Below are 72089 nucleotides of genomic sequence, written 5' to 3'. Positions count from 1 at the left end.
GGCGGTTGTGCTCCACCAAGACCGCTTGGCCCCCTACCGCCCCGGAACAAACTCGGTTGTCCCTGCAGCCAGCCCGGAGGCCAGCTCCCAGGACAGGGAAAGCGCTTCCCCCTTGCAACCACCGAATAGTTTACCAGCTGGTGGCCCAGGTAGGAGCATTCCGGCTCCAGCTGACTCCCAGCCCGCTGCACCTGTGCTCCAGTGCGGCCAGCGTATCCGTCGACCACCCCCGGGACTCTCTGACTTTGTGAGACATTAAGTGTTGAGCCAGCGGGACGTTCGGCCCTAAGATGGGGGCTGTGTAACGGGCACGGCTGGACTGACTCGCCGTTGCCACCTGTCGTCGAATAGGGCGCTGTGCCCGGAGCCAGTCCCCTACATTTGGTTAATGTGCAGCCGTGGATGCTGGGAGTACGAACTATGGTAGGGGAGAAACGGAATTATTGTTGTTGTGTTTATTTGTTGTTACTGTAAAAGTTTGCGTACTGTTCTATGCATTTCCCTGTAATTGTTATTACCCTTCCGGTGCTGTTTGATATATATGTGAATGTCACCCTGAGAGGCAGAGTAGTGCTCTGGTGTGGGGAAGGGCTGTGTGTGTGTGTTCATAGAGGGCGCTGACTTGCTGTTAGCTGCTTAATAAACTGCATTACCTAAAAGAGCTATTGTGTGCGTGTCTCCGTTAATCCCTGTGCTCGCTACAATATATATATATATATATATATATATATATATATATATATATATATATATATATATATATATATATATATATATATATATAATTGCGATATGGAGTCTTGCATGCCCCGGTAGCTACGAAATGGAGTCTTACCATCCACCTCAGGTTGCTTCAACCGGAGGTGCATGCAATGATATATATATGCATGCCCCGGCAGCTAAATGCTTAGTTACGGCGCTGGGCAAAACCAAAGCCCATGGCCAGTATACAATATTTTTCTGTATGCATTCTTTTCTGTTGAGCACTACTGACACCGTTGAAAGGGTGAGTCTTAGGTCGCCTGTGGATACATTAGTCCAATCAATGCGTCTGAACCTGCATGCGCAAGTAAATACCATCCTAACTCCTAACATCCAAAAAAAAAAAAAAACAAGTAGTGGAGTAGTGGTTAGAGCTCTGGACTCTTGACCGGAGGGTCATGGGTTCAATCACCGGTGTAGGACACTGCTGCTGTACAATTGAGCAAGGTACATTACCTAGATTGCTCCAGTAAAAACCCAACTGTATAAATGGGTAATTGTAGTAAAAATACTGTGATATCTTGTAACAATTGCAAGTCGCCCTGGATAAGGGCGTCTGCTAAGAAATAAATAATAATAATAGTAATAATATATATATATATATATATATATATATATATATATATATATATATATATATATATATATATATATATATATATATATAATTGCATGCCCCGGTAGCTACGATATGGAGTCTTGCATGCCCGGGATATATATATATATATATATATATATATATATATATATATATATATATATATATATGCCCCGGTAGCTAAATGCTTAGTTACGGCGCTGGGCAAAACCAAAGCCTATGGCCAGTATACAATATTTTTCTGTATGCATTCTTTTCTGTTGAGCACTACTGACACCGTTGCCTCGCCTCATGACATATCTTATTGCCAGCTGACCTCTCCAGCAGCCAGCCTACTAATAAGATTATTATTTTTCACGGATTGTGCAGCCAGCTTCATCAAGGGACGGTAACCAAGTCCATCCAGGTCTTGGAGATGGAGTGGTGGTAAATGTACAACCTGTTATTAATTGAATAACTAAAGAAATAAATCAGAATGAAAACAGTTCTGGACGCTGCTGAGAGAAAACCGGCAAAACTGTTTCAATTCCTGAGTTCGGTTACCTACTTGTTTTCATTCTGATTATTTGTTTAGGCTACAGCGTGTCCGTCAGCTCAACTAGCGAATGTCAGTGCAGTGTGATACCAAAAAAAATGAGTGGTTGGATTTGCTGTCAATCAACCCAAGTTTTTTGTTGGATCAGCTGTTTGTACATGTTTTTTGTGTTTAAAGGCGCTGTAGTTATACAATGTAGTTAATGCAACTGTGTACACAAGTCCCTCCTCCCCCGAACCTCCAGAAGATTAGGTACCATCGGCAGTCCTGCGTCAGTCAAAGAGTAATTACATTAGTCAGGATTTGTGAAATTAAATAAAATGGTTTGCTTTGCTTTGAACACCAAATGTGAAATGAACAACCATAAGTACGAATGAAATTATATATAGTTACTTATTATCATAATGTGAAATTGAAATCTGATGCGCATGTTAAAAGTTCAAGTCCTTTGCTTCGTATTTCCTTTTTAGTTTTTAAACGGAAGTGTTCTGAACTGAATCTCTCTTTTTAACTATTTTGCACAACAGTGTATTTGGTTATTGGATCTTCTGTTAAAAAAAAAAAAGTTCTTTATTTTTCGAAAATAAAACGTCAATGCACTAATAAGAAATCAGGTTGCCAATTTCACCACTGTGACTATTCACCTTAAAAAAGTTACCATTGCCACCCTCTCCCGAAAAAAAATCCTGGCTACGCCACTGTTGCCAGGGTTTATTATTTAAAAATGCCCAGTTTATTTCAAACTTTCAAAACATAATAACATAACAAAGAGTGTCTAAGACCCTTCACCGTTATATTTGTTCTCGTGTGAGACTTTCACTTTTTCAGTCAGCGAAAATATGTGCTAAAACGGAGTGAATTTGAGCCCTGTTAAAATGGCAAAAATACAGCTACGTTTGGAGTTTTTCTACAACAAAAAAGCTAAACCTCCAACGCCAGAGACATCAACAGAAACCGAACCTGACTCTTCTGTAGTTCAGAATGTTACGAACAGCACAAGAGTGTGACAATCCTTCCATTTCAAACGCTCAGGTTAGTGCAGGTGTAGATGTCTGTCGATAAGAGACTCTTGCCTGTAAAGTGTTGTTTGCAGCTCTCTTGATTGTGACAATCTGGCGTAGAACTGTTTGTGATGAAATATCTGGTAATCTTAGAAAGATAGCTTAATGTTTACATAAAAATGGTTAAATTCGGGCATCGGGTTTGAGCATTTTTTTTTTCGGGGGGGGGTGGTGATGGGGGTGCTGTGCCCCACCAGTTTTTCAAGCCATGAGTCGCCAATGACAGCAGGTAATAGTGATAGTTACATCAGGATATGATTAAATAGTGATAGTTACATCAGGATATGATTAAATAGTGATAGTTACATCAGGATGTGATTAAATACAAAGTACTACAGGTTAAAAACTTGGCAGATTACAGTATTCTGAAGTACAGGATTAAATGCAGTAAAATAGGGGCTGATAAGAGCAAAATAAAGCACATTTACATGAAGGGTGATAGTGTCCCAGGATACAAACAGAGGCGTTCTACAGGTGCTCTTTGAAGAGGTGAGTCTTAAGGAGGCGCCGGAATGTGGTCAGGGACTGGGCAGTCCTGACATCTGTAGGAAGGTCATTCCACCACTGCGGAGCAAGGGTGGAGAAGGAGCGGGCTTTGGAGGCAGGGGAGCGTAGCGGTGGTAGAGCTAGTCTTCTAGTGCAGGCGGAGCGGAGAGGTCGAGTGGGGATTTAGGGAGAGATGAGGGTCTGGAGGTAGCTGGGTGCAGACTGGTCAAGGCATCTGTAGGCTAGTACAAGAGTCTTGAATTGGATGCGACCGGTGATCGGGAGCCAGTGGAGCGAGCGGAGTAGTGGAGTAGCGTGGGTGAAGCGAGGCAGAGAGAACACCAGGCGGGCAGCAGAGCTCTGGATGAGCTGGAGCGGACAGGTGGCAGACGCAGGGAGGCCAGTCAGGAGGGATTTGCAGTAGTCTAGGCGGGAGAGTACCAGGGCCTGGACCAGGAGCTGGGTAGCATAGTTGGGGAGGAAGGGTCGGATTCTTCGGATGTTGCTCAGGAAGAATCGGCAAGAGCGTGCCAGAGTGGAGATGTGTATATATATATATATATATATATATATATATATATATATATATATATATATATATATATATATATATATATATATTATTGTTATTTTTTTTTTCATTTTTTTTTTTTTTTGGATGTTAGGAGTTAGGATGGTATTTACTCGCGCATACTTTTGAATGTTATTTTCGAATCTCTCCTTTAACATGTCTGAAGGGGACACTGTATTACTTAAAACGTGAATTAACGAATTAAAACGTGTTAAAAGTGAGCAGTTGCCTTGGGATTACACACCAGGTTCAGAAGCATTGATTGGACGAATGTATCCGCAGGCGACCTAAGACTCACCGTTTCAACGGTGTCAGTAGTGCTCAACAGAAAACAATGCATACAGAAAAATATTGTATACTGGCCATGGGCTTTGGTTTTGCAGAGAGCCGTAACTAAGCATTTAGCTACCGGGGCATGCAAATATATATATATATATATATATATATATATATATATATATATATATATATATATATATATATATTGTAACAGATCGTCAGTGTTGAGCGCACGGGGAAGGTATCAGAAACGCGGGGATGCTGATATCTTTCCCCAAAGCTCAAAACTAGAGAGACGGGCGTTACGTTGGCAGAACAGAATAATAAATAAAGAAACTTCAACTCCCATGATTCCGAAGATCAGTAGTCAGGTGACATGTCCGCGGGAATCCGGGGGGTTTAAAAGGCAGGTCAGCAATTAGAAAGGGGGAGGTAATTGTGAAAGGTACTTTTTGTTAAGCAGCAACTTTGAAAGACCGAGTGGTGTTGTCGGTCCGTTTCATTAGCTTGGTACAGATTGTACAGCAACTGTTTTAAGTGGTGTGGAACAGAGATTAAAAAGGGGCGACAGTGTTGATGACCAGAGAGGATTACTTTATTCCAGAACCGAAGGTATCTGTGTGGAGTGACTCCAAAATAAAAAGCGAGTAGGGCTTATATTTTGGTCTGGCCGGAGGAAGCTGCAACGCGTCTGCAGCCTGGAATGAAGTGAAGCTGGTGCACTCGCCAAACAGATCTCTCCAGTGAGTAACACAGACCGCAGACTTGCGGGATCCATTTGTGCTTGGTTTCTTTGAAAAGAAAGACAGCGTTCGGTGTGTACCTGTTTTAAAAGAAAGTCACCGTCTTAAATGGACCTTTACTCACCTGCTTACTCGCCTGCTGTATGCAGCGTTCAACCCGTTTTCTACAGCTGTATTAATTGTTGCCAAACTGAATAAGTTTAAACAGGCAAAGTTTTATACCAGCGCTATAGTGTGCACGCGCTGAATTAATAAAAGCCTGTGCTTTGTGGACTGTTAGTTTACGTGTTCTTTTAAGCAACTACATTCTTTTCATGGACTGTGTTTTATTTGAGTGAGGCTGGTTGCTTAATTTCAGGTATAGAAACGCCATTTAATTCTAAAAGCAGTGTGACCCTGAAATCGCTGTAATTGTCTGGGATTTAAAGTGAAGACCCAGACTGGTGTTTTGTTTTGTCTATTGAACCGGGACTGTTTGGTTTAATGAACTGTGCTTGATAATATACCCAGGAAGGAAATAAACCACACGGACGGTGGTAGTTGTGTTTTATTTGTTTGTTTTAGTTCGTCAGGATTCAGCCAAGAAGCAGGCTGTCAATGTCAGTGTTCACCAGCAGAGGGCGACCACGGGTCCGATTACTTGGAAGACTTACCTGTTCCCCTGGAAAAGGATTACAAACTACATTTCCCAACAGCCCTTGTGGATTATAAAGAAAGTGAACCATTGACACTTGCCTGGTGAGACTTTTGTTCCGAGACCAGGTTTACTGTTACCAGCAGCGTCGGGATGGAACTTGGACTGGTCTCTATGCTAAAGCAACATGTTTTTCCTTGCAACGAGGACAGCTCGTGCAAGCAGTAGAGAGGGTTGAAGAAGTGAGATTAGTGGGCAGGGTTTCTTTTGTTTTGTTTATTTTCATAAACGTTCTGTTGAGACTTTGAACTTTTGGTTAAGAAAATAATAAAACTGCCTATTCTTCAACCTTACCAAGTGCCTCGGTGTCACCTCTCATGCTGCCAGTTGGCTACCACACTAAAATACAGAACAGATTGTTCACATATGGTGGCAGCGGTGGGATGCCAAACTGAAGACCTTTTTAAAGCTACAGTACCCCTAGCTTCACAGTACAGAGAGAGAGTGATATCACCGAGAGCAATGGAGATCTCAGTGCGTTGGATCTCTGACCCCAGGACCCTACCGTGGCTGAAGACCAAGGGAAAACATATTTTTGATGATGCTACCTTTGAATTTGTGCTGCGTTTCCTCCAGGCAACTCCGAAGACACAGCGGAAGCGAATGCGATACAACCATCCTCGCCTGAAGGAATCGCTGAAAGTCCTTGCGGAGGTAATGGAGGAACAGTTCAGCCAGGTCCAGGAGGGGGCGCCCCAGGAATACGGATATGAAGTGACAACATGTCCACTACCTGAGGTAACGAAGGGGCTAGAAGAGCCCAAAAGAAATACGCAAAGTGTGCGTGACCTTCAGCAACCACCAGAGGTGCTGCTGAGGGAAGAAGCGGAGCAGATACCACAGATTCCTGAAGCCCTCTGTAGGAGGGAAGTGTGTACTGCAAGGGTCCAGCAACAGCCACTGGAAGTGCTGCGGAGGACCAAGCAGAGTAACCTACAGCCACAGGAAGTGCAGCAGTTTCCAATGCAGGATATTCGTTGCCAGGAAGAAGTAGGGGGTGACCTACAGCAGCCAGCAAAGGAGCTACGGAATAAGGGAAAAGGACCCCTACTGGAACAGGTCCAGCCCCAAGCCGAGTGTGACAGCCGGGAGGCAAGGAAACGGAGGCTGGAAGAGCAAATCAGGCTGGTAGACCGCGGTGCAGACTTTTGCCTTATCTGCGGAAGGTATGTGGAAGACGGAACAAGATGTCATGTCCAAAGTCCGCTGCCTACCCCAGAACCAGTACAAGTAGGAAAGCGTGGGTGCTACCTGCAACCGCCAGTAGAGGTGCCGTTGAAGGAAAAGGAGCAGTTCAGAGCCCAAAAGACAGAACAGGAAGGACTTCCAACCCACGAGTTAGAGGGGGAGGGGTTGACGCCCTGTATATCTGTGAGGGAAGAGCTAGCAGCCTGTGCACCTGTGAGAGAGGCGCTGTACCTAACTCCAGCAACCGGAGGAGATTCCCCACAATCTCCAGAGTCCGGAGAAGAGGCACCACGAGCTCCCGAGGTAGAGGACCTGCTACGTCCACCTCTGCTGCCTGGAGAAAAAGAAGAAATGGAGCTGCCAACAGCGGTCACCCAAAAGCAGACTGAGAAACGGGTGGAGGACGAGCCGAAGTATCACTTCCAGAATCTACCACCTACTACAGAGTCAGCAGAAAGGAGACCCAGTGTGTACTGCTCACAACAGCCACAAAAGGAGCCATTGAGTGAGAAGCAGCTTATAGCCGAAAAGGCAGAACATCAGCAGCTTGCCGCCCAAAAACCAGAACAGGAGGGACTACCAACCCAAGAGAGAGAAGGGGAGGTGTCGACACCCTGCATACCTGTGAGGGAGGAGCTGAGGTCTGATGTATCTGTGAGGGAGGAGCTGACACCCTGTGAGTTGTTGAAGGAAGGGCAGACACCCTGGGTGCATGGGAGTGCCCTACAGAAGAAAATGGGACTGTCAGCATCTGGAAAACGCTTTGGGGGGGCAAGACGTGCTCAAGGAGAAGGAGCTACCGTCTCAGCAGCCAGAGACCCCAATAATTGAAGGAGGGGAACTCCTTCACAAAAAGCAAAGAATTCCAGAATCTAGTAAATGCTTGGGGGGGGGGCAAATGACGAAGTGGGCGTCCTATGTGCCAAAGACCCCAGTGACTGAAGGAAAGGACCCCCTTCAGAAGGAACAGGGGCCCCAAAAGTCTAGAATTTTTTTTGGGGGGCAAGGTCGGGAGTGTCCTACCTGCATGCCTGGGAGCACAGCGACAGAAGGGGAGCTGTGCCAGACTCCAGGGACCGAGGGAGATTCCCCGCAATCTCCTGAGACCGGCAGTGACCCCCTGTTGGAGTGTAATACACCGGAGGAGACAATACTGTGGACAGAGGTATTGTTACCAGTATTTCCACAGCTAGTAGTACCACTGCCAGAGATTCCCCTGCTGGAGGGTAATACACCGGAGAAGACAATACTGTGGACAGAGGTATTGTTACCAGTATTTCCACAGCTAGTAGTACCACTGCCAGAGATTCCCCTGCTGGAGGGTAATACACCAGAGAAGACAATACTATGGACAGAGGTATTGTTACCAGCACTTCCGCGGCTATTAGTACCACTGCCAGAGATTCCCCTGCTAGAGTGCACAACGTCACTGCCAGTATGGCCAAAACCGAAGGAAGTATTCTGGACGATATTGGAATGTCCTGAACAACTATTGGCATTAGAGCTACCAGCACGTCCAAGACAGCAACGATCTAGAGTAGGGAGAGCATTACCAGCAGCAAGTCTGGAACCAGGGCTTTGGATAGAGCTGTCCTCGGGAGCGGAGTCCCAGGATGGGACAACAGAAGCTTTTAGTGTGAGGACAAAACCAAACGAGAAAGAAGAATACAAGGAGTTACTGTTGAGACCAGCAACCCGCCTAGTGTATGACAGAGGACGACTGGGCTTCAACAGTCCCACCCACCCACCCACAAGGATTGAAGGAGTACATGGTTGGGGTAAAAAGGCCGCTCATCCGAGTAGGTCTGAGCTGGGGAAAGAGATGTGTAACAGACCGTCAGTGTTGAGCGCACAAGGAAGGTATCAGAAACACGGGGATGCTGATATCTTTCCTCAAAGCTCAAAACTAGAGAGACGGGCGTTACGTTGGCAGAACAGAATAATAAATAAAGAAACTTCAACTCCCATGATTCCGAAGATCAGTAGTCAGGTGACATGTCCGCGGGAATCCGGGGGTTTAAAAGGCAGGTCAGCAATTAGAAAGGGGGAGGTAATTGTGAAAGGTACTTTTTGTATAGCAGCAACTTTGAAAGACCGAGTGGTGTTGTCGGTCAGTTTCATTAGCTTGGTACAGATTGTACAGCAACTGTTTTAAGTGGTGTGGAACAGAGATTAAAAAGGGGCGACAGTGTTGGTGACCAGAGAGGATTACTTTATTCCAGAACCGAAGGTATCTGTGTGGAGTGACTCCAAAATAAAAAGCGAGTAGGGCTTATATTTTGGTCTGGCCGGAGGAAGCTGCAACGCGTCTGCAGCCTGGAATGAAGTGAAGCTGGTGCACTCGCCAAACAGATCTCTCCAGTGAGTAACACAGACCGCAGACTTGCGGGATCCATTTGTGCTTGGTTTCTTTGAAAAGAAAGACAGCGTTCGGTGTGTACCTGTTTTAAAAGAAAGTCACCGTCTTAAATGGACCTTTACTCACCTGCTTACTCGCCTGCTGTATGCAGCGTTCAACCCGTTTTCTACAGCTGTATTAATTGTTGCCAAACTGAATAAGTTTAAACAGGCAAAGTGTTATACCAGCGCTATAGTGTGCACGCGCTGAATTAATAAAAGCCTGTGCTTTGTGGACTGTTAGTTTACGTGTTCTTTTAAGCAACTACATTCTTTTCATGGACTGTGTTTTATTTGAGTGAGGCTGGTTGCTTAATTTCAGGTATAGAAACGCCATTTAATTCTAAAAGCAGTGTGACCCTGAAATCGCTGTAATTGTCTGGGATTTAAAGTGAAGACCCAGACTGGTGTTTTGTTTTGTCTATTGAACCGGGACTGTTTGGTTTAATGAACTGTGCTTGATAATATACCCAGGAAGGAAATAAACCACACGGACGGTGGTAGTTGTGTTTTATTTGTTTGTTTTAGTTCGTCAGGATCCAGCCAAGAAGCAGGCTGTCAATGTCAGTGTTCACCAGCAGAGGGCGACCACGGGTCCGATTACTTGGAAGACTTACCTGTTCCCCTGGAAAAGGATTACAAACTACATTTCCCAACAGCCCTTGTGGATTATAAAGAAAGTGAACCATTGACACTTGCCTGGTGAGACTTTTGTTCCGAGACCAGGTTTACTGTTACCAGCAGCGTCGGGATGGAACTTGGACTGGTCTCTATGCTAAAGCAACATGTTTTTCCTTGCAACGAGGACAGCTCGTGCAAGCAGTAGAGAGGGTTGAAGAAGTGAGATTAGTGGGCAGGGTTTCTTTTGTTTTGTTTATTTTCATAAACGTTCTGTTGAGACTTTGAACTTTTGGTTAAGAAAATAATAAAACTGCCTATTCTAAAACCTTACCAAGAGCCTCGGTGTCACCTCTCATGCTGCCAGTTGGCTACCACACTAAAATACAGAACAGGTTGTTCACAATATATATATATATATATATATATATATAATAAAAATAACAATACTAATTATATATATTAGTATTGTTATTTTTTTCTTTTTTTTTTTTTTTTGGATGTTAGGAGTTAGGATGGTATTTACTCGCGCATAGTTTTGAATGTTATTTTCGAATCTCTCCTTTAACATGTCTGAAGGGGACACTGTATTACTTAAAACGTGAATTAACGAATTAAAACGTGTTAAAAGTGAGCAGTTGCCTTGGGATTACACACCAGGTTCAGAAGCATTGATTGGACTAATGTATCCGCAGGCGACCTAAGACTCACCATTTCAACGGTGTCAGTAGTGCTCAACAGAAAAGAATGCATACAGAAAAATATTGTATACTGGCCATGGGCTTTGGATTTGCCCAGAGCCGTAACTAAGCATTTAGCTACCGGGGCATGCATATATATATATATATATATATATATATATATATATATATATATATATATATATATATATATATATATATATATAATATACATATTTATATATATATATAATATGCGTGTCTGCATAATTTGTCTGGTTAAATAACATGCTAGGAATTACTGGTTTGCATTATCAATAAAAACAAAGAAATATTTTTTATAGAAACACTTTATTACAGGTATAGCAATAAAATAAATAAATACAGTATAGGAGTTATACTTTTAATTATAACACATAAATAAATGCATACAAATAAAACATTCTGTATATGTTTCGTTACTCTTAGAATAACAAATACACAAATAAGTGAAAGGCTGACAACATTTTTTGACAGGTAGATATATAAATACATTATTTATAACTAATCATAATATATTATCCATAATGTAATTAGTTTAATTACAAACAAAACAAGCAAAAACCTAACTAGTCACAAGTATTTTATAAAACAAGTATTATAAAAAATATTAACACATTTATTTTTATTTATTTATTTATTGCATTTATATAGCGCTTTTTATACAAAAGTATCGCAAAGCACTGTATAGTACATAGCAGGAAAAATAAATCACAATCTGTTTGTATAGCAGGTCACACATATAACTGCTACACTCAGCCCATTTAAATACAGATTTAAACAGTATACACAATACAAAAGCACCAATTTTAAAGTTACATTAAAACCCACTAAGATAAGCGAGCCATTTTATAAAAATGTGTTTTTAGTCTTCATTTGAAAACTGTAATGGACCCAGATTTCCTGATAAACGAAGGCTGAGCATTCCAGAAAAAAGCCCTGCCTCCAGTGTTGCTTTGTTGACCCTAGGAATAACCAGCAGGCCCACATCCTGTGATTTCAGAGTGTGGTTTGGAAGATACGGTGTCAGTAACTCCTGTAAATAATGAGGTGCTAATCCATTCAGGGCCTTATAAGTCCCTATAACAGCAAAATCACCATTTAAAAAAGTACATTACAATAATCAATTCTAGATGAAACAAAGACATGTATTATTCTCTCGGCATCAGATACAGAAATAATTAGAACATAAGAAAGTTGTTTGTTTGGTTGTTAGTAGCTTATTGATCCCAGAATCTCATCAAGCAGCTTCTTGAAGGATCCCAGGGTGTCAGCTTCAACAACATTACTGGGGAGTTGGTCTAAGTTTGGCTATATTTCTCAAATGGTAAAAATATACTTTAGTAACTTCCCTAGTATGAGTCTAAAATGATAGATCAGACTCAAAGATTACCCTCAAACTCTTAATTTCGACTTTAAATTTTGATGAGAGACTGCAAGGGTCGTGCTCATGTAATCCTACATTTCCTTTTAGTTGGTTCTGTGAGCCCACTAGCATAACCTCTGTTTTATCTCAATTCAACATTAGGAGATTCTGTGACATCCAATGCTTGATGTCTGTAAGGCAAGTAGCTAATAACACCCAGGCAGAAGAATGTCCTTGCTTTAGGGACAGATAATAGCTGGTTATCATCAGCATAGCTGTATACAACTGTAAGTTGCCCTGGGTAAGGGTGTCTGCTAAAAAAAAAAAAAAAAAAAAATAGTAATCCCTGGGCCTGTGGTTATTATAGCACAACCAACACCCTTATTGCTTTCCCGACCTGGCGCCTGACAAAAGAAAGTTTACTATTCCCACTATACTAGGTGGAGTGTTCTGATCTTTTTGAGTACCCAAAATACATTTCTCAATATAATATTAGGCTGTTTTTTTCTCTGTGGGTATTTGATATTGTACACAAAATACAAGGAAAAAAGAAGCCCAAATCTCTGGGTGAGGGCCTCAGGTTATTATTATTTGTTTATTTAGCAGACACCTTTATCCAAGGCTTACAGAGACTAGGGAGTGTGAACTATGCATCAGCTGCAGAGTCACTTACAATTATGTCTCACCCGAAAGAGGGAGCACAAGGAGGTTAAGTGGCTTGCTCAAGGTCACACAATGAGTCAGTTTGCTGAGGTGGGATTTGAACCGTGGACTTCCTGGTTACGAACCCTTTTCTTTAACCACTGGACCACACAGCCTCCTCAGCAAGTAGATTTTGTCCATTCATTCTCAGACCAATTTTTCTATCAAGATGGAAGGGGTTTCCCTGGATAATGACAGGTGTGGGAGTTGTAGGGTCCTTAAAAAAAAAAAAAACAGAAAAATAAATCACTTACACTGTATTTTAAAAATAAAATGCTGACGCAGCATCTTACGTTATATTGTGATCATCTTTATTTGCATATTCCCATTCCCTTAATTCTTCAATTCCAACACCATCCCTCTCCCCTAATGTAATAATTCATAGCTGTTAGTTTTTAATACTTTTCATGTATTGTATTTGATGCCATGGGCTAGAAGAATTGGAGGTAATTCTATTTATAAATTCACTGTTTGGCAACAGCAGTTTGTTATAGACAAAAATCCAAAGTTTTTAATACAGGTGATTTATTTATTTATTTATTTATTTATTTATTTATTAATCATTTTCAGCATCTTTAAACAGCTTGTTCAGTGGTAACCACGCACTGGATACTGAAGTAAACTGCAGCTACGTTCCAGCATGAATGAGACACGGACAGTGCGCCACGTTCAACCTTGACCTCTGTACACCAGAAGCAGTTTAAAGTAGATTTATGTACATTTAAAGCAACATTGTCTTTGTTCATGATTATATATGATAAGTGTATTAGTTTGGTTCTCAAACAAACAAACAAAAAAATCCTTGCATGTTTTTTGCCCCGCCCCAAGTGTAAAACCAAATATTCTCTGACAGCATATAGACAGTACGTGTTTTCCGCAGAAAACAGATTCTTACGGTCTCTGTTCATGATGAGAAAGAGTTTAACTGAGTGCATTGTTTCGATATGTTTGATTGGTCTCGCAGCAGTATGGGTAAGAATAGACTGAATGACCTTGCCCTGCTAATATGTCCGGACATGTCCCAGGAGGAAGTGTTACAGCGTTTCGATAGATCTGGATATAGGAGGATTAGCAAACCCTGATTTAAAGTAAAGTCTTCTAAATCAGTTTTTAATTGTGGCATCATACAGTCTCAGCAGTCTGATCAGTCTTAGCATTAGTATCAGCAATCTTACCAGTCCCAGCAGTGTCAGCACCAGTCTTACCAGTCCCAGCAGTAGCAGCACCAGTCCCAACAGTGGCAGCACCAGTCTTACCAGTCCCAGCAGTGGCAGCACCAGTCTTACCAGTTCCAGCAGTAGAAGCACCACTCTTACCAGTCCCAGCAGTAGCAGCACCAGTCTTACCAGTCCCAGCAGCACCAGTCTTACCAGTTTCAGCAGTAGCAGCACCAGTCTTACCAGTCCCAGCAGTAGCAGAACCACTTACCAGTCCCAGCAGCACCAGTCTTACCAGTTCCAGCAGTAGCAGCACCAGTCTTACCAGTTCCAGCAGTAGCAGCACCAGTCCTGCCAGTCCCAGCAGTGTCAGCATCAGTTCCAGAAGTAGCAGCACCAGTCTTACCAGTTCCAGTTGTAGCATCAGTGTCATCAGTGTCAGCATTAACTTCAATAGCAGTGAACCAAACGCATGTCTCTCAATGAAGGTATAAACCCATCTACGTGTTCATATCTATAACTTCTATTCTTCTTGTCCTTTTAATATCACATATTTCTAACAGTGTGAATAGGGTAATTTTAGGAATTTGTTGTATACCTTTGCAGTTTGCATTAATAGTCTCCAGGCTTTAAAATATGATAAATTTCACCTTCGTAACATGAACAGGATATACACAGGGTTTTGTTTTTTTTGTAGACAAAAATTTGATTTTTGCCTCAGTAAAAATCTATTCCTAGCTAAGCCCCTGGTAACATTAAACTGGTAAGATGGACCATGTCTAGGCAAAATGATCACATGCTTGACATGATAAAACAAGCCCCACCTTGCCCAGACTTAGAGCCAAAGGATTGTATGAACATGTGCCCATACTCACCTTGCCCAGTCAAGCAAAAGGATCAGCTGTTTAATATCATACAGCATAATGCATCTTGACCAAACAACATGGTCAATAAAGTCTGCTATGTGAGCCAATTAATATATATATATATATATATATATATATATATATATATTGTAATGATTCCACCTCTCTCGGGTTCGTTGCCCCTTTAAAAACAGTGACCCAACACACAGAAATTGATTTTTCTTGCGCGGTTGCGCTGTTTTAATAAACACCAAAACAAAAATACAAAACAAACACCTAGCTCTTTATGAGCACTAACTAAACAAACAGGAACCTAACTGAAAACAGGACAGCTAAGCTGTTTCCCTGTATAACAAAGCAAAACAAAATCAACCCAGTTTTCACGGTTTCTCAGTACCTTCTTCTCTGTACGCCTGCACACCCTCGCAAGCGGGCTCTACCCACAGCAGCCTTGAACCAACTAACTGTGAGGCTTATATACCCCACAGTAACGCGTGTGAGCAGCTGGCACTACTTTGCACTGATCGTGCCAAACTGCCATAATAATTAACAAATCATTCAATTACAATAAATAAACAAACCCCACACTAATTGTGCATTCTCACATGGATTCCTCTACAGGGAGGTTTTTAACCCCCTCCCTGCTGTCTCTCACAACCCGCTATCTTACACATCCCCCCCCTTGTCTTCACAAGACACAGGCCACAAGACGGCCACCTCCTCCCCTAAAACCCAACCACCCACCCTCGAGTCCACAAATGTCAATTTTCGCCCTCTTCCACGGGCGAACTCGAGGGTGGATCGATCCACGTCCCGGCTCAGCCAGGTAGGGACCGCGCACCGGCAACGAGGGACCCCAACGGTTTGTCAGGGGCGACCCGAACGACAACCGGGGCACTGGAGGCTGCAGCAGCGGGCAGAGGTCTGCAGCTGGGACCCAGTGCAGTGACGTCCGGTCATCTAGGGGGAGCGAAGCAGTGACGTCTGGGAGCAGCGCAGCGACGTCTTAGTGTCCGTGAGGAGCGGAGCAGGGGACCAGGTGCAGAACTGTGCCCGATTCTGCCGACTCCTGGGCTCCAGGTCTAGTGACGGGAGGTCCAGACCAACCGACAGGGTGTCCAGGCGCAAGGGGTGAGGGACCGGACGCAGCGACGCCGGACTGGACAGTAGGGGTGGTGGTCGGGGCTGTGGTGGAGGTATGTTTTCCACCTCCTCCCTGGGCTCCGGAAGCAGCGACTCCTCCCCTCTGGGCTCTGGCAGCGGCGGCTCCTCCCCTCTGGACTCCGACAGCGGCGGCTCCTACCCTCTGGGCTCTGACAGCGGCGGCTCCTCCCCTCTGGGCTCCGACAGCGGCGGCTCTTCCCCTCTGGGCTCCGGCTCTTCCCCCTCTGGCTCTGACAGCGGCGGCTCTTCCCCTCTGGGCTCTGGCTCTTCCCCCTCTGGCTTGGGAGATTGCGGAGTTACCCATACCTGCTCCCACTTCTGGAGCAGCAGGTCTATCTCTGTGGGCTCCGGATCAGGTAGCCCCCACCCCTGTCTCTGCTCTTTTTGAGCAGCTGTGTTTCGATTGACCATTTCAATCAACTCCTTTAAATCCATTATTTCTTTTATTTTTTTTTTTTTTTTTTTTTGGGTCGTAGGGCGCCCACACACGCTGCCACCAAATGTAATGATTCCACCTCTCTCGGGTTCGTTGCCCCTTTAAAAACAGTGACCCAACACACAGAAATTGATTTTTCTTGCGCGGTTGCGCTATTTTAATAAACACCAAAACAAAAATACAAAACAAACACCTAGCTCTTTATGAGCACTAACTAAACAAACAGGAACCTAACTGAAAACAGGACAGCTAAGCTGTTTCCCTGTACAACAAAGCAAAACAAAATCAACCCAGTTTTCACACCTTTCACGGTTTCTCAGTACCTTCTTCTCTGTACGCCTGCACACCCTCGCAAGCGGGCTCTACCCACAGCAGCCTTGAACCAACTAACTGTGAGGCTTATATACCCCACAGTAACGCGTGTGAGCAGCTGGCACTACTTTGCACTGATCGTGCCAAACTGCCATAATAATTAACAAATCATTCAATTACAATAAATAAACAAACCCCACACTAATTGTGCATTCTCACATGGATTCCTCTACAGGGAGGTTTTTAACCCCCTCCCTGCTGTCTCTCACAACCCGCTATCTTACAATATATATAGAACACCATTACATCATGTAAGAATAAATCATGAATTTGAATGTAAACAATAACAAGTAGTTGTCATGCCGTCAAAAACCTATAAATACCTCCAATGTTTGGATTCAAACACAGGCTCCCTTGAGAAAGATATGTACAACATATCGAAACGTTGGGCAGCTGGCTCTTTGAGCTAAAATATATATATATATATATATATATATATATATATATATATATATATATATATATATATATATTGTAACGACCCTGGCGATGGCAGCATCCTGGACATTGTGTTTGTCTTGTTTGTTACGTCCTGTTTAAGGTTCCATGTATTGTGAGGGTACGGGGCACGCCGTTGGTGTGTGTCTGCGTGAGTGCATGCGTGTGTGTGCAGTGGGCGGTTCCCCCAGAGGCTATAAGTAGGAGGGGGGGGAAGCCGCGAGCGGGAGAATGCGTGTGAATGTCTGACTGGAGAGCGATTACGAGAGAGAGAGTACCGGCTGAGAGAGTGCTTGTCGGTGAGTCTGCGGTGTAAAAGAGAGAGAGACAGCTATTTGTTATTTTGGCGTGAACCCCGGCCCAAACAGGGTTTCGTTGTGTTATTAAAGAAATTAAAAAAAAATAAAAGTACGTGGAACCTCATCTGGTCTCTCCCGAGTCTGTCTCATCCCCATAGCACAGAACGCTACATTGGTGTCAGAAGTGGGATCTGGTGTATGAGTATCGCCACAGTTTCGCTACCGCCTCGGATGACGTGGGGCGGACACACCTGGTGCAGCACCAGATCGAGACGGGAGCCGCCCGCCCCATTAAGCAGCGCCCTCGCCGCCAACCACTCGCCCTCCAGGAAGCCACAGAGCAGGTGCTGGAGGAGATGAAGGCAGTGGGGATCATTGAGCCGTCCGACAGCCCCTGGACCTCGCCGGTAGTCATGGTGCGGAAGAAGGACGGCAAGTGGCGCTTCTGCGTCGATTACCGGCGAGTGAACGATGTGACGGAGAAGGACTCCTACCCCCTTCCCTGCATCGATGAGTCCCTGGACTTGGTGGCCGGCTCTAGATGGTTCTCTTCGCTGGACCTCCGCAGCGGCTACTGGCAGGTTGCGCTGGATCCCTCTGCACGGCCGAAGACTGCCTTCTCCACTGGACGGGGTCTGTGGCAGTTTACTGTGATGCCGTTCAGACTTTGCAACGCCCCCGCAACGTTCGAGCGGCTCATGGAAAAGGTGCTGGCCGGAGTACCCCCCTCGGAGTGCCTGGTCTACCTGGATGACCTGCTAGTCCACAGAGGGACCTTCCAGGACGCCCTGGCCTCCCTGCATGAGGTGCTCCGGCGAGTGAGGAAAGCGGGGCTAAAACTGCACTCTGAAAAGTGCCAGCTGATGCGCCAGGAGGTCTCGTTCCTCGGGCACCGAGTGGGAGCAGAGGGGATCCAGACAGAGGTGGACAAGGTCACCGCAGTGAGGGACTGGCCTATTCCCGTCAACCCCCGGCAGGTTAGAAGCTTCCTAGGGCTTGCGTCCTACTACAGCAGGTTTGTGCAGGGCTTTGCCACCATCGCTGCCCCCCTGCACCGCCTCCTGAGGAAAGACGAGCCCTTTGAGTGGACCCCGGCGTGCCAGGAGGCGTTCGCCTCCCTGCAACATGCGCTGTGCCAGTCCCCGGTGCTGGCTCCCCCGGATGTCCGTTCTCCCTTCCTGCTGGACACGGATGCAAGCAACGAGGGGATCGGGGCTGTCTTATCCCAGCCGGGTCCAGAAGGGGAGCATGTGGTGGCGTATTTTAGCCGGTCGCTCAGCAAGGCAGAGCGCCGGTATTGCGTCACCCGACGGGAGCTGCTTGCGGTGGTGGAGGGGGTCCACCACTTCCGCCACTATCTCTACGGGCTCCCCTTCACCATTCGCACAGACCACGCTGCCCTGCAGTGGCTCCTGACGTTCCGGGAGCCGGAGGGACAGGTCGCCCGTTGGATCGAGCAGCTCCAGGCGTTTCAGTACCGGATCCAACACCGGGCTGGTGAGAAGCACGCCAATGCGGACGCGCTGTCCCGTCGTCCCTGTGCCCGGGAGGGATGCGCCCATTGCAGCAGAAAGGAGGAGAGGGAAGCAGAGCTGTCCCGCCGGGGGGAAGAGCAATGCCGGGTGGCAGTATCGGCTGAGAGGGTGGATTGGAGAGCCCATCAGGACCGAGACCCGGACCTCCGCCCCATACTACATTGGCTAGAGGAGCAGCGAAGGCCTCCCTGGGAGGAGGTGGCCCCTTTTTCCACCGCCACTCGGGGGCTGTGGGCTCAGTGGAGCGGGTTGGCCTTGCGTGACAGAGTCCTTCAGCGGCAGTGGAAGGTGCCCGCCACGGGGGAGATGAGGTGGCAGGTGGTTGTCCCGGGGGCGATGCGCCAGGAGGTGCTAGAGGCCCATCATGGGACCCCAGGCACTGGTCATTTTGGAGTGACGAAGACCCTGAGGCGGCTCCGCCAGTCGTTCTACTGGGGGCAGTGCAGGCGAGACGTGGAGGACCACTGCCGACGCTGTGACATCTGCACTGCCCGGAAAGGACCCCAGGGCCGGTCGCATGCCCCACTCCAGCAGTACCAGGTCGGGGGGCCTATGGAGAGGGTTGCCGTGGACGTACTAGGCCCCTTTCCACGCTCAGAGAGGGGGAACCGGTTCGTTCTGGTGGCCCTCGATTACTTCACTAAGTGGCCAGAGGCGTACGCTTTGCCAGACCAGGAGGCAGAGACAGTCGCTGAAGCACTGCTGGAGGGGTTCTTCAGCCGGTTCGGGGTCCCTCAAGAGTTGCATTCCGACCAAGGGCGCAACTTTGAGTCCCGGGTCTTTGCCGGGATGTGCCGGCGCCTGGGCATCAAGAAGACGCGGACCACCCCTCTGCACCCTCAGAGCGACGGACTGGTGGAGAGGTTCAACCGCACGCTGGCCGTACAGCTGGCTGTCACCACCGCCACCCACCAGCGGGACTGGGACACCCACCTGCCTGTCGTGCTGTTGGCCTGCCGCTCTGCTGTCCAGGATTCCACCGCCTGCACCCCTGCCCTGCTCATGCTGGGGCGTGAGCTGCGCACTCCTGCGGAGCTAGCTTTTGGTCGTCCCCCAGATGCCCCCAGTGTACCCCCGGGCCCTGAGTATGCCAGGAGACTACAGGACCGACTGGAATCAGCCCACAGCTTCGCCAGGGACCAGTTGCAGGCTGCTGGGGTACGGCAGAAGCGGAACTATGACCTCCGAGTACGGGGGCGCCACTTCACCGCCGGGGAGCTCGTGTGGGTCTTCAGCCCCAAGAGACAGCGGGGCCGTTGCCCCAAATTGGACAGCCACTGTCTTGGTCCTTGCCATGTCCTGGAGAGGATCGGGGACGTGGCCTACCGGGTGCAGCTACCTCACAGAGGACGCAAGGTAGTGCTACACCGGGATCGGCTGGCCCCCTACCTGGGACAACACCCAGCACCATCCGACCCAGCAGCTCCTGACAGTCCTCTCCTGCCCCCTCCTGATCCACCCCGCCCTAACAGTCCCCCCACCCCCAGGGCTGAGGGTTCCTCCCCCGACGGTTCAGTTTCCCTGTCCCCTGTGGCTGACAGGAGCCCGTCCTCCACGCAGGGCTCCCGCCCGCAAAGACAGCATCGCCTCCCGGGTCGTTTTCGAGACTTTGTTCTTCCCTCGGGGACGAGGGACTAAGGGGGGGGCTGTGTAACGACCCTGGCGATGGCAGCATCCTGGACATTGTGTTTGTCTTGTTTGTTACGTCCTGTTTAAGGTTCCATGTATTGTGAGGGTACGGGGCACGCCGTTGGTGTGTGTCTGCGTGAGTGCATGCGTGTGTGTGCAGTGGGCGGTTCCCCCAGAGGCTATAAGTAGGAGGGGGGGGAAGCCGCGAGCGGGAGAATGCGTGTGAATGTCTGACTGGAGAGCGATTACGAGAGAGAGAGTACCGGCTGAGAGAGTGCTTGTCGGTGAGTCTGCGGTGTAAAAGAGAGAGAGACAGCTATTTGTTATTTTGGCGTGAACCCCGGCCCAAACAGGGTTTCGTTGTGTTATTAAAGAAATTAAAAAAAATAAAAGTACGTGGAACCTCATCTGGTCTCTCCCGAGTCTGTCTCATCCCCATAGCACAGAACGCTACAATATATATATATATATATATATATATATATATATATATATATATATATATATATATGTTTCTCTACAGCAGTTGAATTGACAGTAGAAAGTTATGTAAAATTGTTTTTGAAAGAAAACCTTTTTTTCATGAAAGAATATTTGTCTGTTAGTTAAAAGGACGGCTTGAAATTGTGTTTAGTTTTTCCTGAAGCTTACAGTACTCCCGAAAACATTTGTGGATCACTCACTTTTTTCCTTTGCACTTTAAGATATATGCTGTTTGTTGGCAACTGAAACTGCCCCTCCTCTAAAGTGATCAGATTGATTAGAGGTACAGTACTTCTGTCTCCCAATACCAATGCATCAAATTAACTTCATATGCAGAATTACATTGATTTTTTTCTATCATGTAATTGAAAAACCCTGTTAGAAGTAATATGTAGTGCCTCTTTTTCTTATTAAATCTGTTTGTGTGTTTACGTCTTTGTCTACATGCCTGGTGACATACGAACAGAAAAATAGCTAAGCTTTTCTCGGCAGGCAAATGTTTATGTTTATAATGTTGTGTGCGAGCAGGAAGGCGTGGCCACTGGACTGTGTGGCTGTGTGCGCGCGCTTTGTGATTTGTGATTTGGTGTTTAATGTTATGTTAATGTTCTGTTGTTAGGCACACTGGACCTGCAAGGCGGTGTAGCCTACACCCTAGCCCGCGAAAGAACGCTTACACAACTGTTCAAGTGATGTGCACCATTTCAGACGCTGTCATATATTGACACCGTAAACTACAATACTTAATGCTTTGTCACACAATTACCAGGAATTATTTATTATTCAGTACTGTATTTTAACGTTGTTTTTTTTTTACAGTAGTACTAAAATAAAATTGTTTTCAGTTTGCATGAGTGACAAATTATATTAAACACCATGGTATTAAAAGAACGTCGTTAAAAAAAGTCTAATTTAGTCAAGAGAAAAAGATACAGTAATTTGTGTTTTATTATTTTCATACCAGAACCGCCCGAGAAATCGTAGCAGTGAAGTAAATCTTATATTTACCTCATACTTAATACTCATGTATCCTAGAAATCGTCATTAAACAATAGACTTAATGAAACATTTTACGTCAGAAAGTTCCCAGAAGTATCATAAGTATTACCCTTTTCCTCTCTCAGTTCAGGCCAATTGATTATCGTCATCAGGTTTAGTAAAAAAATAAATAAATAAAAAAAATACCTCAGAAATTCTATCATTGACCCGCATCATTAACAAAAGCAAAATAACTTTTTTTTTTTTTTTTTTTTTTTACTCGTGGATGTTGTACAGCTGTCTGTACGTCTTTAGTTTATATTTTTTCATTCATTCACACAAATAAAGATAATTAGCTTTATTAAAAGGTTTTACTCACCTCTCAGTAAAGAAGGCTCTCCCGCCTGTGAAAAAACGTTGAACACCTGCCTCGCGCTGTGGGTTGCGATGGCAGCTGATTGGTTGAGAGGGCAACCGCTGTTGCTGGGGCATTTCTTCGTGGACCGCGCTTTTTCTACATTTAGTAGTTAAAACATTTCAAACAGCCTTTTGCCAGCGATAGCATAATGTATTTATTTATTTATTTATTTATTTATTTATTTATTTATTTATGTTGTATTGTGATGTGCAGGGGCATCTTGCCCTGAGGTTTTATTATTTTGTTGAACGTCGTATGGGTTTCTCCTACATATTTATCCAATTAAGTTCTGTTCAAGATGGATACGAATGGAAATAAACTACAATACACATGTTATACATACATATACTATAATAAATTCTAGTTAAATATTTGGCAAAATATTATCTGCTCTTTGATTTCCTCTCAATACCATGTACAAAATTATAACCATTTATGGTGTTTACCTTTTTATGACAGACTTTTTTCTCTCATCATGTATTGTGTATTAAAAATTGCGATTTGCACATCAATATTGTAGAGCACAATTTACAATGTATTTATATAAAGAGTTCTAAGATGAACCCTTTGCAATATTATATTAGACAGAGCAACCAGAGTTTCCCAAACGAACCCTTAGTAAGCCTTACTGAGAACAAAAAAAAAACTTGCAATAGAACCCTAACGTTCCCTGAGGAACCCTCAAAGAACCCTTACTTTTTAGAGTGTAGTTTTGAATGTTATTTCCGAATCTCTCCTTTAACATGTCTGAAGGGGACACTGTATTACTTAAAACGTGAATTAACTTAAAACGTGAATTAACGTCTTAAAACGTGTTAAAAGTGAGCAGTTGCCTTGGGATTACACACCAGGATCAGACGCATTGATTGGACTAATGTATCCGCAGTCGACCTAAGAAAAATATTGTATACTGGCCATGGGCTTTGGTTTTGCCCAGAGCCGTAACTAAGCATTTAGGTACCGGGGCAATATATATATATATATATATATATATATATATATATATATATATATATATATATATATAAAATTATTTTTTTATTTTTTTATTTATTTATTTTATTTTTTATTTATTATTTTATTTTTTTGGATGTTAGGAGTTTGGATGGTATTTACTCGCGCATAGTTTTGAATGTTATTTCCGAATCTCTCCTTTAACATGTCTGAAGGGGACACTGTATTACTTAAAACGTGAATTAACGAATTAAAACGTGTTAAAAGTGAGCAGTTGCCTTGGGATTACACACCAGGTTCAGAAGCAGTGATTGGACTAATGTATCCGCAGGCGACCTAAGACTCACCGTTTCAACGGTGTCAGTAGTGCTCAACAGAAAACAATGCATACAGAAAAATATTGTATACTGGCCATGGGCTTTGGTTTTGCCCAGAGCCGTAACTAAGCATTTAGCTACCGGGGCATGCATATATATATATATATATATATATATATATATATATATATATATATATATATATATATATATATATGCGTGTCTGCATAATTTGTCTGGTTAAATAACATGCTAGGAATTACTGGTTTGCATTATCAATAAAAACAAAGAAATATTTTTTATAGAAACCCTTTATTACAGGTATAGCAATAAAATAAATAAATACAGTATAGGAGTTGTACTTTTAATTATAACACATAAATAAATGCATACAAATAAAACATTCTGTATATGTTTCGTTACTCTTAGAATAACAAATACACAAATAAGTGAAAGGCTGACAACATTTTTTGACAGGTAGATATATAAATATATTATTTATAACTAATCATAATATATTATCCATAATGTAATTAAATTAATTACAAACAAAACAAGCAAAAACCTAACTTTAGTCACAAGTATTTTATAAAACAAGTATTATAAAAAAATATTAACACATTTATTTTTATTTATTTATTTATTGCATTTATATAGCGCTTTTTATACAAAAGTATCGCAAAGCACTGTATAGTACATAGCAGGAAAAAAATCACAATCTGTTTGTATAGCAGGTCACACATATAACTGCTACACTCAGCCCATTTAAATACAGATTTAAACAGTATACACAATACAAAAGCACCAATTTTAAAGTTACATTAAAACCCACTAAGATAAGCGAGCCATTTTATAAAAGTGTGTTTTTAGTCTTGACTTGAAAACTGTAATGGACCCAGATTTCCTGATAAACGAAGGCTGAGCATTCCAGAAAAAAGCCCTGCCTCCCGTGTTGTTTTGTTGACCCTAGGAATAACCAGCAGCCCCACATCCTGTGATTTCAGAGTGTGGTTTGGAAGATACGGTGTCAGTAACTCCTGTAAATAATGAGGTGCTAATCCATTCAGGGCCTTATAAGTACCTATAACAGCAAAATCACCATTTAAAAAAGTACATTACAATAATCAATTCTAGATGAAACAAAGACATGTATTATTCTCTCGGCATCAGATACAGAAATAATTAGAACATAAGAAAGTTGTTTGTTTGGTTGTTAGTAGCTTATTGATCCCAGAATCTCATCAAGCAGCTTCTTGAAGGATCCCAGGGTGTCAGCTTCAACAACATTACTGGGGAGTTGGTCTAAGTTTAGTTATATTTCTCAAATGGTAAAAATATACTTTAGTAACTTCCCTAGTATGAGTCTAAAAGGATAGATCAGACTCAAAGATTACTCTCAAACTCTTCATTTCGAGTTTAAATTTTGATGAGAGACTGCAAGGGTCGTGCTCATGTAATCCTACATTTCCTTTTAGTTGGTTCTGTGAGCCCACTAGCATAACCTCTGTTTTATCTCAATTCAACATTAGGAGATTCTGTGAAATCCAATGCTTGATGTCTGTAAGGCAAGTAGCTAATAACACCCAGGCAGAAGAATGTCCTTGCTTTAGGGACAGATAATAGCTGGTTATCATCAGCATAGCTGTATACAACTGTAAGTTGCCCTGGGTAAGGGTGTCTGCTAAAAAAAAAAAAAAAAAAAAAAAAAAAAAATAGTAATCCCTGGGCCTGTGGTTATTATAGCACAACCAACACCCTTATTGCTTTCCCGACCTGGCGCCTGACAAAAGAAAGTTTACTATTCCCACTATACTAGGTGGAGTGTTCTGATCTTTTTGAGTACCCAAAATACATTTCTCAATATAATATTAGGCTGTTTTTTCTCTGTGGGTATTTGATATTGTACACAAAATACAAGGAAAAAAGAAGCCCAAATCTGTGGGTGAGGGCCTCAGGTTATTATTATTTGTTTATTTAGCAGACACCTTTATCCAAGGCTTACAGAGACTAGGGAGTGTGAACTATGCATCAGCTGCAGAGTCACTTACAATTATGTCTCACCCGAAAGACGGAGCACAAGGAGGTTAAGTGGCTTGCTCAAGGTCACACAATGAGTCAGTTTGCTGAGGTGGGATTTGAACCGTGGACTTCCTGGTTACGAACCCTTTTCTTTAACCACTGGACCACACAGCCTCCTCAGCAAGTAGATGTTGTCCATTCATTCTCAGGCCAATTTTTGTATCAAGATGGAAGGGGTTTCCCCGGATAATGACAGGTGTGGGAGTTGTAGGGTCCTTAAAAAAAAACAAAAAAAAAAAAAAACAGAAAAATAAATCACTTACACTGCATTTTAAAAATAAAATGCTGACGCAGCGTCTTACGTTATATTGTGATCATCTTTATTTGCATATTCCCATTTCCTTAATTCTTCAATTTCAACACCATCCCTCTCCCCTGATGTAATAATTCATGATTGTTAGTTTTTAATACTTTTCATGTATTGTATTTGATGCCATGGGCTAGAAGAATTGGAGGTAATTCTATTTATAAATTCACTGTTTGGCAACAGCAGTTTAATATATATATATATATATATATATATATATATATATATATATATATATATATATATATATATTTTTTTTTTTTTTCAGAATGTTTTCGTTAGAGACAAAAATCCAAAGTTTTTAATACAGGTGATTTATTTATTTATTTATTTATTTATTTATTAATCATTTTCAGCATCTTTAAACAGCTTTTTCAGTGGTAACCACGCACTGGATACTGAAGTAAACTGCAGCTACGTTCCAGCATGAATGAGACACGGACAGTGTGCCACGTTCAACCTTGACCTCTGTACACCAGAAGCAGTTTAAAGTAGATTTATGTACATTTAAAGCAACATTGTCTTTGTTCATGATTATATATGATAAGTGTATTAGTTTGGTTCTCAAACAAACAAACAAAAAAATCCTTGCATGTTTTTTGCCCCGCCTCAAGTGTAAAACCAAATATTCTCTGACAGCATATAGACAGTACGTGTTTTCCGCAGCAAACAGATTCTTACGGTCTCTGTTCATGATGAGAAAGAGTTTAACTGAGTGCATTGTTTCGATATGTTTGATTGGTCTCGCAGCAGTATGGGTAAAAATAGACTGAATGGCCTTGCCCTGCTAATATGTCCGGACATGTCCCAGGAGGAAGTGTTACAGCGTTTCGATAGATCAGGATATAGGAGGATTAGCAAACCCTGATTTAAAGTAAAGTCTTCTAAATCAGTTTTTAATTGTGGCATCATACAGTCTCAGCAGTCCGATCAGTCTTAGCATTAGTATCAGCAATCTTACCAGTCCCAGCAGTGTCCGCACCGGTCTTACCAGTTTCAGCACCAGTCTTACCAGTCCCAGCAGTAGCAGCACCAGTCCCAGCAGTGGCAGCACCAGTCTTACCAGTCCCAGCAGTGGCAGCACCAGTCTTGCCAGTTCCAGCAGTAGAAGCACCACTCTTACCAGTCCCAGCAGTAGCAGCACCAGTCTTACCAGTCCCAGCAGCACCAGTCTTACCAGTTTCAGCAGTAGCAGAACCACTTACCAGTCCCAGCAGCACCAGTCTTACCAGTTCCAGCAGTAGCAGCACCAGTCTTACCAGTTCCAGCAGTAGCAGCACCAGTCCTACCAGTCCCAGCAGTGTCAGCATCAGTTCCAGAAGTAGCAGCACCAGTCTAACCAGTTCCAGTTGTAGCATCAGTGTCATCAGTGTCAGCATTAACTTCAATAGCAGTGAACCAAACGCATGTCTCTCAATGAAGGTATAAACCCATCTATGTGTTCACATCTATAACTTCTATTCTTCTTGTCCTTTTAATATTACATATTTCTAACAGTGTGAATAGGGTAATTTTAGGAATTTGTTGTATACCTTTGCAGTTTGCATTAATAGTCTCCAGGCTTTAAAATATGATAAATTTCACCTTCGTAACATGAACAGGATATGCACAGGGTTTTGGTTTTTTTTTAGACAAAAATTTGATTTTTGCCTCAGTAAAAATCTATTCCTAGCTAAGCCCCTGGTAACATTAAACTGGTAAGATGGACCATGTCTAGGCAAAATGATCACATGCTTGACATGATAAAACAAGCCCCACCTTGCCCAGACTTAGAGCCAAAGGATTGTATGAACATGTGCCCATACTCACCTTGCCCAGTCAAGCAAAAGGATCAGCTGTTTAATATCATACAGCATAATGCATCTTGACCAAACAACATGGTCAATAAAGTCTGCTATGTGAGCCAATATATATATATATATATATATATATATATATATATATATATATATATATATATATATATATATATATATATATGTGTGTGTTTCTCTACAGCATTTGAATTGACAGTAGAAAGTTATGTAAAATAGTTTTTGAAAGAAAACCTTTTTTTCATGAAAGAATATTTGTCTGTTAGTTAAAAGGACGGCTTGAAATTGTGTTTAGTTTTTCCTGAAGCTTACAGTACTCCCGAAAACATTTGTGGATCACTCACTTTTTTCCTTTGCACTTTAAGATATATGCTGTTTGTTGGCAACTGAAACTGCCCCTCCTCTAAAGTGATCAGATTGATTAGAGGTACAGTACTTCTGCCTCCCAATACCAATGCATCAAATTAACTTCATATGCAGAATTACATTGATTTTTTCTATCATGTAATTGAAAAACCCTGTTAGAAGTAATATGTAGTGCCTCTTTTTCTTATTAAATCTGTTTGTGTGTTTACGTCTTTGTCTACATGCCTGGTGACATACGAACATAAAAATAGCTAAGCTTTTCTCGGCAGGCAAATGTTTATGTTTATAATGTTGTGTGCGAGCAGGAAGGCGTGGCCACTGGACTGTGTGGCTGTGTGCGCGCGCTTTGTGATTTGTGATTTGGTGTTTAATGTTATGTTAATGTTCTGTTGTTAGGCACACTGGACCTGCAAGGCGGTGTAGCCTACATCCTAGCCTGCGAAAGAACGCTTACACAACTGTTCAAGTGATGTGCACCATTTCAGACGCTGTCATATATTGACACCGTAAACTACAATACTTAATGCTTTGTCACACAATTACCAGGAATTATTATTCAGTACTGTATTTTAACGTTGTTGTTTTTTTTTTTACAGTAGTACTAAAATAAAATTGTTTTCAGTTTGCATGAGTGACAAATTATATTAAACACCATGGTTTTAAAAGAACGTCGTTAAAAAAAAGTCTCATTTAGTCAAGAGAAAAAGATACAGTAATTTGTGTTTTATTATTTTCGTACCAGAACCGCCCGAGAAATCGTAGCAGTGAAGCAAATCTTATATTTACCTCATACTTAATACTCATGTATCCTAGAAATCGTCATTAAACAATAGACTTAATGAAACATTTTACGTCAGAAAGTTCCCAGAAGTATCATAAGTATTACCTTTTTCCTCTCTCAGTTCAGGCCAATTGATTATCGTCATCAGGTTTAGTAAAAAAAAAAATTAAAAAAAAATTACCTCAGAAATTCTATCATTGACCCGCATCATAACAAAAGCAAAATAACTTTTTTTTTTTTTTTTTTCACTCGTGGATGTTGTACAGCTGTCTGTACGTCTTTAGTTTATATTTTTCATTCATTCACACAAATAAAGATAATTAGCGTTATTAAAAGGTTTTACTCACCTCTCAGTGAAGAAAGCTCTCCCGCCTGTGAAGAAACGTTGAACACCTGCCTCGCGCTGTGGGTTGCGATGGCAGCTGATTGGTTGAGAGGGCAACCGCTGTTGCTGGGGCATTTCTTCGTGGACCGTGCTTTTTCTACATTTAGTAGTTAAAACATTTCAAACAGCCTTTTGCCAGCGATAGCATAATGTATTTATTTATTTATTTATTTATTTATTTATTTATGTATGTTGTATTGTGTTGTGCAGGGGCATCTTGCCCTGAGGTTTTATTATTGTGTTGAACGTCGTATGGGTTTCTCCTACATATTTATCCAATTAAAGGTTCTGTTCAAGATGGATACGAATGGAAATAAACTACAATACACATGTTATACATACATATACTATTATAAATTCTAGTTAAATATTTGGCAAAATATTATCTGCTCTTTGATTTCCTCTCAATACCGTGTACAAAATTATAACCATTTATGGTGTTTACCTTTTTATGACAGACTTTTTCTCTCATCATGTATTGTGTATTAAAAATTGCGATTTGCACATCAATATTGTAGAGCACAATTTACAATGTATTGATATAAAGAGTTCTAAGATGAACCCTTTGCAATATTATATTAGACAGAGCAACCAGAGGTTCCCAAACGAACCCTTACTGAGAACAAAAAAAACTTGCAATAAAACCCTAAGGTTCCCTGAGGAACCCTCAAAGAACCCTTACTTTTTGAATGTTATTTCCGAATCTCTCCTTTAACATGTCTGAAGGGGACACTGTATTACTTAAAACGTGAATTAACTTAAAACGTGAATTAACGTCTTAAAACGTGTTAAAAGTGAGCAGTTGCCTTGGGATTACACACCAGGTTCAGAAGCATTGATTGGACTAATGTATCCACAAGCGACCTAAGACTCACCGTTTCAACGGTGTCAGTAGTGCTCAACAGAAAAGAATGCATACAGAAAAATATTGTATACTGGACATGGGCTTTGGTTTTGCAGAGAGCCGTAACTAAGCATTTAGCTACCGGGGCATGCAAATATATATATATATATATATATATATATATATATATATATATATATATATATATATATATATATATATATATATATATTATTGTTTTTTTTTCATTTTTTTTTTTTTTTGGATGTTAGGAGTTAGGATGGTATTTACTCGCGCATAGTTTTGAATGTTATTTCCGAATATCTCCTTTAACATGTCTGAAGGGGACACTCTATTACTTAAAACGTGAATTAACGAATTAAAACGTGTTAAAAGTCAGCAGTTGCCTTGGGATTACACACCAGGTTCAGAAGCATTGATTGGACTAATGTATCCGCAGGCGACCTAAGACTCACCGTTTCAACGGTGTCAGTAATGCTCAACAGAAAACAGCGCATACAGAAAAATATTGTATACTGGCCATGGGCTTTGGTTTTGCAGAGAGCCGTAACTAAGCATTTAGCTACCGGGGCATGCAAATATATATATATATATATATATATATATATATATATATATATATATATATATATATATATATATATATTATTGTTATTTTTTTTTCTTCTTTTTTTTTTTTTTTTGGATGTTAGGAGTTAGGATGGTATTTACCCGCGCATAGTTTTGAATGTTATTTCCGAATATCTCCTTTAACATGTCTGAAGGGGACACTGTATTACTTAAAACGTGAAAAAACGAATTAAAACGTGTTAAAAGTCAGCAGTTGCCTTGGGATTACACACCAGGTTCAGAAGCATTGATTGGACTAATGTATCCGCAGGCGACCTAAGACTCACCGTTTCAACCGTGTCAGTAATGCTCAACAGAAAACAATGCATACAGAAAAATATTGTATACTGGCCATGGGCTTTGGTTTTGCAGAGAGCCGTAACTAAGCATTTAGCTACCGGGGCATGCAGAGATATATATATATATATATATATATATATATATATATATATATGGGACTTTATGGTAAAGGAATACTGCAGCTACCAGTCTCTGCTCTAACCGAGGAGTTTAAGTGCGCCAAGGTCAGACTGGAAATGACATTAGTAGAGTCACGCGATAAATGCGTAAGGGAGGCAGCACCTGTGTTGAAAACTGGAAGAAAGTGGGCGGCAAAGAAAGCTGTGGAAGATGCAAAGGCTGCCCTTCGAATTGGTGATATCATGGGGCAAGTTCAGCATGGAAGAGGGGGTCTTGGTTTCAGTTCAACTCCTCCTACATGGCACAAGGCGGCCCCAGCTCAAAGAAGGAAGCTGGTAGTCAACGAGGTGCAAAAGCAGGAGGAGAGGATGAGGTGTATAAAGGCCATTTCCCAGGCCAAACAGGGAGAATGGATGAGATGGGAGAGTGTGGAACAACGCAAGATTGGCTGGCAAGACCTATGGTCAATGGAACAGAGCAGGATCAGTTTCCTCATCAGGTCAACATATGATGTTCTCCCATCACCACAGAACCTAAACCTCTGGGTAGGAGAGGATCCCTCATGTCCTTTGTGTTCATCACCTGCAACATTAAGGCACATTTTGACAGGATGTAAGGTGGCTCTTAGCCAAGGACGGTTTACTTGGCGCCATGACCAGGTGCTGCGATGTTTGGCCTTAGCATTGGAAGACAAGCGTAACATGACCAATAAGTTGCCACCTGTTCCATCAAAACATTACACACAAAAGACAACATTCCTCCGCCCAGGAGAGCAACCACCAAGAAAAGGTGTTAAAACCAATCCTCGCCCAGGACAACTGGAAGCTGCTAGAGACTGGAATATGCTGGCAGATGTTGGTCAACGGCTTATTTTTCCACCTGAGATTGCCACCACTAACCTTCGACCAGATATTGTCTTGTGGTCTGGATCAGCACGCCTTGTTCACCTGGTAGAGTTAACAGTGCCATGGGAGGACGCTGTAGATGAGGCGTATGAGAGGAAGAAACTGCGGTATGCTCAACTAGCCACTGAAGCGGAACAGCGAGGATGGAGAGTTCGGGTTTACCCAGTGGAAGTGGGTTGTCGAGGATTTGTGGCACATTCTACAACCCGGTTTCTCAGAGACGTCGGATTCAGTGGCCAAGAGTTGCGTCGCACAGTGAAGAACTTATCTGAAGCAGCAGAGAGGAGCAGCAACTGGCTGTGGTTGAGACGGAAAGATTCTGGCTGGGGACAGGTAAGTAAGCTGGGCTGAGTTGAGTGGGGGACGGAGGGGGGTGATGCTGGGACGCCAGAATCACCGTCGAGCCCTCTTGAGGTGTCGTGGGCTAGTCGACGAAACACTGAGGATGGAAGGTGCCCACTTGAAAACCCCAGAGATGTACCCTACTTAGCTCAATCCAGACGGTTGTCATGCTGATGCGCTGGGGAGGCCGCACTTTGGTTGATCCCTGGAGCCAGCATCGCAGCCGTTGTGTGTGCTGATGCGCCAGGGAGGCAAAATAAGCTGATCCCTGGAGCCAGCATTACACTTCAGCCATTAACACCAGACAGAAGGATATCTACATCATCATATGGAAGGAAACGTAAATGGATGGAGACGCATATGGATCACATTAGTTTACTGTAAAGCTACGTCTTAGTTGGTGCTTATCTTGGCGAGAGCCGAGTTCAAATCAGCATGAAGTTTTAACATCTACTCTCGTGTAATGGAAATCATTTATATATATATATATATATATATATATATATATATATATATTATTGTTATTTTTTTTTATTCTTTTTTTTTTTTTTTTTGGATGTTAGGAGTTAGGATGGTATTTACTCGCGCATAGTTTTGAATGTTATTTCCGAATATCTCCTTTAACATGTCTGAAGGGGACACTCTATTACTTAAAACGTGAATTAACGAATTAAAACGTGTTAAAAGTCAGCAGTTGCCTTGGGATTACACACCAGGTTCAGAAGCATTGATTGGACTAATGTATCCACAGGCGACCTATGACTCACCGTATCAACGGTGTCAGTAGTGTTCAACAGAAAACAATGCATAAAGAAAAATATTGTATACTGGCCATGGGCTTTGGATTTGCAGAGAGCCGTAACTAAGCATTTAGCTACCGGGGCATGCAAATATATATATATATATATATATATATATATATATATATATATATATATATATATATATATAAATATATATATATATATATATATATATATATATATATATATATATATATATATATATATATATATATATATTATTGTTATTTTTTTTTCATTTTTTTTTTTTTTTGGATGTTTAGAGTTATTATGGTATTTACTCGCGCATAGTTTGGAATGTTATTTTCGAATCTCTCCTTTAACATCTCTGAAGGGGACACTGTATTACTTAAAACTTGAATTAACGAATTAAAACGTGTTAAAAGTCAGCAGTTGCCTTGGGATTACACACCAGGTTCAGAAGCATTGATTGGACTATATCCGCAGGCGACCTATGACTCACCGTTTCAACGGTGTCAGTAATGCTCAACAGAAAACAATGCATACAGAAAAATATTGTATACTGGCCATGGGCTTTGGTTTTGCAGAGAGCCGTAACTAAGCATTTAGCTACCGGGGCATGCAAATATATATATATATATATATATATATATATATATATATATATATATATATATATATATATAGAGAGAGAGAGAGAGAGAGAGAGAGAGAGATAGATATATATAGATATATATAGATATATATATTATTGTTATTTATTTATTTTTTTTGGATGTTAGGAGTTAGGATGGTATTTACTCGCGCATAGTTTTGAATGTTATTTCCGAATCTCTCCTTTAACATGTCTGAAGGGGACACTGTATTACTTAAAACGTGAATTAACGAATTAAAACGTGTTAAAAGTGAACAGTTCCCTTGGGATTACACACCAGGTTCAGATGCATTGATTGGACTAATGTATCCGCAGGCGACCTAAGACTCACCGTTTCAACGGTGTCAGAAGTGCTCAACAGACAAGAATGCATACAGAAAAATATTGTATACTGGCCATGGGCTTTGGTTTTGCAGAAAGCCGTAACTAAGCATTTAGCTACCGGGGCATGCAAATATATATATATATATATATATATATATATATATATATATATATATATATATATATATATATATATATATATATATAATTGTTATTTTTTTTTTCTTTTTTTTTTTTTTTTGGATGTTAGGAGTTAGGATGGTATTTACTCGCGCATAGTTTTGAATCTTATTTTCGAATCTCTCCTTTAACATGTCTGAAGGGGACACTGTATTACTTAAAACGTGAATTAACGAATTAAAACGTGTTAAAATTGAGCAGTTGTCTTGGGATTACACAACAGGTTCAGAAGCATTGATTGGACTAATGTATCCGCAGGCGACCTAAAACTCACCGTTTCAACGGTGTCAGTAATGCTCAACAGAAAACAGTGCATACAGAAAAATATTGTATACTGGCCATGGGCTTTGGTTTTGCAGAGAGCCGTAACTAAGCATTTAGCTACCGGGGCATGCAAATATATATATATATATATATATATTATTGTTATTTTTTTTCTTTTTTTTTTTTTTTTTTTTGGATGTTAGGAGTTAGGATGGTATTTACTCGCGCATAGTTTTGAATCTTATTTTCGAATCTCTCCTTTAACATGTCTGAAGGGGACACTGTATTACTTAAAACGTGAATTAACGAATTAAAACGTGTTAAAATTGAGCAGTTGTCTTGGGATTACACACCAGGTTCAGAAGCATTGATTGGACTAATGTATCCGCAGGCGACCTAAGACTCACCGTTTCAACGGTGTCAGTAATTATTGTATACTGGCCATGGGCTTTGGTTTTGCAGAGAGCCGTAACTAAGCATTTAGCTACCGGGGCATGCAAATATATATATATATATATATATATTATTGTTATTTTTTTTCTTTTTTTTTTTTTTTTTTTTGGATGTTAGGAGTTAGGATGGTATTTACTCGCGCATAGTTTTGAATCTTATTTTCGAATCTCTCCTTTAACATGTCTGAAGGGGACACTGTATTACTTAAAACGTGAATTAACGAATTAAAACGTGTTAAAATTGAGAAGTTGTCTTGGGATTACACAACAGGTTCAGAAGCATTGATTGGACTAATGTATCCGCAGGCGACCTAAAACTCACCGTTTCAACGGTGTCAGTAATGCTCAACAGAAAACAGTGCATACAGAAAAATATTGTATACTGGCCATGGGCTTTGGTTTTGCAGAGAGCCGTAACTAAGCATTTAGCTACCGGGGCATGCAAATATATATATATATATATATATATATATATATATATATATATATATATATATATATATATATATATATTATTGTTATTTTTTTTCTTTTTTTTTTCTTTGGATGTTAGGATTTAGGATGGTATTTACTCGCGCATAGTTTTGAATGTTATTTTCGAATCTCTCCTTTAACATGTCTGAAGGGGACACTGTATTACTTAAAACGTGAATTAACGAATTAAAACGTGTTAAAATTGAGCAGTTGCCTTGGGATTACACACCAGGTTCAGAAGCATTGATTGGACTAATGTATCCGCAGGCGACCTAAGACTCACCGTTTCAACGGTGTCAGTAGTGCTCAACAGAAAACAATGCATACAGAAAAATATTGTATACTGGCCATGGGCTTTGGTTTTGCAGAGAGCCGTAACTGAGCATTTAGCTACCGGGGCATGCAAATATATATATATATATATATATATATATATATATATATATATATATATATATATATATATATATATATTATTTATTATTATTATTATTATTTATTTCTTAGCAGACGCCTTTATCCAGGGCGACTTACAATCGTAAGCAAAAACATTTCAAGCGTTACAATACAAGTAATACAATAAGAGCAAGAAATACAATAACTTTTGTTCAAGCAAAGTACAAGTTTGACAATCCACAATTCAATAATACAGCAGGGGTTAACCAAATAATTTAAAGTGGGTGGGGCTAACCACATCATTTCATAAACCTTACTTGTTGTGCACTTCCATTTACTATATCGGTATCAGGGATATTATTTAAATAGTTCACACTTGGGTAAGAAAAGAATAGTATTATTATTTGTTTATTTTAGCAGACGCCTTTATCCAAGGCGACTTACAGAGACTAGGGTGTGTGAACTATGCATCAGCTGCAGAGTCACTTACAATTACGTCTCACCCAAAAGACAGAGCACAAGGAGGTTAAGTGACTTGCTCAGGATCACACAATGAGTCAGTGGCTGAGGTGGGATTTGAACCGGGAACCTGGTTACAAGCCCTGTTCTTTAACCACTGGACCACACAGCCTAATACAACATTTATATAAAATATATTAAAATATCATGATATAACAAGATTTGTTTAAATGATTATCCAGATACAGTATAATATACATAAGAAATTGAAATTGACTTTCAGCACACACAAAAAAAGAAAGTAAAACATCTTTGGTGATCTGGGAGAGGAGAGTGCTGCAAGTTCCTTATTATTTCAGTGTTTCAGCCACACCTAATAAGATTGCATGAATGGCATTAACACATGCTCACAGTCCCTACACTGGGTAGAATGGAATTGCTCTTCCTGTGAAATGAGAAAACGTTTTTCACAGTAATCATTACCCAACATCCTTTGAAGACCTGCAGCGACATATAGGCAAGGTTGATAAGGACTTCAGTTAAAATTCTGGTCTACCTGGATTAGTTTCTTGTGGTTTTACCCTAGAAGATAAATATCTAGAATATGGGAATATTGCCTGCAAGTGAGTAAAATGTTTTTCTTTCTTACGTTAGAAGTTGTTTCACCTTGAATGGAACTACCATATATTTGCAGAAATTAACTTTCAATGGATACTATGTCTCAAGTTAGAAATACGAGTTTCATTAGAGTTAATTTTGTTCAGTTTAAATAATAAGTAATGCAAATAAATACATAGTTTTAAGAATACAATTTTATCTATTTCTACCAACCTTCATTGTTTTGTCTGTTTCAGACCCCTCTACATAGGGGCAGGAATAGCCACAGTCAGTGTGACCACAAGCAGGCAGACAAGCAGCAGTGACCTCATCTTCAGAGCTCAACACTGAACCACAAGCATGTTGCAGGATGTTATATAGCAGTTTAGCTTAGGGCTCCTCTCAATTTCAAAAACCTCACAAAACAGCAAGAGAATGATATAGCAGTTTGGTGTACTGTAAAGCCTATAAAGTGAGATTTGGAGTGAAGATCTTTTACGAATGTTGAAGTATTGATGGATTAAATAATACTTAATATTTATGTAACTTCTGGACTTACAGAGACTAGGGTGAGTGAACTATGCATCAGCTGCATAATGGATTTAATTATGAGTTTTTGCCACTGAACAACACAAAAAAGTCCATAATGTCAAAGTGAAAAATAAAATCTACAAATTGTTCTAAATTAATTACAAATACAAAACAGAAAATAATTGATTGCATAAGTATTCACCCCCTTGAGTCAATATTTGGTAGAGGCACCTTTGGCAGCAATTACAGCCACGAGTCTATTTGTATAAGTCTCTACCAGCTTTGCACATCTGGACACTGCAATTTTTGCATCTTCACGAGCTTTCCAGGCCCTGACGCAGAGAAGCATCCCCATAGCATGATGCTGCCACCACCATGCTTCACGGTAGGGATGGTGTTCTCAGGATGATGTGCGGTGTTAGGCTTGCGCCAAACATAGCGCTTAGCGTTGTGGCCAAAAAGCTCTATTTTGGTCTCATCACACCATAGAATCTTCTTCCACTTGGTCTCAGAGTCTCCCACATGCCTTCTGGCAAACTCTAGCCGAGATTTGATGCAAGTTTTTTTCAACAATGGCTTTCTTTTTGCCACTCTCCCATAAAGGCCAGTTTTGTAAAGCACCCGGGCTATTGTTGCCGTATGCACAGTGTCTCCCAGCTCAGCCGTGGAAGACTGTAACTCCTTTAGAGTTGCCATAGGCCTCTTGGTGGCCTCCCTGGCTAGTGCCCTTCTCGCCCGGATACTCAGTTTTTGAGGACAGCCTTTTCTAGACAGATTCACAGTTGTGCCATATTCTCTCCATTTCTTAATAATGGACTTTACTGTGCTCCGGGGGATATTCAATGCCTTGGAAATGTTCTTATATCCTACCCGATTGGTGCTTTTGAAGAACCTTATTCCGGATTTGCTTTGAATGTTCCTTCATCTTCATGATGTAGTTTTTGTTAGGAAATGTACTAACCAACTGTGGGACCTCCCAGAGACAGGTGTATTTAACCTGAAATCATGTGAAACACCTTAATTGCACACAGGTGGACACCATTCAACTAATTATGTGACTTCTAAAGACAATTGGTTGCACCAGAGCTTATTTAGGTGTGTCATAGCAAAGGGAGTGAATACTTATGCAATCAATTATTTTCAGTTTTATATTTGTAATTAATTTAGAACAATTTGTAGATTTTATTTTTCACTTTTCACTTTTTGTGTTGATCAGTAGCAAAAACTCCTAATTAAATCCATTTTGATTCCATTTGTAACACAATAAAATGTGGAAAAGTCCAAGGGGGGTGAATACTTTTGAGTGTCACTGTGTGTGTATATATATATATATATATGTATATATATATATATATATATATATATATATATATATATATATATATATATATATATATATATATATATATATATATATAATGATAAGTCAGTCCGTCCTATAACCTCCAGATGTCCACATGACCAAATACAAATTCCCCATAAACTGATCTAAAGAATAAATAAGTTATTAACACATTAACTATTGGCTAATGAGTAATTATAGCTATAGAAATTGAGTCAATCAAGGCTTTTGGTTTTAGAAAAAGAAAAAAAACATGACTGTGCCAGATTACAAAATGTACATCAGTACCCATTTGCAGTCATGCACTGTGACGACAATATATTTTTCATAATCTGCCATTTATCTTTAGAACATTATAGAAAGGCTTTAGTAGACAGACATTTGAAATTACTGAAAAAAGAGATCTTAAAGTTGCAACCCTTAGCATATATTAAAAACCAAATTGTAACCAGAGATATATTTTTTTTAAATATTGCTCGAGCAGGAATATGTATTTTAAAGATCCTCAAGGAGGCTAGTAATCCAAGATTCAGGGCCACACTGTAAATGGCACTGCCTATATCTTGAAGAAATACTTAAATAAAAATATTATAATAGAAATCCCAAATCCAAGAAAGAAGATAACCACTCTAATTTTTTTAAGCCTTTAAGAAATTGGATTTAAAGCTTGATTAGTCATTAGCCTTTTCTGTGTGTTAATTCATCATGTCAAAATTGGTAATGTTTAATTATTGTTAATTACACATATTAGGTGTACTCCACTGACATTGTGTGGTTGTAGGACTAATTTACAGGTCAGAAAACCTTTAAAAGATTGCATGAAATTCTCAAGGACTTATTCAAGTGTTAAAGCTTTGTGAACACAACAAAACAGCTGTCAAAAGCATTCTGTCTTAAAAAGACATAAATCCATTAAAATGAACACCCTCCCACCAACCCACATCCTTCACACACATGCATATACACAAACACACACAAGAAGAATACCAATTTCAAAAGATACCAAAATAAACTCAAGAACAAAGTGATTTTTATTTTTGTTCTTTATTAAAATGTCTTCATCTAGACAATGTGGGGAAGCTATAAAAAAAGGCCAACAAGATGCTCGGATATATTGTGATAAGTGTTGAATTTAAATCAAGGGAAGTAATGTTAAAACTTTACAATGCATTAGTAAGACCTCATCTAGAATATTGTGTTCAGTTCTGGTCACCTCGTTACAAAAAGGATATTGCTGCTCAAGAAAGAGTGCAAAGAAGAGCGACCAGAATTATCCCGGGTTTAAAAGGCATGTCGTATGCAGACAGGCTAAAAGAATTGAATCTATTCAGTCTCGAACAAAGAAGACTACGCGGTGATCTGATTCAAGCATTCAAAATGCTAAAAGGTATTGACAATGTCGACCCAGGGGACTTTTTCGACAAGGACCAGGAGTCACAAATGGAGATTAGATAAAGGGGCATTCAGAACAGAAAATAGGAGGCACTTTTCTACACAGAGAATTGGAGGGTCTGGAACCCGCTCCCCAGTAATGTTGTTGAAGCCGACACCCTGGGATCCTTCAAGAAGCTGCTTGATGAGATTCTGGGATCAATAAGCTACTAACAACCAAAAGAGCAAGATGGGCCGAATGGCCTCCTCTCGTTTGTAAACTTTCTTATGTTCTTAAAATGTTTGTTTACTTAGGCATGAGCATGCTGTATATGCTATCCTGACACAGATACATGATTTACTAGCGCAGGATTAAAAAAAAAAAAAAAAAAAAAAAGAACAATATTTGGTTATCAGGCCAACATGCATTTGACTGTGATTTTTCTGCACTTCGACTGGCAGGATCACGACGTCACTTGTTGGATCCACCTTCACATTAGGACAGGATCAGCTGTATGCTGGGGAAAGGTGAGAATCCTTTTAATAAAACTTCCCATGTAGTTTGTTTAATGTTTGGTATCACTTATCCTCAAAATGGGCAAAATCTGCTACGATCACAAGATATATGGTGTCTGATTTAGTTGCTTGATAAGGAAGAAATCTAGATGGTGCTATTTTTTCATCAGCGTGTGTCAACATTCTATAGAACCATTGAATAGTAGACCCCTCTATCTGGTAAATAGGGGCATATTAATCAAGCTTGTAAAAACTGAAGCATTTCACTTTTTTTTTTTTTTTTTTATAAATTTAGTCGTTGCCAATTATTTTTTATTATTTTCTCCCCAATTTGGAATGGCCAATTATTTTATTATGCTCAGCTCACCGCTACCACCCCAGGGCTGACTCTGGAGGGCGAAGACAAACACACGCTGTCCTCCGAAGCGTGGGCCAATTGAGCGCCGCCCCCTGGGAGCTCCCATCCTCGGTCGGCAAAGGAATAGCCTGGACTCGAACTCGCGATGTCCAGACTATAGGGCACATCCTGCACTGCACGTGGAGTGCCTTTACTGGATGCGCCACTCGGGACCCCCGGCATTTCACTTATTGTTCATTACAATGGATTTTGTATCATCCCGCAACCACGCTGGGTTTCACTGAGGTCATTGTGATAGAGCTGATTGTTTTAATATTTTCAATATTGTTTTTCAAAGTGTGCTAAATCAGTTTTTCCTGTTGCTATGGCCAACGGTTTCATCCTAGGAATCTGAAAAATAGTAATGGCATTTGCAAAGTTGTTTCTATTATCAATAATTGTATTAAGAGTTCCAAAATAATGCAATGTAAACAAAAACTGACAAGTTTAAATATCTTTTAATTGATTTTTAAAAAACAAATTAAAAAAATGGACTAACTGAAGGTGACATGTTTTCTGATTGATTTGGTAATGAAGTGCCACATAACACTGCAGTCTAGGGAATGGCTACAGGAAAGATAACTTACTGTTACAGGAGCCTCCTTTTTAGCTGATATTACAGATAGGCAGCCCAGACAAGGTCTTGGACGTCTCTTTGGGTTGGCTTCGAATTGTCTCTTTTCTCTGATCGGAATGTCTGGAGGGGAGGTGGCCTTCTGGTAAGATAGCAATAAGATTTAAAAAATGTAAAAATTAAAAAAGGCAGTACCCCACCATCAAGTATAATTTTACACTAAAATATTTTGTCTTATTAACTTTAATTAACACCAACGATATTCATCCACAAATTAGTTCATTGTGTAAACATATCCCAGGGTTTCTACTGCGCATCTCCTTCTACCTTCCTTAGCTCCACACATTCCCACAATCCCCTTCTGCTACTGCACACTCTGAAAAGAGATCCCACTGGATGAGATTGTTTATTACATCTTTAAAGGGAGCGTATAAAACCAATGAACTACTCCATTGCATGTTAAACTTATTTTCGATCAACCAATGAGTTAGAAATAAGTGTGCATGACATGGCCAGTGACTGTGACTTATTCGTGCTGCAAATGATTTGATGTTACACCACCACTCTCTTACTTCAGACAAACACCACAACCCCTAGTCCTTTACACATTTACACATTTTTTATAAACAAAACACAAAACATCCATATAAGATGGATATGTGTAAAAGATCTGAATCATTGATATGTCCAGAGGGTGAAACAATGTGGCAGGAAAATGGTTCATTTTTATGGGACAGCACTGGTAATGGAACCTAAGTTAAAAAAAATAAAAATAAAATCAGGAAGATAAGCTGTGTACCAAACATAGACAATAACTCAAAAGTGAATTAAGTTTCCGATTGTATACCTGGCTATACACAGTTACTACTGATATAAAGACATTTTGGCTCATCTAACCTAGGTCTATGGCATATCCTGAACACAGATTATTACAAAAATATGATTTCAAACAGCATACAAATGTAAGGGGACAGAGAAAAATAATAATTTGAATCTATCTGTCTCTCTAATGCGGGTTCCTAAACATCACGTTGTAATTCTAATTACCTTTTCTTGTCCCTTGTCAAATCTACCCCATACTGTGCTGGCTTAGCCGCCTCCAGCATCTTCACCATCTCCATCCAGCAAGGATACAACACCAGGAGAAGCAGGTCTTTTTTTACAAATCTGAAAAAAATACATTTGTATTTTAGATGTAATTTCTTGTCACGGGACATTATGTAAATGCTATTATCCATGGTGCTTACGACAAACATTTACACTTGGGTCTCTTTGAGAAAGACATTACTAAATCTCAACAAAGAATTTGCCATGCTTACAATTTGCCTATGCTTATGTATACATATACATCTCCTGCCACGTAAACTCTAAACGATGAACATGACATATCAACAGTATGTACAGGATAGAATAAGAATTAGCAATGAAATGTTTAATCACAGTCTGATGAGGGATTATCCAGATGTATGTAAAACTGTGTGACATTCACAATCTTGTATATTATCATTAATGTATACTCTATAATGTTGATGCTAAGTTTCCTGTCAATTGGATAAACAGTTTGTAACAAATTGTGTGTGTGTGTGTACAGCCACCTCCACTTCATCCCCTTCGCAATGGATTTCATCCCCAGCTGGGGATAACAGAGCTGGTATAAAAATCCAACTGTAGTCTCCCTTGGAGCACCAGACAGTGGCATGAATAAAGAGATTAGAAATTGCCCGCTTAGAGGGTATAAACTATCTCTTTAAAGTTTAAAATTACCAGCTTTTAGTGGTTGGTGTCCAGTCGTCATTTTTTACAGTTTCTTCGTTTCACTTTTCCTTTTGTTCAGTCATCCTGGTGCAATATATATATATATATATATATATATATATATATATATATATATAAAATAAAGAGCTAGTTATAACTTTTAAATGAATCTTAACCTCAAAAACACTATCAGGGGGTCCTCGAGTGGCTCACCTGGTAAAAGCGTGGTTGTGTGGTCATACAGCACAGGTTCGCGTCCTGGCTGTGCAAAGTTGTCGGTCTTCGCTGTGAATTCCAAAGGGAGCGTAACATTGGCTCTGGCACTCCCGTGGGTTAGGGAAGCAAAAACAAAAGGGACTGTTTCTCCTCATTGCGCTACAGTGAACCCTGCTGGCCAGGCGCCCTGTGAGCTCAAAAGCGGACACCTGCAGGGCTGGCCTTTGTCCTCCAGAGGTCAGTAGCTCGCTGACATCCGCTCTCGAGTTCCTGGGTGTAAAAGAGGATAATAGTTTGGTTGTGGGATCGGAGGACGCCCACTGAACCTTTGGATCTCCTGAGCTGTGTAAGGAATTGCTGCGATGAGGAGAAAAAATAATTGGACATTCCAAATTGGGGAGAAAATCGGGGGTAAAATAATTGGGCACACTAAATGTATATATACATAACTTCACGTCTGTCCCCAGGCAGGACGATTGAGATATTCGGTAAAGAAACAATGCTATAATTAATCCCTGTAATTACGCCAATTACAGATGTTTCTTTTGCTCCTAAATTATATTGGGATGGTCAGTAAATCATTTGCTGACAATTGCATCATTCACAGAAGGTGTGCGGCAGGTGTGGGATTAATTGGGCCTATTTATATCCCCATCGCTCACAACTTCTTAATTTCATTTTCAGAAATTGTAAAACAGTTTGTGTTAACTCTATAGACACCAGCCCCCTATATACCAACTAAAGTCCATTTATATTAAATATTTAAGTACGAGCATCCCAGGGAGAAAACTAGAATAGCAAATGAGCAAGTGTGCTCAGGTCAGCGCTTTGTGGTAACTGCAGGTATTTGCATCACACTGCTGAATGACCAATAGCCACCCAGTACTGTACATTGCAAATGGGCTGTTTCATCTGAGCTCAACTGTGTTAACCCTGACCTAGTCGAGGTTGGTGAACCCTGTTGTTCTGATTATCAACATAATGTCAATAAATCTTACAACACTGCATCACACACTTAAAGCAGTTTTTGGCAAAAACACCCACCACCACTGTCAAGTGCATAGGAAAAACAACCATAGTTTAACTGCAGTGGAGAAGATTGGATTTAAATAATTGCAAAATACTGCATGTTTGTATATTGAAATAATGAACATGTTAATGATTATTAAAAATACCAATTGTAGTTGTTTTTTTTCAGACAAACATAAAACTGTAGGCCACACTTTAGTTCGAGGACCAATTTATAAAACATCTACAATTTAAAGGTTTTGACAATTCTTATCCAGGAATACGGTTTTTACGAAAAACAAAATGTTTACATTACTAGTATCAAGCCTCGTGTCATACTATTAAGTAATTAAAAGACATTATAAATCCCTTTGTAACACTGCATTGCTACAACCTGTTATTACTATTTATGCAATAATACATTTCGAGATGCTTTATGTAAAAACTGCAGGATCTATTCAGTTGTTCTAAACTGGGTTAAAGTAAGGAATAAGGAAGATGACCATATAGCACGTGTGCAGCATTTAGACAGATCTGCTACAGTCCTCATTAAATGCACCTGCATTTTAAAACTGTTGTTAAAATGCATTTCCACTCCACGTACGACATGCTTCCGTTTTCCCGTGTGCTACTATGCTTTCAAATCTGAACACAAAAATATATACAAGTGCTTATCTGGTTCCTAGTAGCTGATTGATCTCAAAACCTGGTCAGGTCTGGTCTTAAAGGATCCCAGTGATTCAGCATCAACAACATGTCTCGGTAACCCATTCCATACCATCACCAACCTCTGTGTAGTATGTCTCCACCAATTGGTGTCCTCTGGTCTGGTGTTAGTGCTGTGCTTTAAGTAGTGACTACAGTTACATTATTCCTGTAACAGATCTTCATAAGACCCGTCTGATTAATCTCTTCAGGGACGCATTATCTTTTTTGTAGTGCAGGGACCAGAAGCAACATAGTATTCCAAGTATGGTCACTAAGTGCATTTTTAAACTTCTGTTTGACAAATTCAGAAATGGCAAATAAACCATAAAGCCTGTAAAAATGTGGATTTTCTTCTCTTGCCCAGCTTAATTCCAATAGAAATGTGTGAAATGTCCTTTCAAGAACAAGACTCTTCATTTACTTTTAAACAGCCAACCTTTAGTTAACATCCCCAGCAAAACCCTGTCAGCAAACAGTTTAAAGCGATATTTTCTAATGTATCATAATAGTCATTTATTTAAAACAAAACAAAATAGACAAGAACAACATTGCAGGCCTTTTGTAAGCTGTGCTGTTTCTTTAATATACATTTTCTTTCTACCAACCTTTTTTCCTTTGCCCGTTTCAGACCCCTCTTGCTTGGGGGCAGCAATAGCCACAGTCAGTGTGACCACAATCAGGCAGACAAGCAGCAGTGACCTCATCTTCATAGCTCAACACTGAGCCACAAGCAGGGTGCAGGGGGTTATATAACGCCTTAGTTTAGGGCTCCTCTCAAAAGGTCAGAAACCTTAGAAAACGTAGAGGTTATGGTACAATACTGGGTGGTAACATGTTTTTTTTTTTATTTTAACAAAACTAGCAATTATACTAAAGAGAAAGTTCAGTACAAATTGCAGATATACAGCAGTTTACCTACTGCACAGAAACTACAACTAGGCTACAAGATGAGTTAACATACCTAGTTTTGGGGGATGAACAAATGTCTTTTCTGAACTGCAGTTGTATTTTCCTCTGAAACGGAAAACATTTTGGTGGTATGTCTGCACTTGTGAGATGTCTTGCTTAAGTGTCAAATGTCATATAATGTCCTTGGCAGAGGTCAAGGTAAAAAATGAGGATTACAATTTAGGAATATGCCTTTAATATACATGGTCATGTGCTTTCTTTTAGGAGTGAGACTTGACATGCCTGCCAATGAGACTGCTAAATTCTGATTTTGTTTTTGCTTTTCTTGACAGAGAGCCAAGACTTATATTTACTCTAGCTGTTTTACTAAAGCAACAGGTCCCATCACCTTGACTTGTGTTCGAGAGACAATCCCGGATAACACATCTGACCTAACTAAACAGCACATCATTAAAAATCAACTTTAAAAAGGGTAAAATCCTTTTTGTTTATATCTCACACATTTCTTGTAAGTCCTGTAATGTCCCTTATTTATGTAAGCAGCTTCAAGTGAAATTGTAATACCTTTTGAGATGTTTGTAATCATTCCGAGTGGCTCATGTTCCAATTACTCAATAACTATGTGCTAAGGTGCTTTGACCTGAGTTCAGAAGCTGCTCTTCTGTTCTATTTACCAGCTACAGTACAAGTGTGTTCAATTGTTAAAGTTCCTGATTGCACCACTAAATAAACCCGGTTTCAGTGGGTCTTAACACAGTGCTCAATTGTCTATTTGGGACCCCATTGCACTGTCATCAGAATCGCTTCAGTGAATATGTTAATGATGGGGCAGGCGCTCTATAACAGGGCAAGACGAGGCAAGTCTTCAGAATACCATTTCATTGTAGTATTTTTTTACATTTTCCCTCCATTTATGCGCCACAGAATCTGGGGCAAACTCCTTTTGCGTTTGCACTTGCATTTGCACTGTGATCAGAATACAGCCCTAAGAGTTTTAGTTTATAGACAGTAACAGTTTAAGATGTTTCTGTTAATAAAAGGTTTTTAAAACATACTTTTCATGTATTTTCCTTGAGAAACTATATAAAATAGGTAGGAAATGAAAAAATGATTTAAATGAATGTTTTTTGTTTTTAAATCAAGTGATTTAATTATTGATTTAAATCAGTGACTTCAATCGACTTGATTTAAATCAGCCAACCCTGCAGTCAACACTCACATATCCGACCCTATAAAAATTTGACTTCAGTGACAGTTAAACGAGTGTGACACATATCTGATTATTTTATTTTGGCCCGTTCCAACCCTTGTCAGTTTTTTCAGGGAACACAAAAAAGATACAATGTCAAAAATACATAGCTGAAAGGACTGTGTTTTAAAATACGTAGGCTTCCATTTAGATGTACTGTAGTTGGTTTTGTTGGAACAGTACTATATTTTCAATAGAAGTATTTTAATTCAGAATGATATGATTCTGAAAATATCACTTGCCAAAAGAGATGACTGTGGACACGTGAACTGTAATACAGTACATACTTTGAAATCTGGTATGTATTGTAGCAGTACGTAAATTTCCCCATTAACGGCCCAACAGCAAAATGATATCAAAATGTTACCCATCAGGGCCGTTTCTAGCCTTTTGGAGGCCCTAAGCAGGATTTGATTTGGGGGCCTCCCTTCACTGTAGCCCACTCCACTTGGCACGACATCAAACCAACATAGGCTTAAGCCTACTGTCTTGTAAATGTTTGTATGAGCACACATATGTACGAGCAAACATACAATGAACAAATAAAGACGTAAAGAATAAAGAGGGACCTGTTAGCAGCAACATCATCTTTTATTAACAAAAGGCAGTGAAAACAAAGTCTGGAATAGGGTTGCCACCTTTGAGATATGAAAATACTGGACGCCCCATCCCCTCCTATTGTCTTCTTCTTCATTTGTCTCTGCCATTGTGACTAACGTTACAGTATGCTACTTAATAGTTTTCATTCAAAAGGCTGATGAATGATGCATGATTCCATGATGGCCCTGGGCATGACTCACTCACTAACAAAATCTGTAAATTATTTGAAAACTGATCACTGTGATTATTTATGAAAATCAATTTAAAAGAAAATATATTTATTTATTTATTTATTGCTAGGGGGGCCCCTAGCGGCAGGGGGCCCTAAGCAGTCGCTTATGTCGCTTATACCTAGAAACGGCACTGTTACCCATGCACAGAACTGCGTAAAAGGCAAAAAGTAATGCAATTTAGCAAAAGATTTTAAAAAAAACACCAGTTTCCACAATTATAACAGTATCCAAAGCCAGTATTTAAAATTGCAGAACATAGTGCTCGATAAGGCCCTAATGTCACAGTTCACTTGCAAATGAAAATGCACAAAAGCAACTAAAGATCACAGATTTAAAAAGAAATATAAAAATGCATCACAGTATCTAAAACTGTTTAATGACTTTTACATTAGCGTAGCTTCTCGTTCACTTTGTTTTTGCTGCATTTTCGTCTTGTGAAATTGGAGGAAGTGCTGTGTAACTGCACAATAAAGACAGACTGATTTGGCATGGGAGAAAAAAAAAAGTGGGTTGTGACAGATAACAAGTACATTGTAACACTGAATAGATGGGCTTTGTATCAGAAAACTGGAGACGGAGTCGGAAATCATGTGTGACGGGTAAGTGCATTCATTTGTGACATTATTTACATACAGTATATATATAAAATGGGGATTGATTTTATTCTTAATGCAGGGCGGTAAAACGCGACTAACCTGTATCTGGGTAACGGATAACCGAATGCTGACTGTATGTAGTTGGTGCTTTGGTTGGCAACAATGCATGTCTATATTGTCCCAATGGAGGATGATTATAGAGCATAATTTCTCAACAGCTGGTTGTTTTTGCTAATAGCGAGTTATAAATAAAAAGTAACTTGGAGCAGTGCATAGTTACAAGTATGGGGGCATTACTTTATTAATGCACGGCCTATTTTAAAGTGGGTGGGGCTAACCAAATCATTAAAAGTGGGTGGAGTTAACAAAATAATTTAAAGAGGTGGGGCTAACCAAATCATTTAAATGGGGCGGGGTTAGTGTCGACGCATAGGGGGGGCACGCCTGGTTACGTGCCCCCCCCCAGATTTCTGCCAGGCAGTGGCTTAAACAATGTGTTAGGATCGTTCACACTGAAACATGTGTAAGAAATTGCAATATTGTTATATTTTTCGCTTCCCATTATAGCGGGGCGGACGTGGCATGGGCGGCGCTGATTTTTCTTTTCGCTCACGGAAAGAACTTTTTATTTACCGCGTTGCTATCAACCAATGAGAATACATAAGCAAGCTGTACTTGCTCAACCCCAAACACAGATGCATGAAACATATAGGCTATGATTACTGTATATGCTATGTAGCCTAGCTACTACACATATAGATGTGGTAGAGGACATCTACTATGTAATGAGTAGCCTATGTATTTACATAGAATGCACTCGCCTCATGACATATCTTATTGCCAGCTGACCTCTCCAGCAGCCAGCCTACTAATAAGATTATCATTTTTCACGGATTGTGCAGCCAGCTTCATCAAGGGACGGTAACCAAGTCCATCCAGGTCTTGGAGATGGAGTGGTGGTAAATGTACAACCTGTTATTAATTGAATAACTAAAGAAATAAATCAGAATGAAAGCAGTTCTGGACGCTGCTGAGAGAAAACCGGCAAAACTGTTTCAATTCCTGAGTTCGGTTACCTACTTGTTTTCATTCTGATTATTTGTTTAGGCTACAACGTGTCCGTCAGCGAATGTCAGTGCAGTGTGATACCAAAAAAAATGAGTGGTTGGATTTGCTGTCAATCAACCCAAGTTTTTTGTTGGATCAGCTGTTTGTACATTTTTTTGTGTGTTTAAATGCGCTGTAGTCAATGTAGTTAATGCAACTGTGTGCACAAGTCCCTCCTCTCCCAAACCTCCAGAAGATTAGGTACCATCGGCAGTCCTGCGTCAGTCAAAGAGTAATTACATTAGTCAGGATTTGTGAAATTAAATAAAATGGTTTGCTTTGCTTTGAACACCAAATGTGAAATGAACAACCATAAGTACGAATGAAATTATATATAGTTATTTATTATCAAAATGTGAAATTTGATGCGCATGTTAAAAGTTCAAGTCCTTTGCTTCGTATTTCCTTTTTTGTTTTTAAACGGAAGTGTTCTGAACTGAATCTCTCTTTTTAACTATTTTGCACAACAGTGTATTTGGTTATTGGATCTTCTTTTTTTTAAAAAAAGTTCTTTATTTTTCGACAATAAAACGTCAATGCACTAATAAGAAATCAGGTTGCCAATTTCACCACTGTGACTATTCACCTTAAAAAAGTTACCATTGCCACCCTCTCCCGAAAAAAAATCCTGGCTACGCCACTGTTGCCAGGGTTTATTATTTAAAAATGCGCAGTTTATTTCAAACTTTCAAAACATAATAACATAACAAAGAGTGTCTAAGACCCTTCACCGTTATATTTGTTCTCGTGTGTGACTTTCACTTTTTGAGTCAGCGAAAATATGTGCTAAAACGGAGTGAATTTGAGCCCTGTTAAAATGGCAAAAATACAGCTACGTTTGGAGTTTTTCTACAACAAAAAAGCTAAACCTCCAACGCCAGAGACATCAACAGAAACCGAACCTGACTCTTCTGTAGTTCAGAATGTTACGAACAGCACAAGAGTGTGACGATCCTTCCATTTCAAACGCTCAGGTTAGTGCAGGTGTAGATGTCTATCGATAAGAGACTCTTGCCTGTAAAGTGCTGTTTGCAGCTCTCTTGATTGTGACAATCTGGCGTAGAACTGTTTGTGATGAAATATCTGGTAATGTTAGAAAGCTAGCTTAATGTTTACATAAAAATGGTTAAAATCGGGCATCGGGTTTGAGCATTTTTTTTTAAAATTTTTTGCGGGGGGGGGGGGGGGGGGGGTGTGATGGGGGTGCTGTGCAATTGTTAATTCACGTTTTTATTAATACAGTGTCCCCTTCAGACATGTTAAAGGAGAGATTCGGAAATAACATTCAAAACTATGCGCGAGTAAATACAATCCTAACTCTTAACATCAAAAAAAAAAAAAGAAAAAAGAAAAAAAATAACAATACTATATATATATATATATATATATATATAATTGCATGCCCCGGTATCTACGATATGGAGTCTTGCATGCCCCGGTAGTTGCAATATTGAGTCTTTCCATCCACCTCCGGTTGCTTCATTCCGGAGGTACATGCAATATATATATATATATATATATATATATATATATATATATATATATATATATATATATATATATATATATATATTTGCATGCCCCGGTAGCTAAATGCTTAGTTACGGCGCTGGGCAAAACCAAAGCCCATGGCCAGTATACAATATTTTTCTGTATGCATTATTTTCTGTTGAGCACTACTGACACCGTTGAAACGGTGAGTCTTAGGTCGCCTGCGGATACATTAGTCCATTCAATGCGTCTGAACCTGGTGTGTAATCCCAAGGTAACTGCTCACAGTTAACACGTTTTAATACGTTAATTCACGTTTTAAGTAATACAGTGTCCCCTTCAGACATGTCTAAGGAGAAATTCGGAAATAACATACAAAACTATGCGCGAGTAAATACCATCCTAACTATTAACATCCAAAAAAAAAAAAAAAAGAAAAAAAAATAACAATTATATATATCGCTACCTAGATTGTATTGAATTAACAAAACAAATAATAATAATTAACTGAGAGGTATTGGAAGAAAAAATACACCTATTTTGTTTATAACTTTTAGAATGTTTGTATGCTGTAGCTGCAATATTGAGTCTTTCCATCCACCTCCGGTTGCTTCATTCCGGAGATCCATGCAATTTATATATATATATATATATATATATATATATATATATATATATATATATATATATATATGTATAAATAATTGCATGCCCCGGTAGCTCCGATATAGAGTCTTGCATGCCCCGCTAGCTACGATATGGAGTCTTTCCATCCACCTCCGGTTGCTTCATTCCGGAGGTGCATGCAATATATATATATAATGATTTCCATTACACGAGAGTAGATGTTAAAACTTCATGCTGATTTGAACTCGGCTCTCGCCAAGATAAGCACCAACTAAGACGTAGCTTTACAGTAAACTAATGTGATCCATATGCGTCTCCATCCATTTACGTTTCCTTCCATATGATGATGTAGATATCCTTCTGTCTGGTGTTAATGGCTGAAGTGTAATGCTGGCTCCAGGGATCAGCTTATTTTGCCTCCCTGGCGCATCAGCACACACAACGGCTGCGATGCTGGCTCCGGGGATCAACCAAAGTGCGGCCTCCCCAGCGCATCAGCATGACAACCGTCTGGATTGAGCTAAGTAGGGTACATCTCTGGGGTTTTCAAGTGGGCACCTTCCATCCTCAGTGTTTCGTCGACTAGCCCACGACACCTCAAGAGGGCTCGACGGTGATTCTGGCGTCCCAGCATCACCCCCCTCCGTCCCCCACTCAACTCAGCCCAGCTTACTTACCTGTCCCCAGCCAGAATCTTTCCGTCTCAACCACAGCCAGTTGCTGCTCCTCTCTGCTGCTTCAGATAAGTTCTTCACTGTGCGACGCAACTCTTGGCCACTGAATCCGACGTCTCTGAGAAACCGGGTTGTAGAGTGTGCCACAAATCCTCGACAACCCACTTCCACTGGGTAAACCCGAACTCTCCATCCTCGCTGTTCCGCTTCAGTGGCTAGTTGAGCATACCGCAGTTTCTTCCTCTCATACGCCTCATCTACAGCGTCCTCCCATGGCACTGTTAACTCTACCAGGTGAACAAGGCGTGCTGATCCAGACCACAAGACAATATCTGGTCGAAGGTTAGTGGTGGCAATCTCAGGTGGAAAAATAAGCCGTTGACCAACATCTGCCAGCATATTCCAGTCTCTAGCAGCTTCCAGTTGTCCTGGGCGAGGATTGGTTTTAACACCTTTTCTTGGTGGTTGCTCTCCTGGGCGGAGGAATGTTGTCTTTTGTGTGTAATGTTTTGATGGAACAGGTGGCAACTTATTGGTCATGTTACGCTTGTCTTCCAATGCTAAGGCCAAACATCGCAGCACCTGGTCATGGCGCCAAGTAAACCGACCTTGGCTAAGAGCCACCTTACATCCTGTCAAAATGTGCCTTAATGTTGCAGGTGATGAACACAAAGGACATGAGGGATCCTCTCCTACCCAGAGGTTTAGGTTCTGTGGTGATGGGAGAACATCATATGTTGACCTGATGAGGAAACTGATCCTGCTCTGTTCCATTGACCATAGGTCTTGCCAGCCAAACTTGCGTTGTTCCACACTCTCCCATCTCATCCATTCTCCCTGTTTGGCCTGGGAAATGGCCTTTATACACCTCATCCTCTCCTCCTGCTTTTGCACCTCGTTGACTACCAGCTTCCTTCTTTGAGCTGGGGCCGCCTTGTGCCATGTAGGAGGAGTTGAACTGAAACCAAGACCCCCTCTTCCATGCTGAACTTGCCCCATGATATCACCAATTCGAAGGGCAGCCTTTGCATCTTCCACAGCTTTCTTTGCCGCCCACTTTCTTCCAGTTTTCAACACAGGTGCTGCCTCCCTTACGCATTTATCGCGTGACTCTACTAATGTCATTTCCAGTCTGACCTTGGCGCACTTAAACTCCTCGGTTAGAGCAGAGACTGGTAGCTGCAGTATTCCTTTACCATAAAGTCCCACTCTGCTGAGGCAGCGTGGAACTCCCAACCATTTCCTGATGTATGAACTGATTAAAGCTTCCAGCTTCTCTACTGTTGTCAAAGAAACCTCGTACACAGTCAGTGGCCACAGCAACCTCGGCAGTAGACCAAACTGAAAGCACCAGAGTTTTAGTTTACCTGGTAGAGCGCAGCTGTCTATGCTCTTCAACCCTTCCACTGCTTGTTGTCTAACTTCTCCCACACGAACTGTGTCCTTTAGATCCCCGTCGTACCATCTCCCAAGACTCTTCACTGGCTTCTCAGACACTGTTGGTATTGCCTCACCATTAATGAAGAATGTTTTATCTACTACTTTGCCTTTAATTATAGAGATGCTCCTTGATTTAGTGGGCTTGAATTGCATTCGTGCCCATTCAATGTTATTGGTTAATTTGCCCAATAATCGATTAGTGCAGGCTACTGTTGTAGTCATGGTTGTCATGTCATCCATGTATGCTCGAATTGGTGGTAGTCGCATTCCAGAAGCCAAGCGCTCTCCTCCTACTACCCATTTTGATGCCCTAATGATTATATGATTATATATATATATATTTGCATACCCCGGTAGCTAAAAGCTTAGTTACGGCTCTGGGCAAAACCAACGCCCTTGGCCAGTATACAATATTTTTCTCTATGCATTCTTTTCTGTTGAGCACTCCTGACACCGTTGAAACGGTGAGTCTCAGGTCGCCTGCGGATACATAAGTCCAATCATTGCGTCTGAACCTGGTGTGCAATCCCAAGGTAACTGCTCACTTTTAACACGATTTAAGACGTTAATTCACGTTTTAAGTAATACAGTGTCCCCTTCTGACATGTTAAAGGAGAGATTCGGAAATAACATTCAAACCTATGCGCGAGTAAATACCATCCTAACTCCTAACATCCAAAAAAAAAGAAAAAAGAAAAAAAATAACAATAATTAATATATATATATATATATATATATATATATATATATATATATATATATATATATATATATATATATATATATATATTTGCATGCCCCGGTAGCTAAAAGCTTAGTTACGGCTCTGGGCAAAACCAACGCCCTTGGCCAGTATACTACTATGCATTCGTATCTATGTGTATATGGTAGCTAGCGGTATACCGGCTCTTAAGGTAGCTTGTGTAGGAGCAGCAGGACAAGCTCGCCATCCCGCCCGCTGCTTTCCTGCTCACCAAAACACAACGCACCCAGGGGAGAGATACCATGGTAAATAGGTAACCTATTTACCATGGTATCCCTCCCCTGCGGCGGCTGCTCTTGATCTCCGGCTGCTCTTGATCTCCGTGAACGCACCCGCTGTCACATTGAAGCGCTTGAAAACACAGCACAACATTCCCTAATAACACTTGCAATGCATTATGACTTCAAAGGTATGACTTTAAGTCTATGACATTATTATTTATTGATTTTATTTTGTTTTATTTCTTTGATCACCAACTGCCACGGCAACACACTCGTTTTTTTTTTTTATGCAGTACTCCTGACGAACTTCACCCATTGACCGCATCGTACCGGCTCTTAAGGTAGCTTGAGTTGGAGCAGCAGGACAAGCTCGCCATCCCGCCCGCTGCTTTCCTGCTCACCAAAACACAACGCACCCAGGGGAGAGATACCATGGTAAATAGGTAACCTATTTACCATGGTATCCCTCCCCTGCGGCGGCTGCTCTTGATCTCCGGCTGCTCTTGATCTCCGTGAACGCACCCGCTGTCACATTGAAGCGCTTGAAAACACAGCACAACATTCCCTAATAACACTTGCAATGCATTATGACTTCAAAGGTATGACTTTAAGTCTATGACATTATTATTTATTGATTTTATTTTGTTTTATTTCTTTGATCACCAACTGCCACGACAACACACTCGTTTTTTTTTTATGCAGTACTCCTGACGAACTTCACCCATTGACCGCATCGTACCGGCTCTTAAGGTAGCTTGTGTTGCAGCAGCAGGACAAGCGAGGTATGACACAGGCCCAGTTTTTGGGATGGAACCGCATAACAGTCTCGCGTTTTGATTGGTCCATGTCTGTCACATGAATATGTCGTCACACGAGTGGAAAAGCGTGCAGGCATTTTAACATTGTGATCAGATAGAGTGATCTGCTTTCCACAACCTTACCATTAAAATATAATGTGGTATTACACTGTACTGATATTACAAACTATGAGGAATTACTTTATATAAATTATCATGTTGTGCACGAATGTAGGAATTGGCTTTCTGTGGTGATGTACTTTTTTCTTTCAAGTAGCATATATCGATAATCGTTTTTGCGATATATTTTAATATAAATCATATACGCTATTGCAGTTTTGTTACAGGATACATTAGTTTATCTCTAATGTAATCACAGTTTTACATATAGACTGCCCCTGTTTTAATTTACGTCCCAAATTCTGGGCCGCTTTGCTTTTCAGATAATGTCCCAAATTCTGGGCCGCATTGGTTTTTAGATAACGTCCCAAATTCTGGGCCGCCTTGGTTTTTAGATAACGTCCCAAATTCTGGGCCGCCTTGGTTTTTAGATAACGTCCCAAATTCTGGGCAGCCTTGGTTTTTAGATAACGTCCCAAATTCTGGGCCGCTTTGCATTTCCGAATTCAGCCCAGTTTTGAGGAATCAGCTGACAGCCGAGTTTCTAAGTCATGCATGCACAGTTTACCATAAACTGGATCGTGAATTTATTTGAGAGTAACCCTTAGTACATTAATCAAAGTTCATGTATTTTTTACTCTCCCCAGAAATCTTTTTTTTTTTTTAATGAAAAAAACAAAAATGTAAATGTTAAACGTATTTCTTATTACATGAAGAAACTACATTGCACTGAAATAGATACATGAAAATTAATTAAAGCAGCCGTTTTCCTTTATTAAAGGCTAATATTAAAACACATTTTTGGGAAGGAACATGGTATTCCGAAAAAAGGACATCTCATTTTCTTATGTAACGTCCATCAATATATTGTAGTGTTTCAGGTTCTTTTTGGACAGAAATGAGACTGCAACTGTGAGTAGATGAAGGCCGTTTATTTTGACAATAATTAAATAATCACAAAATAAAATCATAAAGTGATGGTAAGGAGACTGGGAGTCGAAAGTGAAAATAAATGCTTGTAGTAATTTTTCTTTTACCCTACCCTTCCCAGTCTTTTCCCCGCCCCTCTTGTGAGCAAAACCTGAACTCCAATTCCCCTCCACACACGTGTACCACCATGCAACCCCTGCATGCATACACCAACCATGCAACCCCTGCACGCATACACCCACCATGCAACCCCTGCACGCACACACCACCATGCAACCCCTGCACGCATACACCCACCATGCAACCCCTGCATGCATACACCCACCATGCAACCCCTGCACGCACACACCACCATGCAACACCTGCACGCATACACCCACCATACAACCCCTGCACGCATACACCCACCATGCAACCCCTGCATGCATACACCCACCATGCAACCCCTGCACGCACACACCACTATGCAACCCCTGCACGCATACACCCACCATACAACCCCTGCACGCATACACCCACCATGCAACCCCTGCATGCATACACCCACCATGCAACCCCTGCACGCACACACCCACCATGCAACACCTGCACGCATACACCCACCATACAACCCCTGCACGCATACACCCACCATGCAACCCCTGCATGCATACACCCACCATGCAACCCCTGCACGCACACACCACTATGCAACACCTGCACGCATACACCCACCATACAACCCCTGCACGCATACACCCACCATGCAACCCCTGCATGCATACACCCACCATGCAACCCCTGCACGCACACACCCACCATGCAACCCCTGCACGCATACAACCACCATGCAACCCCTGCACGCATACACCCACCATGCAACCCCTGCACGCACACACCACCATGCAACCCCTGCACGCATACACCTACCATGCAACCCCTGCACGCATACACCCACCATGCAACCCCTGCATGCATACACCACCATGCAACCCCTGCATGCATACACCAACCATGCAACCCCTGCATGCATACACCACCATGCAACACCTGCACGCACACACCACCATGCAACCCCTGCACGCATACACCCACCATGCAACCCCTGCACGCATACACCCACCATGCAACCCCTGCACGCACACACCACCATGCAACCCCTGCATGCATACACCAACCATGCAACCCCTGCATGCATACACCCACCATGCAACCCCTGCACGCACACACCACTATGCAACCCCTGCACGCATACACCCACCATACAACCCCTGCACGCATACACCCACCATGCAACCCCTGCACGCACACACCACCATGCAACCCCTGCACGCATACACCCACCATGCAACCCCTGCATGCATACACCCACCATGCAACCCCTGCACGCACACACCACTATGCAACCCCTGCACGCATACACCCACCATACAACCCCTGCACGCATACACCCACCTTAGCAATTCTTTGCAAAATATATTTTCGGGTATTCAGCCCCATTCATGTCTATGGCAGTGTTATAAAACACATTTTCAGGCATATCTCTCGAACCCGAGCACGTAGAACCACCATTCAAAGTGATATAGACTCAGGGGAGCACCCCAAACCACCCCCTAAAAAGGTGTGGTGGTTCACCCAAAAACTCATGTCATGACGAAAAAATTCACTTTGCCAAGCCGTCCTGGCATTTGAACCATAAAAATAGTGACTCCTTGTGCGGGGCCCCATGGGGCCCCAACGCAAAAAAAAAATCAAGTTCCTAACCCCCACAGAACCCGAGATACGCCCTGTCAAAAATGTCCAAAAACTACCCTTTTCGGGGTCATATCTCCATGACCCCGGGGCCTAGAAACCGGGTTGAACTTCCTAGGGTCATGTCTGGGGGCCCTCTTTCACAGGGAGCCACCCGTTTTCAAATGCTACATTTTCAACAAATTTTCACATTTTCAGCATGATGGAATGTCAAGGTTGCATTTCCAATAGCTTTTGAGCTCCAGGTTGGCAAAAAAAGTCTAAACTGGTGTCCTTTCTAGCTGGGGACACGTTGCTTGGAGGGATCGACAGGGGCCCCGAGGTGGACCTCCATACCGATTTTCAAGTCTTGGGGACCCCCGGAACCCAAGATACAGCACCCTGAAAAATGTCTATGGGAAATCCCATTATAAAACCCCTTTGGGGCAACGGCCACCATCTGGCGGTGGGGTGGCGTTTGAACCCGTGGCTGATGTCTTTCTTTAGCTAAGACTCTTGTGTATGCAAAGAATGTCCTTCTGAGTTTGTTGGCCCAGGGGTCGTGGAGATACGGGTACGATAAGAGACCACCCCCTTCCCTATGGCAAATCCCATTATAAAAACACCATCGGGGTAAGGCTCAGCTAATGGCGGTCGTGGGTCTTACGAACTCGAAGGAACCCATTTTCTTTAGCTAAGATTGTTGTGCATCTAAAAAGAGTACAGAAGCACCAATTTAAGTCCATTCCAAGTGTTTTGTGATCACAGTATCAGCCTGAGTGTATCAGAGCACAGTTTTGCACCAAAAGCAAGGGGAGGCGAAAAAAAGCACTACATACCCTATTCTTTAAGATATCACTTTGCACTGCAAATTTGAGGAACGCAACCACTTAGCAACTTGCAAATTGGTACTGCAATTTAAAGGCCTGTAGTGCCTAACTGATTCAAGTGTTTTTGGAATGATTCTTGCAAAGACTGATTTATAAGAAAAAAGAGAGATTGACAAACAGCATTTTGCTTTATATGCAGAAACGGGCAACTACAAGAGGGTGTCAAACAAGCTGTGAATGTCCCAGGAGGCTACAGTGTATGAATCCAGATGCTCGCAGTACCTGTTCTTAGATGTCCGAAACCACTGTATCGCTGTATAACTGTATACCCTATAAATATAACTTTTTATTGTGTATTTGAGGAACACAACCAATTACAAACTTCATTTGAATTGCTGTGCTATCAGAATATCAGTGTATAACTTTGCTGGGTATTGCAGTGTATGCTGGGTATCAAAAGGTCTTCAAACTTTTACAAAAGGCCGTCAAAGTTACAAAAAATAGGTGTGCTCCTAACCTAATACTTGTCTTTTTAATTCTGTGCATCCAAATACTTGTAGTTAAAAGTTTTAAGAATTAAGCTTACTGTTTGTTGTTCTGTCCTAAACCAGCAGTTTGTCACCCAGACTTATTAAATAAACAGGGGGGGGGGGGGTCATCAGATTATTTTATTGTAACTGAGGTACCGTTCAGTTGAGCGAAAATTGTAAAGGGGTACTCGAGCTGAAACCTCCAGATAGAAGGGCTACAGTTTCAAAAAAAGGTTGAAAACCCCTGACCTACAGTATAAATGATCAGGAATAGATAAGGGAAATGCTGACTAATACAATACAATAGGATTTATTTGAAGTTGTTGAAGGTCACTGGTCTCTTAAACCCAGAAGTTCTGATAAACCCCTATGCCTCACTATATATTGACGGACATTACATAAGCAAATGAGATGACCTTTTTTTTTTTTTTTGGTATACCATGTTCCTAAATGTTTTCTGAGGAGAGTAAAAAATACATTAACTTTGATTCATGTACTCTTAAATGAGTTAACTGTCCAGTTTATGGTAAACTGTGCATGCATGACTTAGAAACTCGGCTGTCAGCTAAGCAGAATAGCTCAAAAACTGGCCTGAATTCGAAAATGCAGAATTCGGAACGTTATCTGAAAACCAGAGCAGCCCAGAAATTGGGATGTTATCAAAGCGGCCCAGAATTTGGGACGTTATCTAAAAACCAAAGCGGACCAGAATTTGGGACGTTATCTAAAAACCAAAGCGGCCCAGAATTTGGGATGTTATCTGCAAACCAAATCGGCCCAGAATTTGGGACATTATCTGAAAAGCAAAGCAGCCCAGAATTTGCGACGTAAATGAAAACAGGGGCAGTCTATATGTAAAACTGTGATTACATTAGAGATAAACTAATGTATTCTGTAACAAAACTGCAATAGCGTATATGTTTTATATTAAAATATATCGCAAAAACGATTATCGATATATGCTACTTGAAAGAAAAAAGTACACCACCACAGAAAGCCAATTATGATAATTTATATAAAGTAATTCCTCATAGTTTGTAATATCAGTACAGTGTAATACCACATTATATTTTAATGGTAAGGTTGTGGAAAGCAGATCACTCTATCTGATCACAATGTTAAAAATGCCTGCACGCTTTTCCACTCGTGTGACGACATATTCATGTGACAGACATGGACCAATCAAAACGCGAGACTGTTATGCGGTTCCATCCCAAAAACCGGGCCTGTGTCATACCTCTTTTTTGTTCCTCCTCCTCCCCACCTCTGCTCCTTTCCATATCGCACTGTCCGCACAGGGCTCCCTCAGGGGGGGAAGTGAGTCTCACTCCCCCGGCTGTCCGGGTCGGCCTCTCGTCTCAACCACTGCCGCCCGGCTGTTCCTCGCCGGCCTGAGGGGACCCCCGGCCACATCCTATTCTTCTGCTGCTTATGCGCTAAGCCTTCCAGGCCTCAACCTTGCTGTCCCATCTCCTCTCTTCTATTTCAGGTCCAGGACCATTTCAGCCCCCTCATGCCGAGCGGGCCCCGACCGGGGGGGGGGGGGGGGGGGGTCTCTGTTTTCGTCTCTCCTAAACGGACACGAGACACTTTTTCCTAAGCTCTACACGCCGCCCAGCTGCCAGCTTAGCTGCCTGAGGATGCTGCACTGAGTTGCGAAGGATCTGTCCTTTTGTCCTGTTCGTCCCCTTCCTGTCTCTTGCTCCACTAAACGCCCAGCAGCCAGAGGATGCTGCCTGACCCGTCGGGAGCGAGAGTCAGTTTGTTGTATGTTATATGTCTAAACTTTGCTCTCTCTCTCACTTTTACGTCACCCAGCAGTCGGAGGATGCTGTCTGACCCGGCGGAAAGTGTTTATATCTAATCCTTTGCTCTTCTCATGTCTCCCTCTCTACGTCGCCCAGCAGCCAGAGGATGCTGCCTGACCCGACGAGAAGGGAAAACTCCCCTGCACAACACAATACAACATAAATAAATAAATAAATAAATACATTATGCTATCGCTGGCAAAAGGCTGTTTGAAATTTTTAACTACTAAAAGTAGAAAAAGCGCTGTCGACGAAGAAATGCCCCAGCAACAGCGGTTGCCCTCTCAACCAATCAGCTGCCATCGCAACCCACAGCGCGAGGCAGGTGTTCAACGTTTCTTCACAGGCGGTAGAGCTTTCTTCACTGAGAGGTGAGTAAAACCTTTTAATAACGCTAATTATCTTTATTTGTGTGAATGAATGAAAAAAATATAAACTAAAGACGTACAGACAGCTGTACAACATCCACGATTAAAATAAAAAAGGTTATTTTGCTTTTGTTAATGATGCGGGTCAATGATAGAATTTCTGAGGTAATTTTTTTTTTTTTTTTTTTTTTTTTTTTTTACTAAACCTGATGACGATAATCAATTGGCCTGAACTGAGAGAGGAAAAAGGTAATACTTATGATACTTCTGGAAACTTTCTAACGTAAAATGTTTCATTAAGTCTATTGTTTAATGACGATTTCTAGGATACATGAGTATTAAGTATGAGGTAAATATATGATTTGCTTCTCTGCTACGATTTCTCGGGCGGTTCTGGTACGAAAATAATAAAACACAAATTACTGTATCTTTTTCTCTTGACTAAATGAGACTTTTTTTAACGACGTTCTTTTAAAACCATGGTGTTTAATATAATTTGTCACTCATGCAAACTGAAAACAATTTTATTTTAGTACTACTGTAAAAAAAAAAAAAAACGTTAAAATACAGTACTGAATAATAATTCCTGGTAATTGTGTGACAAAGCATTAAGTATTGTAGTTTACGGTGTCAATATATGACAGCGTCTGAAAGGTGCGCATCACTTGAACAGTTGAGTAAGCGTTCCAGGCATGTAGACAAAGACGTAAACACACAAACAGATTTAATAAGAAAAAGAGTCACTACATATTATTTCTAACAGGGGTTTTCAATTACATGATAGAAAAAATCAATGTAATTCTGCATATGAAGTTAATTTGATGCATTGGTATTGGGAGACACAAGTACTGTACCTCTAATCAATCTGATCACTTTAGAGGAGGGGCAGTTTCAGTTGCCAACAAACAGCATATATCTTAAAGTGCAAAGGAAAAAAGTGAGTGATCCACAAATGTTTTCGGGAGTACTGTGAGCTTCAGGAAAAACTAAACACAATTTCAAGCCGTCCTTTTAACTAACAGACAAATATTCTTTCATGAAAAAAAAGGTTTTCTTTCCAAAACTATTTTACATAACTCTCTACTGTCAATTCAACTGCTGTAGAGAAACATATATATATATATATATATATATATATATATATATATATATATATATATATATATATATATATATATATATATACATATATGTATATTAATTGGCTCACATAGCAGACTTTATTGACCATGTTGTTTGGTCAAGATGCATTATGCTGTATGATATTAAACAGCTGATCCTTTTGCTTGACTGGGCAAGGTGAGTACGGGCACATGTTCATACAATCCTTTGGCTCTAAGTCTGGGCAAGGTGGGGCTTGTTTAATCATGTCAAGCATGTGATCATTTTGCCTAGACATGGTCCATCTTACCAGTTTAATGTTACCAGGGGCTTAGCTAGGAATAGATTTTTACTGAGGCAAAAATCAAATTTTTGTCTAAAAAAACCCCAAAACCCTGTGCATATCCTGTTCATGTTACGAAGGTGAAATTTATCATATTTTAAAGCCTGGAGACTATTAATGCAAACTGCAAAGCGATACAACAAATTTCTAAAATTACCCTATTCACACTGTTAGAAATATGTGATATTAAAAGGACAAGAAGAATAGAAGTTATAGATATGAACACGTAGATGGGTTTATACCTTCATTGAGAGACATGCGTTTGGTTCACTGCTATTGAAGTTAATGCTGACACTGATGACACTGATGCTACAACTGGAGCTGGTAAGACTGCTGCTGCTACTTCCAAATATTTAACTAGAATTTATAATAGTATATGTATGTATAACATGTGTATTGTAGTTTATTTCCATTTGTATCCATCTTGAACAGAACCTTTAATTGGATAAATATGTAGGAGAAACCCATACGACGTTCAACAAAATAATAAAACCTCAGGGCAAGATGCCCCTGCACAACACAATACAACATAAATAAATAAATAAATAAATAAATAAATAAATAAATAAATACATAAATAAATACATTATGCTATCGCTGGCAAAAGGCTGTTTGAAATTTTTTAACTACTAAAAGTAGAAAAAGCGCGGTCGACGAAGAAATGCTCCAGCAACAGCGGTTGCCCTCTCAACCAATCAGCTGCCATCGCAACCCACAGCGCGAGGCAGGTGTTCAACGTTTCTTCACAGGCGGTAGAGCTTTCTTCACAGACAGGTGAGTAAAACCTTTTAATAACGCTAATTATCTTTATTTGTGTGAATGAATGAAAAAATATAAACTAAAGACGTACAGACAGCTCTACAACATCCACGAGTAAAATAAAAAAAAGGTTATTTTGCTTTTGTTAATGATGCGGGTCAATGATAGAATTTCTGAGGTAATTTTTTTTAATTTTTTTTTTTTACTAAACTTGATGACGATAATCAATTGGGCTGAACTGAGAGAGGAAAAGGGTAATACTTATGATACTTCTGGGAACTTTCTGACGTAAAATGTTTCATTAAGTCTATTGTTTAATGACGATTTCTAGGATACATGAGTATTAAGTATGAGGTAAACATAAGATTTGCTTCACTGCTACGATTTCTCGGGCGGTTCTGGTACGAAAATAATAAAACACAAATTACTATCTTTTTCTCTTGATTAAATGAGACTTTTTTATCGACGTTCTTTTAAAACCATGGTGTTTAATATAATTTGTCACTCATGCAAACTGAAAACAATTTTATTTTAGTACTACTGTAAAAAATAAAAAAATAAAAACTTTAAAATACAGTACTGAATAATAATTCCTGGTAATTGTGTGACAAAGCATTAAGTATTGTAGTTTACGGTGTCAATATATGACAGCGTCTGAAATGGTGCGCATCACTTGAACAGTTGAGTAAGCGTTCTTTCGCGGGCTAGGATGTAGCCTACACCGCCTTGCAGGTCCATTGTGCCTAACAACAGAACATTAACATAACATTAAACACCAAATCACAAATCACAAAGCGCGCACACACAGCCACACAGTCCAGTGGCCACGCCTTCCTGCTCGCACACAACATTATAAACATAAACATTTGGCTGCCGAGAAAAGCTTAGCTATTTTTCTGTTCGTATGTCACCAGGCATGTAGACAAAGACGTAAACACACAAACAGATTTAATAAGAAAAAGAGGCACTACATATTATTTCTAACAGGGTTTTTCAATTACATGATAGAAAAAAATCAATGTAATTCTGCATATGAAGTTAATTTGATGCATTGGTATTGGGAGACACAAGTACTGTACCTCATCAATCTGATCACTTTAGAGGAGGGGCAGTTTCAGTTGCCAACAAACAGCATATATCTTAAAGTGCAAAGGAAAAAAGTGAGTGATCCACAAATGTTTTCGGGAGTACTGTAAGCTTCAGGAAAAACTAAACACAATTTCAAGCTGTCCTTTTAACTAACAGACAAATATTCTTTCATGAAAAAAAGGTTTTCTTTAAAAAACTATTTTACATAACTTTCTACTGTCAATTCAACTGCTGTAGAGAAACATATATATATATATATATATATATATATATATATATATATATATATATATATATATATATATATATATATATATATTAATTGTCTCACATAGCAGACTTTATTGACCATGTTGTTTGGTCAAGATGCATTATGCTGTATGATATTAAACAGCTGATCCTTTTGCTTGACTGGGCAAGGTGAGTATGGGCACATGTTCATACAATCCTTTGGCTCTAAGTCTGGGCAAGGTGGGGCTTGTTTTATCATGTCAAGCATGTGATCATTTTGCCTAGACATGGTCCATCTTACCAGTTTAATGTTACCTGGGGCTTAGCTAGGAATAGATTTTTACTGAGGAAAAAATCAAATTTTTGTCTAAAAAAAAAAAAAAAACCCTGTGCATATCCTGTTCATGTTACGAAGGTGAAATTTATCATATTTTAAAGCCTGGAGACTATTAATGCAAACTGCAAAGCGATACAACAAATTCCTAAAATTACCCTATTCACACTGTTAGAAATATGTGATATTAAAAGGACAAGAAGAATAGAAGTTATAGATATGAACACGTAGATGGGTTTATACCTTCATTGAGAGACATGCGTTTGGTTCACTGCTATTGAAGTTAATGCTGACACTGATGACACTGATGCTACAACTGGAGCTGGTAAGACTGGTGCTGCTACTTCTGGAACTGATGCTGACACTGCTGGGACTGGCAGGACTGGTGCTGCTACTGCTGGAACTGGTAAGACTGGTGCTCCTACTGCTGGAACTGGTAAGACTGGTGCTGCTACTACTGGAACTGGTAAGACTGGTGCTGCTACTGCTGGAACTGGTAAGACTGGTGCTGCTGGGACTGGTAAGTGGTTCTGCTACTGCTGGGACTGGTAAGACTGGTGCTGCTACTGCTGAAACTGGTAAGACTGGTGCTGCTGGGACTGGTAAGACTGGTGCTGCTACTGCTGGGACTGGTAAGAGTGGTGCTTCTACTGCTGGAACTGGTAAGACTGGTGCTGCCACTGCTGGGACTGGTAAGACTGGTGCTGCCACTGCTGGGACTGGTGCTGCTACTGCTGGGACTGGTAAGACTGGTGCTGAAACTGGTAAGACCGGTGCTGACACTGCTGGGACTGGTAAGATTGCTGATACTAATGCTAAGACTGATCGGACTGCTGAGACTGTATGATGCCACAATTAAAAACTGATTTAGAAGACTTTACTTTAAATCAGGGTTTGCTAATCCTCCTATGGCCTGATCTATCGAAACGCTGTAACACTTCCTCCTGGGACATGTCCGCACATATTAGCAGGGCAAGGCCATTCAGTCTATTTTTACCCATACTGCTGCGAGACCAATCAAACATATCGAAACAATGCACTCAGTTAAACTCTTTGTCATCATGAACAGAGACCGTAAGAATCTGTTTGCTGCAGAAAACACGTACTGTCTATATGCTGTCAGAGAATATTTGTTTTTACACTTGGGGCGGGGCAAAAAACATGCAAGGATTTTTTTGTTTGTTTGTTTGAGAACCAAACTAATACACTTATCATATATCATCATGAACAAAGACAATGTTGCTTTAAATGTACATAAAACTACTTTAAACTGCTTCTGGTGTACAGAGGTCAAGGTTGAACGTGGCGCACTGTCCGTGTCTCATTCATGCTGGAACGTAGCTGCAGTTTACTTCAGTATCCAGTGCGTGGTTACCACTGAACAAGCTGTTTAAAGTTGCTGAAAATGATTAATAAATAAATAAATAAGTAAATAAATAAATCACCTGTATTAAAAACTTTGGATTTTTGTCTCTAACGAAAACATTCGGAATATATATATATATATATATTTTTTGAACTGCTGTTGCCAAACAGTGAATTTATAAATAGAATTACCTCCAATTCCTCTAGCCCATGGCATCAAATACAATACATGAAAAGTATTAAAAACTAACAGCTATAAATTATTACATCAGGTGAGAGGGATGGTGTTGAAATTGAAGAATTAAGGGAATGGGAATATGCAAATAAAGATGATCACAATATAACGTAAGATGCTGCGTCAGCATTTTATTTTTAAAATACAGTGTAAGTGATTTATTTTTCTGTTTTATTTTTTTTTATTTTTTATTTTTTAAGGACCCTACAACTCCCACACGTGTCATTATCTGGGGAAACCCCTTCCATCTTGATACAAAAATTGGTCTGAGAATGAATGGACAACATTTACTTGCTGAGGAGGCTGTGTGGTCCAGTGGTTAAAGAAAAGGGTTCGTAACCAGGAAGTCCACGGTTCAAATCCCACCTCGGCAAACTGACTCATTGTGTGACCTTGAGCAAGCCACTTAACCTCCTTGTGCTCCGTCTTTCGGGTGAGACATAATTGTAAGTGACTCTGCAGCTGATGCATAGTTCACACTCCCTAGTCTCTGTAAGCCTTGGATAAAGGTGTCTGCTAAATAAACAAATAATAATAACCTGAGGCCCTCACCCAGAGATTTGGGCTTCTTTTTTCCTTGTATTTTGTGTACAATATCAAATACCCACAGAGAAAAAACAGCCTAATATTATATTGAGAAATGTATTTTGGGTACTCCAAAAAGATCAGAAAACTCCACCTAGTATAGTGGGAATAGTAAACTTTCTTTTGTCAGGCGCCAGGTCGGGAAAGCAATAAGGGTGTTGGTTCTGCTATAATAACCACAGGCTCAGGGATTACTATTTTTTTTTTTTCTTTTGAGCAGACACCCTTACCCAGGGCAACTTACAGTTGTATACAGCTATGCTGATGATAACCACCTGTTATCTGTCCCTAAAGCAAGGACATTCTTCTGCCTGGGTGTTATTAGCTACTTGCCTTACAGACATCAAGCATTGGATGTCACAGAATCTCCTAATGTTGAATTGAGATAAAACAGAGGTTATGCTAGTGGGCTCACAGAACCAACTAAAAGGAAATGTAGGATTACATGAGCACGACCCTTGCAGTCTCTCATCAAAATTTAAAGTCGAAATTAAGAGTTTGAGGGTAATCTTTGAGTCTGATCTATCATTTTAGACTCATACTAGGGAAGTTACTAAAGTATATTTTTACCATTTGAGAAATATAGCCAAACTTAGACCAACTCCCCAATAATGTTGTTGAAGCTGACATCCTGGGATTCTTCAAGAAGCTGCTTGATGAGATTCTGGGATCAATAAGCTACTAACAACAAACAAAAATAAGAAATAAATAATAAAAGAAACAACCTTCTTATGTTCTAATTATTTCTGTATCTGATGCCGAGAGAATAATACATGTCTTTGTTTCATCTAGAATTGATTATTGTAATGTACTTTTTTAAATGGTGATTTTGCTGTTAACTTATAAGGCCCTGAATGGATTAGCGCCTCATTATTTACAGGAGTTACTGACACCGTATCTTCCAAACCACACTCTGAAATCACAGGATGTGGGGCTGCTGGTTATTCCTAGGGTCAACAAAACAACACGGGAGGCAGGGCTTTTTTCTGGAATGCTCAGCCTTCGTTTATCAGGAAATCTGGGTCCATTACAGTTTTCAAGTCAAGACTAAAAACACACTTTTATAAAATGGCTCGCTTATCTTAGTGGGTTTTAATGTAACTTTAAAATTGGTGCTTTTGTATTGTGTATACTGTTTAAATCTGTATTTAAATGGGCTGAGTGTAGCAGTTATATGTGTGACCTGCTATACAAACGGATTGTGATTTTTTTCCTGCTATGTACTATACAGTGCTTTGCGATACTTTTGTATAAAAAGCGCTATATAAATGCAATAAATAAATAAATAAAAATAAATAAATGTGTTAATATTTTTATAATACTTGTTTTATAAAATACTTGTGACTAAAGTTAGGTTTTTGCTTGTTTTGTTTGTAATTAAATTAATTACATTATGGATAATATATTATGATTAGTTATAATTAATATACTTATATATCTACCTGTCAAGAAATGTTGTCAGCCTTTCACTTATTTGTGTATTTGTTATTCTAAGGGTAATGAAACATATACAGACTGTTTTATTTGTATGCATTTATGTGTTATAATTAAAAGTATAACTCCTATACTGTATTTATTTATTTTATTGCTCTACCCGTAATAAAGGGTTTCTATAAAAAGTATTTATTTGTTTTTATTGATTTTGCAAACCAGTAATTCCTAGCATGTTATTTAACCAGACAAATTATGCAGACACGCATATTATATATATATATATATATATATATATATATATATATATATATATATATATATATATATATATATATAATATTATGCATGTAAGTTTGTAAATAAACATAATAGGTTCCAAGTAGAACCTTGAGGTTCTTAAAAGATCCTTATTTGTAAGGTTCCTCATGGAACCCTAGTAAAAAGGTTCTTCGAAGCACCTTAAAAGCTTCCTCCACAGTATCAACCCCAGATTTAGAGTGTATGCGCGAGTAAATACCATCCTAACTATTAAGGGAATGGGAATATGCCTCTCCATCATATATATATATATATATATATATATATATATATATATATATATATATATATATATATATAATTGCATGCCCCGGTATCTACGATATGGAGACTTGCATGCCCCGGTAGCTGCAATATTGAGTCTTTCCATCCACCTCCGGTTGCTTCATTCCGGAGGTCCATGCAATTTATACATATATATATATATGATTTCCATTACACAAGAGTAGATGTTAAAACTTCATGCTGATTTGAACTCGGCTCTCGCCAAGATAAGCACCAACTAAGACGTAGCTTTACAGTAAACTAATGTGATCCATATGTGTCTCCATTCATTTACGTTTCCTTCTGTCTGGTGTTAATGGCTGAAGTGTAATGCTGGCTCCAGGGATCAGCTTATTTTGCCTCCCTGGCGCATCAGCACACACGACGGCTGCGATGCTGGCTCCGGGGATCAACCAAAGTGCGGCCTCCCCAGCGCATCAGCATGACAACCGTCTGGATTGAGCTAAGTAGGGTACATCTCTGGGGTTTTCAAGTGGGCACCTTCCATCCTCAGTGTTTCGCCGACTAGCCCACGACACTTCAAGAGGGCTCGACGGTGATTCTGGCGTCCCAGCATGACCCCCCTCCGTCCCCCACTCAACTCAGCCCAGCTTACTTACCTGTACATCAGCATTTCTTTCTTTCTATTGTGCTTGGGATCCCCAGTCAGAATCTTTCCGTCTCAACCACAGCCAGTTGCTGCTCCTCTCTGCTGCTTCAAATAAGTTCTTCACTGTGCGACGCAACTCTTCGCCGCTGAATCCGACGTCTCTGAGAAACCGGGTTGTAGAGTGTGCCACAAATATATATATTTGCATGCCCCGGTAGCTAAATGCTTAGTTACGGCGGTGGGCAAAACCAAAGCCCATGGCCAGTATACAATATTTTTTCTGTATGCATTATTTTCTTTTGAGCACCACTGAAACCGTTGAAACGGTGAGTCTTAGGTCGCCTGCGGATATATTAGTCCAATCAATGCGTCTGAACCTGGTGTGTAATCCCAAGGTAACTGCTCACAGTTAACACGTTTAAATACGTTAATTCACGTTTTAAGTAATACAGTGTCCCCTTCAGACATGTTAAAGGAGAAATTCGGAAATAACATACAAAACTATGCGCGAGTAAATACCATCCTAACTCCTAACATCCAAAAAAAAAAAAAAAGAAGAAAAAAAATAACAATTATATATATAGCTACCTAGATTGTATTGAATTAACAAAACAAATAATAATAATTAACTGAGAGGTATTGGAGGAAAAAATACACCTATTTTGTTTATAACTTTTAGAATGTTTGTATGCTGTAGCTGCAATATTGAGTCTTTCCATCCACCTCCGGTTGCTTCATTCCGGAGATCCATGCAATTTTTATATATATATATATATATATATATATATATATATATA

At 40.5% G+C, this 72089-nt stretch overlaps 1 long non-coding RNA gene across 3 annotated transcripts; it reads right to left on the bottom strand.

Annotated features, from left to right (window-relative positions):
- Positions 1-40202: 40202 nt before the first annotated feature.
- On the bottom strand, positions 40203-46363 carry LOC131737786 (uncharacterized). 3 transcript variants are annotated; one of them, XR_009329396.1, is made up of 5 exons: positions 46227-46362; positions 43903-44175; positions 42982-43101; positions 41948-42076; positions 40203-40965 (listed from the first exon to the last, which is right to left on the bottom strand). It is a non-coding gene; the product is annotated as an uncharacterized LOC131737786 (long non-coding RNA). The 3 variants fall into 3 exon arrangements; XR_009329394.1 differs by lacking the exon at positions 43903-44175 and having other exon boundaries at positions 40218-40965; positions 46227-46363; XR_009329395.1 differs by lacking the exons at positions 40203-40965; positions 43903-44175 and adding an exon at positions 41693-41711 and having other exon boundaries at positions 46227-46363.
- Positions 46364-72089: the final 25726 nt, after the last annotated feature.

This window comes from Acipenser ruthenus, chromosome 8 (assembly GCF_902713425.1).
Source record: "Acipenser ruthenus chromosome 8, fAciRut3.2 maternal haplotype, whole genome shotgun sequence".
In the NCBI taxonomy this organism is placed as follows: domain Eukaryota; kingdom Metazoa; phylum Chordata; class Actinopteri; order Acipenseriformes; family Acipenseridae; genus Acipenser; species Acipenser ruthenus.
Note: the sequence above shows the minus strand (reverse complement) of the source record. Positions and strands in the feature narration are given on the sequence as shown.